Source organism: Rosa rugosa, chromosome 5, assembly GCF_958449725.1.
Source record: "Rosa rugosa chromosome 5, drRosRugo1.1, whole genome shotgun sequence".
Lineage (NCBI taxonomy): Eukaryota > Viridiplantae > Streptophyta > Magnoliopsida > Rosales > Rosaceae > Rosa > Rosa rugosa.
Window position 1 is genome coordinate 8,650,076 of NC_084824.1, and position 64,523 is coordinate 8,714,598.

At 38.7% G+C, this 64,523-nt stretch overlaps 10 protein-coding genes across 15 annotated transcripts; 5 read left to right on the plus strand and 5 right to left on the minus strand.

Annotated features, from left to right (window-relative positions):
- Positions 1–1,452: 1,452 nt before the first annotated feature.
- On the minus strand, positions 1,453–5,726 carry LOC133709287 (uncharacterized). 5 transcript variants are annotated; one of them, XR_009846202.1, is made up of 15 exons: positions 5,433–5,725; positions 5,067–5,176; positions 4,865–4,975; positions 4,727–4,784; positions 4,554–4,643; positions 4,150–4,244; positions 3,970–4,023; positions 3,489–3,626; positions 3,289–3,402; positions 3,108–3,165; positions 2,873–2,987; positions 2,590–2,659; positions 2,297–2,368; positions 1,787–2,067; positions 1,453–1,693 (listed from the first exon to the last, which is right to left on the minus strand). XR_009846202.1 is itself a non-coding variant. In XM_062134969.1 (15 exons), the coding sequence occupies exons 1-14, from the start codon at positions 5,599–5,601 to the stop codon at positions 1,829–1,831; spliced, it is 1,293 nt and encodes a 430-aa protein (XP_061990953.1). In that variant the 5' UTR covers positions 5,602–5,726; the 3' UTR covers positions 1,453–1,693; positions 1,787–1,828. The 5 variants fall into 5 exon arrangements, 4 of the variants coding, with proteins under 4 accessions (XP_061990953.1, XP_061990952.1, XP_061990951.1 ...); XM_062134969.1 differs by having other exon boundaries at positions 1,787–1,867; positions 5,433–5,726; XM_062134968.1 differs by having other exon boundaries at positions 1,453–1,867; positions 5,433–5,726.
- A 689-nt stretch (positions 5,727–6,415) lies between these two features.
- Positions 6,416–9,962, plus strand: LOC133710872 (uncharacterized). Its single transcript, XM_062137004.1, has 10 exons — positions 6,416–6,590; positions 7,034–7,268; positions 7,371–7,575; positions 7,696–7,786; positions 7,894–8,039; positions 8,238–8,481; positions 8,566–8,670; positions 8,773–8,955; positions 9,042–9,246; positions 9,368–9,962. Exons 1-10 carry the CDS (start codon positions 6,486–6,488, stop codon positions 9,853–9,855), a joined length of 2,007 nt encoding a protein of 668 aa, XP_061992988.1. The 5' UTR covers positions 6,416–6,485; the 3' UTR covers positions 9,856–9,962.
- A 12,385-nt stretch (positions 9,963–22,347) lies between these two features.
- LOC133711156 (GDSL esterase/lipase 6) lies at positions 22,348–23,960 on the plus strand. Its single transcript, XM_062137320.1, has 4 exons — positions 22,348–22,594; positions 22,833–22,978; positions 23,075–23,540; positions 23,722–23,960. The coding sequence occupies exons 1-4, from the start codon at positions 22,348–22,350 to the stop codon at positions 23,958–23,960; spliced, it is 1,098 nt and encodes a 365-aa protein (XP_061993304.1).
- A 3,548-nt stretch (positions 23,961–27,508) lies between these two features.
- Positions 27,509–28,364, plus strand: LOC133709367 (uncharacterized). Its single transcript, XM_062135083.1, has one exon. It carries the CDS (start codon positions 27,607–27,609, stop codon positions 28,153–28,155), a length of 549 nt encoding a protein of 182 aa, XP_061991067.1. The 5' UTR covers positions 27,509–27,606; the 3' UTR covers positions 28,156–28,364.
- Positions 28,365–29,849: 1,485 nt separating this feature from the next.
- On the plus strand, positions 29,850–34,369 carry LOC133711157 (uncharacterized). The gene is made up of 4 exons (XM_062137321.1): positions 29,850–30,449; positions 30,715–32,643; positions 32,878–32,975; positions 33,436–34,369. The coding sequence occupies exons 1-4, from the start codon at positions 29,850–29,852 to the stop codon at positions 34,367–34,369; spliced, it is 3,561 nt and encodes a 1,186-aa protein (XP_061993305.1).
- Positions 34,370–36,503: 2,134 nt separating this feature from the next.
- LOC133708462 (uncharacterized) lies at positions 36,504–39,649 on the minus strand. The gene is made up of 11 exons (XM_062133920.1): positions 39,492–39,649; positions 39,225–39,287; positions 39,025–39,095; positions 38,878–38,927; positions 38,425–38,498; positions 38,277–38,339; positions 37,827–37,914; positions 37,330–37,392; positions 37,178–37,257; positions 36,980–37,051; positions 36,504–36,892 (listed from the first exon to the last, which is right to left on the minus strand). Exons 2-11 carry the CDS (start codon positions 39,254–39,256, stop codon positions 36,811–36,813), a joined length of 675 nt encoding a protein of 224 aa, XP_061989904.1. The 5' UTR covers positions 39,257–39,287; positions 39,492–39,649; the 3' UTR covers positions 36,504–36,810.
- A 2,647-nt stretch (positions 39,650–42,296) lies between these two features.
- Positions 42,297–43,833, minus strand: LOC133710272 (putative clathrin assembly protein At1g25240). Its single transcript, XM_062136300.1, has one exon. The coding sequence runs from the start codon at positions 43,673–43,675 to the stop codon at positions 42,410–42,412; it is 1,266 nt and encodes a 421-aa protein (XP_061992284.1). The 5' UTR covers positions 43,676–43,833; the 3' UTR covers positions 42,297–42,409.
- A 1,414-nt stretch (positions 43,834–45,247) lies between these two features.
- Positions 45,248–46,456, plus strand: LOC133708463 (uncharacterized). Of its 2 annotated transcripts, none has more exons than XM_062133921.1 (3): positions 45,248–45,558; positions 45,663–45,860; positions 45,949–46,456. In XM_062133921.1, the coding sequence occupies exons 1-3, from the start codon at positions 45,505–45,507 to the stop codon at positions 46,264–46,266; spliced, it is 570 nt and encodes a 189-aa protein (XP_061989905.1). In that variant the 5' UTR covers positions 45,248–45,504; the 3' UTR covers positions 46,267–46,456. The 2 variants fall into 2 exon arrangements, with proteins under 2 accessions (XP_061989905.1, XP_061989906.1); XM_062133922.1 differs by having other exon boundaries at positions 45,982–46,456.
- A 45-nt stretch (positions 46,457–46,501) lies between these two features.
- Positions 46,502–51,175, minus strand: LOC133708460 (IAA-alanine resistance protein 1). Its single transcript, XM_062133919.1, has 11 exons — positions 50,520–51,175; positions 49,835–49,918; positions 49,660–49,709; positions 48,521–48,572; positions 48,265–48,378; positions 47,914–48,185; positions 47,504–47,653; positions 47,290–47,397; positions 47,078–47,179; positions 46,946–46,990; positions 46,502–46,862 (listed from the first exon to the last, which is right to left on the minus strand). The coding sequence occupies exons 1-11, from the start codon at positions 50,806–50,808 to the stop codon at positions 46,707–46,709; spliced, it is 1,422 nt and encodes a 473-aa protein (XP_061989903.1). The 5' UTR covers positions 50,809–51,175; the 3' UTR covers positions 46,502–46,706.
- A 714-nt stretch (positions 51,176–51,889) lies between these two features.
- LOC133709474 (65-kDa microtubule-associated protein 6-like) lies at positions 51,890–57,394 on the minus strand. Its single transcript, XM_062135235.1, has 12 exons — positions 56,682–57,394; positions 55,530–55,733; positions 54,881–55,147; positions 54,221–54,436; positions 53,989–54,144; positions 53,752–53,911; positions 53,506–53,657; positions 53,173–53,260; positions 53,025–53,098; positions 52,875–52,949; positions 52,305–52,661; positions 51,890–52,190 (listed from the first exon to the last, which is right to left on the minus strand). Exons 1-11 carry the CDS (start codon positions 56,754–56,756, stop codon positions 52,323–52,325), a joined length of 1,806 nt encoding a protein of 601 aa, XP_061991219.1. The 5' UTR covers positions 56,757–57,394; the 3' UTR covers positions 51,890–52,190; positions 52,305–52,322.
- Positions 57,395–64,523: the final 7,129 nt, after the last annotated feature.

Consider the following 64,523-nt stretch of genomic DNA (forward strand, 5'->3'; position numbering starts at 1 on the left):
TTGAAAGTCAATGAACACAATAAGAAAAATTTCTCAGCCAATATGATGATAAATTCGAATATGGCGTATGGTTTTTTTTTTTTGGTGGTAAAATATGGCAGAAGCCCAGAAAGAAAGAAAAAAAAGTTTTATTGGGACTAATAGACGTCTATTGCGGGGCAATAGATGTTTTAAATTGACGTAATCTCTTCGTTTTTTTTCTTTAATCAAAGTTTTATTTGTCTAATTTTAGGAAGATTAGTTTTCATTCCGGCAAACGAAAGATCTATTGGGGGGCAATAGATGTCTATTGGGGGCAATACATGGCTGATAGTTGTCTATTAGGGGGCAATAGACGTCTATTAGGGGGCAATAGACCAAAAGTTCTATTGGGGGGCAATACATGGTTGATAGACGTCTATTGGGGGGCAATAGACCTCTATTGCCCCTTTATTAGTGGGCAATAGATGTCTATTCTATTGGGGTAATAAACATTTCCGGTGAGGCTTTTTGAAAGGTCCGATGGGCGGCGGCCGGTGACCAGAATCCGGCAAAAGTTGGCCGGAATCCGGCGACCGGTGACCGGATTCCGGCGGCCGGTGACGGGCTCCGGCAAAGTCTCCTATGGTTTCTCTCTCTTCCATTTTCTCTCTCTCTCTCTAAGTAACAAAGGGGTGAGGGGTAAAATAGTATTAATTTTTTTTTTTTTTTTTTAAATCTTAATAGGGTATTAGGGAAAACTCCCTTAAAGTGTATTGGGTAAGAGAGAATTAAAAAAACTTAAAGGGATAAGTGGAAAAAAAATCCCTAGAAATGGGGTAAATGGACAAAAACTCTTTTATAATTAAGCAAATCAATATCAACAAGCAAGCACCTCCTTAAATTGATTTATTGCGAGTATGTCTGGTATCATGACCAGTTAATATCAAATTGATATGGGTAATGATTGCTCACAATTGTATCGCTAGCTCTGGTGGAAATTTGCCACTCAAAGGCACTCTATTTGGTGCATCTTCTGGTGTTGTTGTTTGGCTACTGGGGTGACTAACGCATATAACACTTCTCCAATTGGTGCTGTTACTCAAATTGCTATTGACATTAGTATTCACAGATCTTGATCGCATATGCCAAATAATAAGAACCTACTGCAGTCTGGATCGCACAGTTTACTAGTTGCAAGCCACCATTTTGTGGACTGCATTTGATGATTAAAACTGCAGTTAATTAAGAACCTACTCCATAGATCATCATTGTGAACACAAAATCCACAAATACTATACTAGAAACACCATAACCACCATTTGGAGGTATCCATCCAGCAAACCTATTTCGCCTTGCATCATCCTTTGATTAATGATTGATCTTGATTCTTATTACTGAACTTTTCGTTGATCTAATAACATTATAAGTCGCACAGAAGAGAAAAAGTATATGAACAAGAAAATGGCATCTGTAATGTTGATACATCAGAGATTGACGCATGAGTAAGAACCTAATTTTTTTTTTTTTTTTCTGTCGGAAAATCATCCAACTGTTTTGATACAGTTGAAACAAAAAAGTGCATTTCTGCATTGGTTCACTTCCATGTACAGGCAAAATTAGGTTTACAACTGCAAAAGTGCAAAGGCAAACCAAGATATTCTGGCATAGATCTGTCAGCAGAGCAAATAGCTGGAGCTACATTGCACACTTAATGAACGAAGGCATATGGTTTCTGACATTTTTGCAACCAAATCATGAGTCGTGAGGGTAAGATAAGCTGAAGATAGACCATCTTTATATATGCAACCAAAACACGAGCACATACCATCCAAACGTAAGGCCAAACGAAAACTCCATCGGAATTTACTCAGTTACCCATATAACTTCTTTTTCTCCATCCCCTAATCTATTCACAAATAATACACCATTAAAATCAATAGCAGACAAACAAAAGTACCTACTCAAAAGTACTGCACCAAATATCCCTATTCATGGTTTATGCTGTGCATGAATTGAGGTGCGGACTGCTTGGTGAGGAGTCAGAGCCTTTCCATTCACAAGCAATTGTTCTTTGAAATCCACACGAAATGATTTGAACTGGTAAAACTGGTCGATTTACATGGAAAACAGAAAAAATAAATACATAAATAAATAATTTATTACATTCATTAGTTAAACAAGATTCAAGAGTGTGTGAATGATTGTTACAGTTACTCGTAAAAATCAACAGTATGACTTCCATGATTAAGACTATCTGAAGAGTTCCAACTTCAAAGTAATTATTTTGTCGATAAAACCATAAATGAAGAATGTCATAGTTATGTGAAAGAAGTACCTTTTCTTTCCAAGAAAATTCGACCTGCCGGTATAAGGGATCCAATAGTGTTATCAGGTCTCCTTCTTTGATCTGTGAGATGAAGATTAGTCTGACTGTTAAATGAATTTAACAAATGATCTGTTTATTTGTTAAACCCCAAACAAGGCCAGGGACCATTCATACTTGGGATGTAAAGAAAGTTAGATGGTTAATTTGTTATGTTCCAAACTTTCAATATGTTATGCACATGAAAACCATCCAACACCCAAAAACAAAAACATGTAATAGATTAGGAAGCTGCCAACTCTTACCGAATCATATTGAATGCCATAGACTGACAGAACAAAGCATACTTGATCTGGATCGCATGCCAAATAGTACCTAATAAGACAAAGAAAGGATTAAGGTGTCGAGGGAACCAAAAAAAAAAAAAAACTAAAAACAAAAGCACTCAAACACACGCAGCAAGTTCATCTACTCAATCACTTCAATTTAAAAGCAAGACAATAAAATGCTAGTAGAGTATAAGCTTGTGCAGAACTCTACAAAGATAAGCACTCGACTACAAATGCAAGATGCTTCCAGAGGACTTACAGTGGAGCAACATTTTCATGCTTAATGAAGAATAGCACTTTCCCCACTAATGCTACTGCTTTGTTCAGACCCTCTGATAAAAGATTTACAGTAGCTCTTTTATATGACGAATTCACTTACAAACAACGCAAATGACAAAAATTAGTATATTTCCCACAAATAAAAAGACAGCCATGCTCACTCAAGTTCATAAATCACCATAAGCTACACTACATGAAAGAGTAAGGTGGCATACAATTTACCACAGCCAGAGATGATGCTAAAGATGCAAGTCGTTTAGATCTGGCATGTCCCTATAGCACAAAATCTTATAAAATCAGCCACATTTCAAGAATATGTATGGGTAAGACAAACTGGGAAATTTAATGGGATCATATGAGATTATAAAAAACAAATGAATGTAAATTGTCCTTAACCTGGTGCTTCTTTACTTGATTGTGATCAATATTAATAAGAGTTCTTAGTGTCCTTGTTTTAGTCTCCAGTTTCTCAATCTCATCAAATGCAGTCCGCAAAATGGTGGCTTGCAACTAGTAAACCAAGGTACTACTAAAATTGGGGGAAACACATACTCAAGACCTCAAGATACCACATTTACGAATGAAAAATGCATTACCCTTAACAAATTATCTAGCTTGTCAAGGAGGTTTACAATCTTTTGAACCTCTTCAGTAGCATTGAGACCAGGATCCTTTAAAGCAGCAGCTTCAAATCCAGTAAGGGCCATTTCATAGTTTTCTAGATATTTGTTTACCTGAAATAAGAAACTCAATGTTAACTTGTCTGTAGCATGAGATACACCTCAATAGGTTAAACATATCTACAAAAGAGGTGGCAGCCAACTTAAGTAAGGTCATACAACTTCTGTGACTGGTATACATCATCGCCATCATCTTTTTATGCAAACCCCATACAAATTACTTTAAAAAAAAGTGGTGCATCATTAATGTTTCCTTATTTCTGTCCACCTCTATTAGCAGAATGTCAAACAAGAGCCAAATACCAAAAACTAAAGTTTATGGAATCTTCAAATATAATCTAGTTAAAAAGATTGAGAAACCAATGAGTAGTTTATGTCTAAAGGAAAACTAACTTACAGTAGCACAGTTAAAGTACAGGTCTGGATTAGATTTCATCCTTTCATCTTTTTCCTGAAATTATCAAAAATTAGAACTTATTAGTAAGTATATAGTTTCCCTGACATACAAGGAAAGACCAATAACCATAAATTGTTTATCAACAATAAACTGATCTTTAGGAACTGTTTGTGCACTTACAGCATTTTGGTATGCCTTTAGAGACTGCAGAAGTTTGGCGTGGTCCCAGGCTCCGGTCACAAAAAAACTTGTAAGACATGCATTTCCAAGATTGTCTGACAGTAAAGGTTGAATCATTTCAGATGAACAGAATTTATGAATTTCTCAGGTATAGCAAATAAAGTCAAACACGGGCTTATGTGTGCGTAAATCCTTAAGTACAATATACAATATGCAGGCAGAGAGAAATAGCTTATCATCTACCAGTTGAAGTAAGACTAATCCAACCAGAAAAGGCTAGAAGAGATTCAAAATAAATGGTATTGCAAAGCAAGTAAAGTGAAATGCTATTCGACAAACAATATCAAATATAAGTCCCAAGAATAAACTGTTTTTCATGATCAGGGTTATGATCGAGATCTTACACCATGAATTTCCATCCTTGACATCCAAAGTTATAGCTTCCTTGGCATGTTTTATGCTTTCATCAACAAGTTCTGCCTGATTATCGGCACCTAGAAAAGGAGATGAAATTTAGGAAAGCACAATGACGCAGACATTATGAACAGGAAAGATGCGTTGAAGAACAAAACATTGCCTTGGGCCATTTTCCTTTCGAGCATTGAGAGTTGACATAGTATCTGTTTGTTTGGACCCTGCAGAAGACACAAGATAATTAAGTATCGAGCATAAAACCACAGTAAACTGCATCAGAGATACATAAACCAACACTAACTTTGCTTAGTGCAAGAGTAAAGCAGTTGTTGGCCGAAGACAGATCTCCCTTCTTCCAAATGCAGTTACCTAAGCACAGCCACGCATCCGCAAGAGATGGATTCAACTTAACCTGCATCTCAAAGAGCCTATTTCAGGAAACTTCCAACTCAAGCATTACACCATGCCAAACTAGTGTAACTTTACACTACATTTTCGCTTACCGCTTTCGAGAGATGATCCTCAGCCTCTCTTTTATACTCCGGCAATACATCCAATATCTTCCCTCTCAGATATTCGTACCTTGCACGCTGCGTTAGAAGCTTCCTTTGCTCTGGTAAATCACAGTGGATGAATGAGATAAGAAAAATTCAAATTCAACTAACAAAAATTACCATAGCCACAACCGGTTAAGCAGCAAAGAATCAAATTTACAGTATCTCTTCCGAACAATGCAGCCTAATTTTGGTTCTAAATGGACTAAAGTCTAAAACAAAAGCTCAAACACATCGACGCGAACGAAGCAAAGAGAATTCAAAGGTGTATTGAGCTCGGAAACGGAAAGAAGAGCTCAGGGAAGTAAAAATTACCGGGAGGAATGGAATCGAGGAGGTTGAGAGCGAGATCGGATTCTGATTTTAGTCTGGCGATTTTGTCGTCGGGGTTCGCCGGAAAGTAGGTATCACGAGTTAAGTAAAGAGCTTCGGTGGCACTACCGGCTTTCTCCAGTGCGTCGTTTTCCACTGCTGGAGTGCTCATCGCTCAGACAACGCACAGAGGCAGAGAGAGAGAGAGACTGTGCAATGGCTTCGAAACGCGTCGTTTTCTAGCGATAGGCGGTATGATATGTTTGGCTCTTTTGGGCCGATACTGACCTCGAATGGAGAATGGGTTAAACTTTAATCTGAATTGGAGCTTTCAACCAAAGCTACCCGATTACCCCACATAAATTTTATTTTTTATTTGTAATTACCTAATATTTTTGGTTGTTTTCTACTCACCAACAAAAAAACTATAAGCTGACAATCCTGTCATGTCAATTTTTTATTTTTGATGACTCCACTAGACCAAAAAACAAAATGAGGAGAGACGACAGTATTCATTAGTAAAGAGAAATTACATTTTAAATAAAGTAACAAAATTTGATTCGAGTAGTTTCTGACGAACCATTTTAAACTTGAACCAATTGCTAAGTGAGCATGACCACCTTGTGTGGAATAAGCACGGCCCTAAACTTGTTAAATTTTGAAACTCCGAAAAACAACCATAAAATATGAAACACAATTTCGTCCGCCAAAGTGTTAAATGAAGTCTTGAAAATGGGTGCAAGACCCATTTGAAAACTTATGGATTAGAGATGCTCACTTGCAAGGAAAAAAAAAAAGCTTAATGTAATATGTAGGTAGTGCTTACAAAATAGTGCCATTTTTATCAAACTTTCTCAAGACTAAACTTGTCTCAAAAAAGCAAGTTTTTCCGTAGAAGTGATACTATTTTCGACAAACCTCTCAAATAAAAGTTGGTGCCAGTGTTACTATTGAGCTGTCAGGTACTAAGAATTATTGGAGCAGACATCACATCACCATCGAGGCATTATGATGAAAAACCCAGAGAAGATGATGATTCATCATTCTAACTCATGAATGCAGAAGCAGACTATGACTATCTATAAATGTCGCCTCTGTCATACCCCTTCTTCACATCCCAACTTCACATTCTTCACACATTCTCTCTGCTCTAGCAACAGTGTAAGTTCCTAAAAGCCATTTTGTTAGCCTAGAAAAGAGAAAACGTTGGATTCATGAATGAGCATGAAATCCTTCACTTAACTGAATGTAGTGATGATTAATCTACTCGGCTCTCCAATGGGTTTATTCGGTTTTTCGAGAAACATAGATCAAATGAACTGTATTTTCTTTAATTTGTGTTTTGGAAGAAAGCTCAAACTAAACAATTAATGATTGACGAAAGTTATTTCTGAAAATCTCCGTGGCACCTAATAAGCAGGGTCGTTTTGATTCCTTTTTCTGGGGCTAGTTTTAGGATTTAGCTCAAGTTCAATTACTTTTCTTCACCTTCTTATGGTTTCATATTCTAGTTTATTCTTCTCAAGAGATTAATTTTAGTTAAGAACATAAAATAGTGGTTATAATTACATCACATTCTTCTGTAACCACACACTTTGGGACAGGAAATGGCTAGAATTCTCATCTTCTTCATGGAGCTTGTTCTATTATGCTTATGCATAGCAACAATGACGACGAAGGCAGAAGCAGAATGCATGATATATAAGGACCGCAACCAACCCTTAAATACTAGAATCAATGACCTACTGAGCCGGATGACCTTGGAGGAAAAGATTGGCCAAATGACGCAGATAGACCGCAGTGTTGCTTCACCTGAGGTGATGTACAAGTACAAGATTGGTAAGCATGATGATTTGTTTTTACTGTCACATATATATGTATTTGGGCATGCATTAAATTGTATTTAATTTAAGGGTTGGAAGAAATGACTTGTTTTGGCAGGGAGTGTTTTGAGTGGGGGTGGGAGTGTGCCAGCAAAAAAGGCTTCTGCAGAAACTTGGATTAGAATGGTGAATGATTTTCAAAACGGATCTTTATCAACTCGGCTTGCTATTCCACTGATTTATGGTATTGATGCTATTCATGGCCACAACAATGTCTACAAGGCGACAATCTTTCCTCACAATATTGGACTGGGAGCTACCAGGCAAGTTGATATGGGATCCTAGTTTTAATTCTAATATTACTCAGAGTTGGTTTAGACATGTTCTATAGAGGAAGTAAGAATGTACTAAGATCAGGTTCCATCAAACTCTCAATCCACCAGGGACCCTGAACTTGTTAAGAGGATTGGAGCTGCAACCGCGCTTGAAGTTAGAGCTACAGGAATCCATTATACCTTTGCACCTTGTGTAGCGGTAATCAATATGATCGACATCATGAACATCTTATTAACAGTATCAACATATCTATGCATATATGATTCATTTAAAGCTTTTCTGTATTTTATGATTTTTGTTTGTAGGTTTGTAGAGATCCAAGATGGGGTCGTTGTTACGAAAGCTACAGTGAAGATCCTAAGCTTGTTCAAGCAATGACTGAGATCATACCTGGATTACAAGGAGAGATATCAGCTAACTCTAGAAAGGGTGTTCCCTATGTAGCAGGAAAGTAAGGAATTTAATTTTTGAAATTTTTACTTAAATGTGAGTTTCTAGTATTTCACTAGTTTGCTTCAAGAAAAAAAAATGTAACATCAGCAGGTTAATTACTAGCTTTCACCTTTGAACATATAAAGTAATTCCTAAAAAACTAGGTTGTGCAGAACTTTTTAATTTGTTCTTAATGTTGTGCCATTTCTGTTGATAGCGATAAGGTTGCAGCTTGTGCAAAGCATTATGTGGGAGATGGTGGAACAATCATGGGCATCAATGAGAATAACACTGTGATAGATAGACATGGTTTACTGAGCATTCACATGCCACCCTACCCCAGTGCAATTATCAAGGGTGTTGCAACCATTATGGTATCTTACTCGAGCTGGAATGGAGTAAAGATGCATGCTAATCGTGAACTTATCACCGACTTCCTTAAGGGTACCCTCGATTTCAAGGTAAAATCATCCTTCCTGATTGCTATTAGTATAAACTAAGAGCAATATTGTACATGTGTAAAACCTTGTGACATTGTTTTTCAGGGTATTGTCATCTCAGATTGGCAGGGTATTGACATGATCACCTCTCCCCCTAATGCCAATTACTCATACTCAATTATGAAAGGAATCAGTGCTGGCATTGATATGGTTGTTATTATCTCTTTTGGTCTAATTTCTTTCTGAACTTTTCGTAATCTTGATGTTATTTGTCTTATAACACCTAGTCACCTAGTTAATTCTGTGTTACAGATCATGGTTCCATACAACTATACAGAATTCATCAAGGATCTAACTTTCCATGTGAAAAATAAAATCATCCCCATGAGCAGAATTGACGATGCTGTGAAGAGAATTTTGCGGGTTAAGTTTACAATGGGGCTATTTGAGAAACCGTTGGCTGATCTCAGACTGGTCAACCAGCTTGGCAGTCAGGTAGCTAGTTGTTCAAAATCTAAGTAACACCATTCCACAAGCAATTAGGAATGTTCTGAAACATACTAGCTCTTTTGCTACAACAGGAACATAGAGAATTGGCTAGGGAAGCAGTGAGGCGATCACTAGTGCTTCTAAAGAATGGTGAATCTGCTGAGAAGCCATTGCTACCCCTTCCCAAGAAGACATCAAAAATTCTTGTAGCTGGAAGTCATGCAGATAATCTTGGTTATCAGTGTGGTGGTTGGACCATTGAGTGGCAGGGACTAAGTGGCAACAACCTCACACAAGGTAAAAAAAAATAGATGAGAGCTAGCTACCTCTCTCTTTCAGGGAACCTATTCGAACGTAAAAATTGAATTTAAATATTTTGAAGTGATGCTCATAACCTATTTTGCTCAACATGCTGCAGGTACCACAATTCTTACTGCCATAAGGAACACAGTTGCACCTGAAACCAAAGTAGTGTACAAGGAGAATCCTGATGCCAAGTTTGTGAAGTCAAATAACTTCTCCCATGCCATCGTTATGGTAGGAGAGCCACCCTATGCCGAGGGAGCTGGTGACAACCTAAACTTAACAATCCCTAAATCTGGCCGAAGAGTCATCAGAAATGTTTGCGGTGCAGCAAAATGTGTTGTTTGCCTCATCACCGGCCGTCCTGTAGTGATCAAACCATATCTTTCCATCATAGATACTCTTGTTGCAGCTTGGCTTCCAGGGACTGAAGGCCAAGGAGTTGCTGATGTTTTGTTTGGTGACTATGGCTTCAATGGCAAGCTTCCTCGCACCTGGTTCAGAACCGCTCATCAGCTGCCTATGAATGTTGGAGATCCACATTATGATCCTCTCTTCCCTTATGGATATGGCCTCACTACACAACCCACCAAAGCCAACTAGGAAATGAGTTTTAGCTACTCTTGGTGGAGACAGATGATGGAGTGTTACTAGTTATAAGCCTTTTATTCAAGCTCACAAGAAAATAATGTCATCAAAATAAAAGTGCATAAATAAAAGACGTCATTTTCTTCACTGATTAGTGAATACTCAATGTGATTCTAAAATTTTGGTTGATATCTTAAACAAGTTAATGAAACAACAATGTCTTAGCGGATAGCATCTAGATTCTTACATGAGAAACGATCATCGATCGAACAATTTTGTGGCGCTATATTTATATAATATGTTCATAAAGCCATAAAATGTGGTCATAAATCTCTCAATGCTCCTTGATCATCTTTATCGAGTCGAAAGACAAAAAGAAGCAGTTGGATTTAATTTAGGGTTTTTGTCCATTTACCCCATTTTTAGGGATTTTTTTCCCACTAACCCCATTAAGTGTTTTTAATTCTCTCTTACCCAATACACTCTAAGGAAGTCTTCCCTAATACCCTATTGAGATTTTTTTTTTTGTTTTTAATTTTTTTTTAATACCATTCTACCCCTCACCCCTTTGTTACTTAGAGAAAGAGAGAAGATGGAAGAGAGAAAAACCATAGGAGACTTCACCGGAATCCGGTGACCGGATTCCGGTTACCGGCCGCCGCCCACCGGATTTTTATGAAAATCTCTATTGCCTCCCAATAGAGGGGCAATAAACGTGTATTGCCCCCCAATAGACGTGTATTGCCCCCCAATACACGTCTATTGCACCCCAATAGAACTTTCAGTCGCCAGAATATAAACAAATCTTCTTAAAATTAAACAAATAAAACTTTAATTAAAGAAATAAAATGAGAAAATTACATCAATTCAAAACGTCTATTGCCCCTCAATAGATGTCTATTACCCCCAATAGACGCTTTAACAGATGTCTATTGCCCCAATAGAACTTTTTTTTCTTCATTTTTTCTTTCTATCCGGGCATTTTGCACCATTTTACCCAAAAAAAAAAAACAGAGAAATTGATTGAGTCACCCAATGAAAAGCTCTGGGCACCCATGTCCTCTTCTCCATTCCTGTTGCAGTCGGAGTCGACTTCTTCTTCTTTCTATTTGCTGCTCAAGACACCTCCACGTCGTCGCTACTGTGGGCGGTGGCGTCGCTCGACTCGCATCCGGAGATTCTGGCCAAGGTCCGGGAACTGATCATGGCGGACCAGCTAATGCGGATGAGGTACACGCACTCGGTGGTTCTTGAGGTCGTGAGGTACTGCGCTCCGCCCACCATGGTCCCTAACGTTGATGTTGTTGACTTTCCGTTTTCCGAGAAGCGATTTCGACTAGTACGCCGACGCAGATCCAGTGAGAGGGATAACAGCAAATGCCGGAATGATAACAGCAACGACGACGAGGCTGCGGAGGCTCGGGATCGGCGAACAATCGAACGACGACGAGAACGTTCGAGTGGCTGGAGCTCCGATCGGAGCTTCTTCGTCGTCTTCAGGCTTGGACTGCATCTCCGGCGCGGCGATCGCAGAGAGAGAGAAATCGGAAGTGGAGATCAGGGGGAGAGAGAGAAAGGAGAGAAAGGGGTTTGCTGGCAGCGTGGAGAGAGAGGAGAGAAGACAGAGTGGCATAATGTAATTTTTTAATTAGGTGAAAGGCAAAGTTGTCATTTCTTTTAAATTGGGTAGTGGGAATAAAAATCTGTTGCTGGGGTAAGTGTGATAACTTTGGTTCATTTTGGGGCTTTTGGTCAAGGACCTTTTAATTTATCATATCATTCGATCTAACCAGACTTATTATCCATGTCAGATAGGATACAAAATTTCTGGCCCAAAGAGCCTCCAAACTTGACAAGTGGTATGATTGGATATATTTTTTACTATCCACTCCTTATATCAAGCAAAACAAATGTGGCCTATGTGTCCTCCTGGAACTGGAGGAAAATGCTTAAAATTAGGGAGCTATGTCTATCTTTCTTTGTTAATATCATTGGTTGTGAGCGTACTACTTCATTGTGGGTTGATAACTGGCACCCTCTAGGTCCTCTTACTCTTAGATGGTCTTCTGATATCATCGTTAATTCTAGTCTCTCTACCTCTGTCATGCGAGTGATGTAATCTATAATAATAATTGGAGATGACCTTCCTTCTTTGACAATTTACTGCAGATTTTCGAGTATCATTTACCTAAATAATTCCTAATTCTGAGGTTAGTGATTCTGTTCGGTGGACTCTTTCTTCTAATGGGATTTGTTCAACTTCTTCTGCTTGGAATGCTCTCTGATTATCTAGGCCTATTGTTCATTGATATCGATTATTCTGATTCGGTAGTTGTGTTCTTAGATGGAGCTTCATCTTATGGCTTGCTATTAGAGGAAGTTTATCAACTATATATACAGGATTAAATTCAGTTTACCCCCCTGAGGTTTGGGGGTAACTTCATGTTAGTCTCTGTGGTCTCAATTTGAAACACCCCTGAGCTTTTCAATTTCAGTCAGCCGTGTCCAATTTCGCAAACTCCGTCCAAATTGGACGTTAAGTCAGACGATGGGGCCCACTTCAAAGGCTAAAACGATCATTTCAAGACAAAAACACCTCATGACAAAAAAAAAAAAAAAACTTATTCTCATGCCACATACAAGTCCCAGGCACATCAATCTCGACAGGTTTAATGCATGAAAACTCTCATAAGCATGAACAAATATGCTACAAATTAGACAGCCCAGTATCTCACACTCACAATTCATAAGGTGGGTTGGTAGATTTAACACAATCAATTATAGAAAAAATATACCACAACAGAAAAAGAAACTAACTTGGATGACAAAACCCTCCTGCTAGCTACAGCCTAGACCATAGCCTCAAAGTGGAGTGAGCTTGGATTAGTACACTGTTTTCTTCCAACTAGTCTTTCATTGCTTTCATTGCCTTCGCTTCAAAACCCCCTTCATGATTTTATACAAGACTGTAAGGCATGTAAGTTCAAAATTTTTATCCCATATCGGGAAGAATGTTTGAGAACAGTTATACTTCAAGCCTTGAAGTTGATGATGAATGTCACAATAAGCAGTATTGTTCTGGAAGAAAAAGTGGAAGATGTTACTAGGCAACTGTGATGACCTGGATTTTCATTATTTAATTATTGCATTTAATAATGGACTAGTTATGTGAATTATGAGTATTTTGCTTGATTCATATGTTGTTTGTGAAGTGGAATTATTTTCGGACGAATAGTAATTCGAAAAGTGTGGATTTAGGGGGGGTACGAAGTTTGACTTTTTATACGTTGAGATTCTCTAAAAACTTTCTTCACGAAAGTCGTAGAGCGTGTCGATACGAGTTCGTAGACATATGGAACGCATCAATCGAAGTTCGTATGTGAAAGTTATGGTCTATGGAAATTTTGGATATTTTTGAAAACCACTATAAATAGAAATTTCCATTTCTGGAAATTTACTATTTTCATTTTGGGCTTCCTTTTCCAGAAACTTGCAAACGCTCTGTTCTCTCTCTTCAGCGGCGTGACCCGACCAGGCTTTTTCTCCGAGCTCCAGCGACGGCGGACCACCGGACAAAGCTCAGACCTCTTCGCCTCCACTGTGCGCTCCTCCCTGTGGCATCCTCTAGCGACGATTTGCACCGTGTGCGGCGTTGGAAGGCGGCGACCTTGAGTGCAGTCGGACCAGGTCGGAAATCTCAGTTCCGGCGACGACAGCAACTCAAACTTGGCTTCTTGAGTTCGTAGGAGCCTCCCCTGTCGATCCTTGGTGGTCGTTTGGAGCGTTTTACGTGGGAAATGGTTCAACACGAGGTGAACAGTGATCCTCGGCTTGTGAGCGTGATTTTGGCCGATCTAGGCTGAGTTGGTTCAAACCCCAGGTATTAAAGTTGTTCTATTTGGTGTTCTTGACATTTTGGACGGTTGGATTAAGATGGTTTTAAGTTTTGGTCGGCGGTGATCGTGGTGGTTGTACCACCGACTGTGGAGGAGCTTTGGCAGCGTTCCGGCAATATAAGGGACAGTTTCTAGTTTTATATATCATCTACTCGTCGATACGAGCGTTTTGATATATAATACGTAATTTTTGGAGATCGTATGAATATGTTATGATTTTTACGGTTTTGAACCGTTCGATTATTTGATCCGTGAGGATTCGAGAGTTATTGACTTGTGGTTTTGACATATCGATCGTAGAAATATTCCGGAGACTTTGAGTGGTCTTGGATGTGGTTTCGCCTCGATTGGCGACACTTTTGGGGATTTTAGTTCAAAACGGGGGTTTCGGACTTAAATTGCTTGTGATTCATATACTAAGTTGAGACCGTATGTGATTAGGTACTTGACGAAGTACTCTTGGACGGATATTTGGTGGTTGTGCTGCTTTGTTCTGTATAGAAGACGCAGCAGGATTCAGAAGTGAGTAATCTCACAATGTTCATTTACGAACGGAGTTACCATTATTGTTTTGGGCGTTATTTATTTAACTGTAAACTATAGTTGGTATTAGTAGACATTTCTGAGCGAATGACTACGTATATATATATTTACGTGAAATATATATATTCTTGTGAGTGATGTGTGATGAATAATATGCATGATTGTGTTCATATTATTGTTGAAGGCGACTTTTCGGGAAACAATATTGTGGAAAAAGATGTTTTCTATTGTTTGAAAAGTGTTGAATTTGATGTTACATTTTTGAGTCAAGCGTGACTTATTTTAAATGTATTGGTCCTTGTATCAAGAGTCACAGATGGTGAGCAAGGATGGGGAAATCTTCTATTAGATTTATGTAATGTTTTTAGGTCGGGTGCGACTTACTTAACGTTTGATTCTAAGACCAAACGGGGTCTGAAAATCATATGTCACAGATGGTGACCAAGGCAAGAAATCGGGAATCACGCCTTTGGCCAAGCGAGTGGTTACGATCAGTTAGAGCTCTAGTCTGTCTGTCATTATAGCTTATGGGGGTAACAGTCGAGGTTGCTGGAGACTCAGAAATATGTAGTTTAAAATAGAGTCTCGAAAGTGTTCTTTCTTTTATTGTCTAGATGAGACTTGATTTGCTTATTGATTGTTGATTTAGCAAATAGTACTTTGTCACGGCGGTGACTTATGTTGTCCCTTCGGTGGAAATGACATGGAATGTTGGGAGGAATCACATTTGCGTTGTTTCCTTAAGTTGATTGGTGTGGGTTGTTGATTGATGTTCATGAGTTACTCATACAAGCTTTCATAAGCTTACCGGGTTTGTTGTGTGGCAACCTGGTACACTATTCAATGGTATAGGGGTTAATCCTGCAGGTCTGGGTAATCGTGGCTAAAGCTGAGGTAGCTTGTTGGCAGCAGAACAGGTAGGAAGCAAATTTTGTTGGCTTTGCCATTGTTATGACTTCCGCTATGTAGTAAGCTCTGAGGAGCATTTACGTTTATCTTGTTGTGGCAATTTAATTCGTAAACTCGTGTACGTAATATATGACTCTGCGGAGCGAGTATATATTGACGTTGTGGGTTTACGGCATCAGAATGTACTTGGGTTAAAAGGAAAAAGTTTTCTAGGTATTTTGTATTGATGATTGAACCATCACGCATGTATAATTATGGGATTATATATTGATTTTTATTTGTGTTTGAAAATCGGGGCGTGACAACAACACCCCACTCACTCACAGAAGCTCTCAATTACAACAATGGCCTCCACCTCTCTCTTCCATAAACAAAAGTATACATAAGCTCCAAAACACAAAAAGCTTTGATCTTTCTAACAAAGAAGTAAGAACCTAGAACTTGAAAAGGGTGAAACGACAACATACCGAGTTCAGGGTCTTCAATCCGAAGTAGGAAATGCCTAAATCCCAATCCCTATTGAGATTCTCAAAGTGGAAGTGATGCGAACGAGTCGAGCTCCATGGAAATATCCGAGTCGTTGTTGGTCGACGATTCAGACAAAATCAAGGCCATTGAGGACGACCAAGTGCCGGAATGGAAGGAGCAGCACCGTCATAGGGCTGGTGGTCAGCGTCGTGCTGGGGTCCCTGTTCTGCAATATCACCCACAAGCTGAATCTGATGGTGGGGATCATCACGTCCTTGAATGTCGCCGCTAATTTGCTCAACTTGAAGGGGTAATGATTTTAGATCTAAAGTTGGAGACTGGGGTTAGTGTTTAAGTGTTGATTTAGGATTAATGGGGTTATCTGAGGAAGAAGAAGAAGAAGAAGAAGAAGAAGAAGAAGAAGAAGGGAGAGAGAGAGAGGAATCTAGTCTTGGTTTTTTTTCTTTTTCTTGAAATGACCATTTTAGCCTTTGAAGTGGGCCCCGTCGTTTGACTTAACGTCAAATTTGGACGGAGTTTGCGAAATCGGACACAGCTGACTGAAATTGAAAAGCTCAGGGGTGTTTCTGATTAAATTGAGACCATATGGACTAACATGAAGTTACCCCTAAACCTCAGGGAGGTAAACTAAATTTAATATATATATATACACACACACACACATCGTGTAAGAATTTTTTTGCCTCTATCTCTGACTGTGCCTTTTGTCTAAGACTCACAATCATCTTTTCTTTGAATGTGTATATATATACTTCTGGCATTTGGACTCACACTTTGTCTAAATGTGATGTGAGTTGACCTCTCCTCTTTTGGTATCATTTCATTCCTTGGACTGCTGCAAACTAAAAAAGTATTCTTTATCTGTTGCAATCCAAAAGTTGGCTTTGCAAGCTAAGGTTTATGCTATTTGGCACAAGAGATATAAGCACAAGTTTCGTCATGAAGGCCTTCCTCGTGCTGTTTTGTTCAAACCAATTATGGAGTCCATGCGATTATACTTATTATCTTGGAAGATCCCTCATTCTCTGTCTAACAGTTACTTATTTTTAACTCAGCCAACGCCATAAAAGAATGGTTAAAATTTTGAACTACCCATAATACTTGAGATTAATTAAAAATCTTAAAAGTTTACACATATGTATAGAGGATATGTTCGTAATTTATTTATTAAATATTAGAAACAAAAATAAAAACCAACGTGAGTGTTGCAGTTGGTTGCAAAATATTGCAACTGCAATTTGCAAAAGAAAGGATTGAACTATTATAATTAATTATCATCAGGGAGGTTTATTAGCACAATTCAAATCTCTCTCTCTCTGAGAAACCCTAGGGCGGCCTCTCCGTTTGCTATCTGTTCTCGTCCGGCGGCGCCCGGACGTCCGGCCTCGCCGCCGCCTTGGGTTTTGCTGCCGGATGGGAGATCTACTGCCCATGGGCTTCATCTAAGGGATTCTCTCCGGTTTGTCAGATGGTTTGGCTGGGAAGGGGGCGAAGGAGGTGGTCACGCGGCATAGGTCGGTTTTTTCCGATCCTCGCTGAAGGCTTCTTGGATCGACGGCTCCATGGGTCTTGCTCGATGGCGATGGGGATTGTGAGTCCTAGCTCGGGGATGGAGTTCGGTGGTGCTGCAGGTTGCGGCTGCGTGGCTCGACAATTTGGATCGCGGAGGTGTGGCGGTGCAGATCATGTTACGCGGCGACGTGGTGAAGCGTGGCCGGACGGTGGTGCACGACGGGTCTGGGAGGAGCTGGTGGATTGGTCCAAACCAAGAGGATGGGCCTGAGTGATCTCTTTGGTGATCTTACTGGGCTTAAGTTTTGGGCTAGGGTTCTGCCCTAGTCCATTATTATTTTGGACTAGTTTTATTTTCTAGTTTCTGTAGGCCTTTTTATGGGGCAGTCTAGTGGATATTTTCCTATCTAGTTTTAGTATTGGGTATTGGTCTTGTCGACTTAATTCTCAGTGTATCTAGTTGTACACCAATTGAGGTCTCTAGGCGACTAGATTTACTGTTTTCCGAGTTAGGTTGGGAGGGTCGAGTCCTTCTATTTTATTTAGTTCTTCTAGTGCCTCCGGCGTAGTACCAAAGGGGGATCCCGCTATGTTTATGATGTATTCAATGTCAAATGAGTGACCTAGTTCTATGTACCACTGTGGGTACTAACACATCTTCTTGTCTGTCTTAGATGACAGCGGAATGGTATGTAAAGGTCATTCTAGTTTTTGATCAATATTTTGGCTTTGAGTGGTTCTAGTTGGACCTCCAAATTTGATATTTGGACCTCCAATTTTTTTTCAATTATTAATAGATTTTGTCAAGTCATATGAAAAGACAAATAAGGACAAAGTTAGAAAAATGAAAAAAAAAAAAAAAAAAAAAAAAAAAACTCTTCTTACCTTCCCCAAATATAACATTCAATTAATTTTTTTTTTTTTCCGAAATTTCCTTATATTGTCATATAGTTTTATAATTTACCTAAAATAATTAAGTAAAAATAATAATTTCTATACATGGCCCACATTTAATACAAAAGTAAATTCAAGAAACGCCGTAATAGGAGGGTCTCTCTCTCTGAGAAAACCCTAAGGAGGCTTCAAGACCTTGAGAATATTCTTGTCTGGCGGCGGCCTTGGCCTGGCCTAGGCTAGCCTTTGGCTTCGCCGAAGCAGCATGGCTTTGCTGCCGGACGGGATTTAAATGATCCAGAGCTTTGAGGGGGAGTTGGCTCAAGGTTAATTTTGACTGATGATGTTGACGGCGAGTACCAGATGACGGCTTGGACGCGGTGAGCGTCTGTACATGGCAGGTCATCGACGATGGCGGGGCTGGACGGTGGATCTGCACCAGATCGGGGTCGTGGCTTCGGCACTGCGTTTTGGACCGTGGAGGCGCGACTTGCAGCAGGGTGGTGGCGAGGGACGTGGAGTCGCGGTTTGTTGATGGGTTTGCCGCTGTGGGATGAGGCGTTATGGGGTGAGGCGGTGGGATGCAGCGGTGGAATCCGGCGTCGAGGTTTGAGGTGGTGGGATCCGACGAAGCTGCTTCGGTGCTGTGTGCAGCCTGGGAGGCTGAGGTGAACTTTGGGCTTGGGTCACGTCCTCTTGTTGGGCCTTGTGGATCAATCCTCTTTGGGCTGCCTTTGGACTTCTATGGTGGGCTAGGGTTTTGCTCTCAGCCCATCCCTATGTTTTTAGTTTGTCTATTTACAATAAAGTTCCTTGTATTAGGAACACTCTATGTACTTTTAGCGTCTCTGGAGTAGTACCGAAAGAGGATATCCGCTACCTCTACGTATTTAAATGTCTAATGAGTAGGACTATATGTACGTACCACTTGTGGGTACTATCACTAGCTTCTTGTCTGTCTATGACAGCGGAAGGGTATGTAATGGCCTATTCTGGCTTGTGATGAATATATTATCTCGCCTTCGTGGCTTTACTAAAAAAAAAAAAAAATACAAAAGTAAATTCAAAACAATCTGATTTGAAATTTCCTTAAACTATATTCATTGAATATTATGATATAGTTATTTACTCGATCTTTCAACCCAAAACCCATGAAATCCTTCTTTTAGCAAATTCAAAGGAATTCCAGGAACATATCAAGATCGACAACCAACTCTCTGATTAATTTTGGTGGAACAGAGATCTACTCATAAGAGAACAATATCATGTGATTTTGATTCATTCTTTTTCTCATGGTTGAATATAGAGATAAAAAGTAGAGTAACAGATTATTGTATCTCATGTTCAAGGGTGTTTTGGTAAAAATAAGGAGGTCTACTTAGCTTTTCAAGTATTCTAAAAAATAAATTAGAGGTGTATTAAGTATAGGAGGTCCAAATAGCAAATTTGGAGGTCCAACTAGAACCACCCTTTGGCTTTGCCTTTTTCAAAAAAAAAAAAAAATTGAACCAATAATTGTACAAACAACAATGGATAAATTAAAAAAAAATACAAATTTATTTACATAAATTAGTAAATAGTCAATTGACACATGTGAGCGTATGTTAAAGGATTAGTTATTTAAAAACGGAGTAGAAAGGTCTCAAGTCAAAAGGATTGAAAACCTCGCTCTCCCAGTCTCCCACTCTCATTTTAATGGTGTTGTCTAGGATGTCTAGTTGTTGGTTTGTTTTGTACTTTTGTTCTAGTTTTTCTTTTCCTTTTTTTTTTTTTTTTGAAAGGATTTGATTTAATTAGATATCAAAGCCATGAAAACAGGCCAGAGTCTAACATAACTTACATAAGTAACTGGTCTGACAGAGCCAGAAAACCTATCTAAGCTAATACTAAACTCATTAAATTCTGAGGGACGCTCGCTGGTAAGCAAGCCTAACCAAGCAAGAACAAAACTCGCTTCCTAAGGCAAAATCATTCATCTAGTCTAACTTGCCAGCACTCAATTGTGGTACAAATAACAACTAGAAACATCTTAGAAAAGCGCATAGAGATTATTCCTACTTTAAAAGGCTTGTGACCAGATGTCTTATAGCATAGAGACTTAAGAAAGTGTTAGTTCCTTCCCCGGAGGGTTGGAACCAGCATCCTTCTCAACCTCTTCAGTAGCCAACAACCTCGGCATCAGGTCGCTCTTTCGGCTCTTGTTTGTAGTCTTCTCGTCGGAATCAGTATCACTTCCTCTAGGTTGGCTCATTGTAGCAACATTCCTTATGATAGAGCTCACAATAGCCCTACCATAAATTGCACCCTTGATTCTCCTGCAAGTATTGGGCTGCCCAATTGCTCTATGCACCCAATCGCGTTTCAACCTAGAGTCAGCGTTGATGCCCAGCCCAGCATCGTCATCCATCTTAGCCATTAGCCTCAGCCAGGGTTCTCCTATACCGCCATCACTCTTCTGCGCCACTTTCTTCCTAAGCCAGGCTGCCACCCCAACTGGGTCTTTATGTCCACGACTCGGAACAGACAGAGTGAATCCACCAACACCTATTTTCCACCGTCGAGCCAAACCGCCTGGAGGCCACATCCATACAGCATGCGCTGTCCCACCATCCTTAGCCCAAGAGACCAAGCACTCCCCAGTATAGATCTTCTCTGAAAATACAAAGACAGAATATGATTTTCTGGAAAACGAGGATTGCAATGCACTGATCAATCCTTACTGGGCAGCAGAAACCAAAATAACAAACTAAACACCAGATTTTGGTTACGCAGTGAAAACCTCAAGTATGAGATTAAAAACACTGCGGGGCTCTTACTCTTGAGAACCCAAAATAAAGATCATCATATTGAAAAGGATATGTTCTTTTACAAACTTTGAATAGCACTAGCTCGGCTAAAAGATTCACACAAAATCTAATACAAAGTTTGTCTTCCTTCAAGAACTCCTTCACTTGAACGATCTTCAAATCTTGTTCTTCTTTCTTCACAGTCGCTCTACTGATCTCGAGAGAGTATTATGCATATGAAACTATGATCACAAACACTTATACATGGACCAAGTGTTTTGACTCTTTGTGAAGGCACAAACTCAAACAAACATGCAAGACTCAAACAAAAAATTCTTGCGTATGTGAAGTACTGTTTTGCCGAGTATATTCCTGCAATATATATTCAACCAGCGGCAACCCCTGAACCAAACCAGAAACAACCCTAATTAGACTTATATTAGGAAAGAGCTTTTATTCCAAGATATCCACAAAATCCTAAAAACCCTAGGGAATCAATTGCACCATTTCATAAACAGAAAATATCTTTAAATAAAGAAAGTTAAACCTCAAAGATATTTTCCCATTTTGTATGGAATGCCAACACACCAAGTTAATCAAAACTTGTACCTACACCTTAGGGTCAGATCTACAGTAAGGGATCGGAGAGGGCCGATCGAAATCTGAGCTAAGCTTTGACAACCCAACCACACAAAAAACAGAAGGAGAAAAACGACGCCGAAGCTAGTTCGACGCGCCAAACGCCGGCGACAAAATTCGCCATCTTCATGCTCAGCGCCTCCTGACGGCGCCGCTAGGGTTGAGAGAGAGAAAGGCAGACGTCTTTTCAACATTTTTCGTGAAGGTAATAAGGTAGCTGATGCTTTGGCGAATTATGGTACGACTGCTCCTAATATGGTGTGGTGGGATGCTACACCATCTTTTCTTTTATCGCATTGTCAGAGTGACCAATTGGGTTTTCCCCAATTTCGGTTACGATAGCTTATTTCTTTTCGTTGCTTTTGTAGGGAGGTTTGGTTTGGTCCCCCTCCTATGTTCCTTCTTTTCTTCTTACTCTTTTATTAAATTCAAGTAAGGGGCATGCCTCTTATTTGCTTCAGCTAAAAAAAAAAAAAAAAAACATTTTTTTTGAAATATTCAATTTATAGTTTTTCTTTTCCTTGTTCCCTCGTTGAGTTTGTTGCTTTGTTAGCTTCTGTTTCCATTTTTCTCTATTTCTTCTTCTCTTTTTTTTTTTTTTTTTTTGAACAAGTTGTTTTTTGTTATCTTGCCTGGCTTTGTTTGAAGCCTAATTTCTTCTATATATTCATTCTTTTTCCCCAAAAATCTTGAAACGTTCATGACTGATACACCATTCTCGTGTATTCTGTTGCATTGATTTGTCTGGACTTTCTAGTTTCTACATATTCTCGTCATATATGAGCACCTTCCTTTCTTTCTCTCCAGGCTAGCTAGGAGAGACGGATGTAATCTTGATAATGAAAACCACACTACTACTACTTCTCCTTCTTGTATGTTCTTCATCTGTTTCATCATCAGATTCATCTCTAATATCCACTGCTGTTTGTGGGATCTTCACTTTCGGAGACTCCATCTTCGACGCTGGAAACAATCACTTCAACAAGAACTGCACTGTTCAAGCAGATTTCCCACCGTATGGCTCAAGCTTCTTCCACTACCCGACTGGCAGGTTCACTAATGGCAGAACTGTTGCTGATTTCATCTGTAAGCTACCTACACCATAGTTCATATGATTAGTGTATTTTTTAACAGTTAGTTTATATATCTTTACGGACAATTGCCTTTACGGTCCTGTGTTTCCAATTCACAATTTTAAAGTCGTCTAAAAGAATTACAAAACTCAAAAATACATAGACAAAAATTACAATCGGATGAAAACACGGAGATTAAAAGAACAATTGTCACTAAAATGTTAATATAGCACCTTTTGGCATATGTGCAGCACAATTCATCGGCATTCCTCTCCAAAAACCATATTATGAGGTACAAATTGAAGCTATGACTGGAAGCCGGAAAGGTTATCCTTCCGATGGCATTAACTTTGCTAGTGCCGGCAGCGGTGTTTTGCAAGGAACAAATAAAAATTTGGTAACAAATTAATGAGAATCATACCATATATTATTCAATTCTTAATTTCCAAAATCTCAGCCTAGCTCCTTGATTTTGATCATGTTACATGTACAGGGAGTCACCTCACTCCAAGAACAATTACAACAATTCCAGACACTAGTGGAGCAAAACCACATTGGCAAAACTCTAGTTCAGAAATCCTTCTTCTTCTTCGAGTCTGGTTCCAACGACATCTTCAACTACTTTCTTCCATTTGCTCCCCCAACACTAGACCCGGATGCCTATGTCCAAGCCATGCTAACCCAAGTCACAAAATTCATAGACCAAATCTACATGCTTGGCACTCGCCGAATTGCTTTGTTTTCACTAGGGCCTGTTGGGTGTGCTCCAGCCAGGGCACTCCTGCCAGGTGCACCCATTAATCGATGTTTCGGAAAGATGAACTTGATGGTTAAGAAGTACAACGAGGGACTGGAATGTTTGGTCAATGATATGCCTATCAAGTACCCCGGGGTGGTGGGTGTTTATGGAGAAACCTATGACATTGTTCAGCGATTTCGAGCCATTCCTACACGTTACCGTAATCTTCTTTTACTTCTCTTACATATATAGTTCCAAATAGTCTTCTTCAGATAGCGATAATGACACTCTAATTGTAGTTTTCTGCACATCGCAAAATTTAGCTTAGAATGAAACCTTAGCCTTTTGTTCTAGACAGCTACACATATTGTAAATGCTAATTACTCCAAGTGATTGTATAGATTTTTCGGACGTATCGAGTGCATGTTGCGGCGGAGGTACTCTAGGAGGATTGCTGCAATGTGGGAAGAAGGGATACAAGACATGTGCAAACCCTAATGAGTTCTTATTCTGGGATTACTTCCATCCATCAGAGCATGCTTACAGGATCATATCCAAGGCCTTGTGGGGTGGAAAGAAATATCGAATTAGACCACTTAATTTGAAGGCTCTAGCCAACATCACCCTCACTCGTGTTTGAGCAAGGCCCAAGTATGAATGATAAATTTCATGGTATACAGTGTCGATAAGCGAGTTAGCATATTTTGATTCAATTTTACAAACTATATCAGTATATCAGATGGATTTTTTTTTTTTTTTTGGGGTGTTTAAATTACCAAGTCTGAATTATTTAATGTAAATCTTCACACATTCTTCAATAAAGATTGGAGGATAATCAAAATAACTAACTAATACACAATCATTTCCATCAAAACAATGTGTGTTATAACACATGTATTTTTCACCGCTAAAATCACACATAAAGAAAAGTGAAAATTTCGCAAACAGTACACCAAGTAAAGGCCACTAATAATTCTTATACATAAAGTTCCAAACCAAACATTTCGGTACCCGAAATCTGAAACTCGACCCACTATCAGTACACGACATCAATTTTTGACACCAAAATGTCCATTATGCCCTCAGTTTTTTTTTTTTAATAAATTTTTTTTTTCTGTTATTTTTTTCTATTATTTTTTTTCCTCTTGTTTTTCTGTTATTTTTTTTTCCTTGGTTTTTTCTATTATTTTTTTTCCTTCTTTTTTTCTGTTATTTTTTTTCCTTCGTTTTTTCTGTTATTTTTTTTCTATTATTTTTTTTCCTTCTTTTTTTCTGTTATTTTTTTTCCTTCGTTTTTATCTCTTTCTTCTTCCTTCTTCCGGGCTCACTCCCTCGCTTCCAATGCCGCCTTCCTCACCTCCACGCTCACTCCCTCGCTTCCAACGCCGCCCTTGCCCTCCAATTGGTGAGATTTATGGTCCTACAGCTTATATTTGTAACTCAGCCAATATTTAGTTATGTGAAAATGCCACTAATAATTCTTATACATAAAGTTCCAAACCAAACATTTCGGTACACGAAATCTGAAACTCGACCCACTATCAGTACACGACGTCAATTTTTGACACCAAAATGTCCATTATGCCCTAAGTTTTTTTTTTTAATAAATTTTTTTTTTCTGTTATTTTTTTCTATTATTTTTTTTTTCCTCTTTTTTTTCTGTTATTTTTTTTCCTTGGTTTTTTCTATTATTTTTTTTCCTTCTTTTTTTCTGTTAATTTTTTTCTGTTATTTTTTTTCCTTCGTTTTTTCTGTTATTTTTTTTCTATTATTTTTTTTCCTTCTTTTTTTCTGTTATTTTTTTTCCTTCGTTTTTATCTCTTTCTTCTTCCTTCTTCTGGGCTCACTCCCTCGCTTCCAATGCCGCCTTCCTCACCTCCACGCTCACTCCCTCGCTTCCAACGCCGCCCTTGCCCTCCAATTGGTGAGATTTATGGTCCTACAGCTTATATTTGTAACTCAGCCAATATTTAGTTATGTGAAAAGAAAGAAAGAGATAAAAACGAAGGAAAAAAAAACGATGGAAGAAAAAAAAATAACATAAAAAATGAAGGAAAAAAAATAATAGAAAAAATGAAGAAAAAAAAATAATAGAAAAAAATAACAGAAAAAACGAAGGAAAAAAAATAACAGAAAAAAAAGAAGGAAAAAAAAATAACAGAAAAAAAAATTTATTAAAAAAAAAAGAACTGAGGGCATAATGGACATTTTTGTGTCAAAAATTGACGTCGTGTACTGATAGTGGGTCGAGTTTCAGATTTCATGTACCGAAATGTTTGGTTTGAAACTTTATGTATAAGAATTATTAGTGGCCTTTACTTGGTGTACTGTTTGCGAAATTTTCCCTAAAGAAAAAAAGGAATCGGAGACTCACGTGGTTCCCACATCTCATTGAGCATCCCAAGAGCAGCTTCATAAGGGAAACTCGCTTGCAATGCTTCAAAGGATTCTGGCGAAGACAATGTGGTTTCGGATGGTGGAGTGATGGAGGTGGTGGTGATAACCAATCTTACCATACATGTAAACTTGATAAAGACATGTTACCAATCTAAGTACTAACTTTTGTACACCATATTTGGTTTGTCACTTGTCATTAACTCATTAACTTGAGTTGAAATTCACAAAGAGAATTGCTAAATAGAGGAGTAAACTGAACGGGCTCTCTTAATCATTATTGGTGATAGGATGTGATACAGGTGAGACTAAGAAATGAAAACAAGTGCTGGTTTCCTAGTCAAATATTGTGCGGCCTGCACTGCATTGCGGTACGTTGTCCTAGTCCTATCCGTACACCTGTGATTCCATCATCTATCACAAAACACCTTCTTAAATTTGGGAGGCATTGCCTCATGGTGTGTGTCAAATCCCCCAACAACAATGTCTTTCAAGTAGTACCAGATAGCAAACATTCCAGTTGTCTACGATCTAACCAAGTGGTTTCAATGAAAATCTACACCGATTAAGGTATTATCAATGGTGCTAATTTCGATATATTTGAGCAATAACACAAAACTTTAAGAGGAATAAAGCTTGATTTGCTTGAAAACTTAATAATTTCTAGATTCTCAAATTTGCCATCAAAAATCAAATCTTATAAGTTATTAATTAAAACAAATAAAACACTTGTAACACGTCATATTTTCTTTTATTTTGAACTTCAAATATTTAACCAACACTTTGTTGGAAAGAAATGTCTTATCCGCTGAATTAAATGAGACTTCGTTATATTGATTTCTTAAATTTAAAATTCCTTCATGATGAATTTGTTTTTGAGTTTTAAATTTTCGATGGACAGTTCATTATCTAGAACCCAAAATTAAACGTGAACATTGGAAGAAGTTAAAAGGGCAAAAATATCTTTAGAAGAAAAATCTCGTTGGACAAAGAATTGGATTTGACCTAAAAAGAAGAGACAAATGGTCTGTTTTGCCCCCAAATTACCAGGAACCATGACGATAAGTTTGGGCCAACGTCGAGACCCCACGTTGAGTTGGGCCTCCAAAACAGAGTAAAAGACAATAAATTAACGACAAACTCAAACCTTCTAGTAAATGAATGAGTCACACTGGCTAGCTGGAAAAGACCGGAAGGTTTATTCGAGGGGGGTCCCACACGCATTCCCAGCGCAAGTTCGCATGACAGAGTGGGAAGACACATCCCCAGTTTGAAAACACATGCGCCAACTTCACCTTCGCCTCCTTTTCCCAACCCTTTCAACCCAACTTATTAAACGCGCATTTCATTTCTTTATACTGATATTATTTTAATATATATTAAGTATCACATACATCTCACCTTATGTGTCGGATTTTGTGTTATCACGTAAGGTGAAATGCTGATATATTAATATGTGCAATATCAATTTCGATATAAATACATTAGTATGCCAAATTTAACTTTAGAGACATTTTAAATATTGTCGAGAAATTTATAAGATTAAATTACAAAAAAAGTTTTGATTTATTAAAAACTTTTATTTTTTGTTTTTGAGAATTGATTTATTAAAAACTTGAATAAATGATAAAATACCAAACAAGAGCAACTAACTAACAGAGGTACGGTCCACACACAACTTCCATAGTACTGCACACATGACTTTTCATTTCCTATTTTTTATTTTTTTTCAATAATATCACACACATTCCCTCTTTCATTGACTCCCTATATATCCACAAACCCACCCACCCAACACTTCTTAAAACAACCAAACTGCTTCATCTCTATTCTCTGGGTCTCTACAATCCGCTCCATTTCTCACACTTCTTCTTCTTCTTGATACTACTCTAATGGGGAACTACATCTCATGCACTCTAGCCACGCCTCTCATCAAGAGCACCAAGGCGGCGCGTGTGGTCTTTCCTACCGGCGAAGTAAGGCAGTTCCGTGAACCGATCAAGGCCGCCGAGCTCATGCTGGAGTCGCCGAACACGTTCCTAGCCAACTCCAAGTCTCTGCACATCGGCCGCCGATTCTCCGCCCTCGCCGCCGACGAGGAGCTCGAGTTCGGCAACGTCTACATCATGTTCCCGATGCGGCGGCTCAGCTCCATCGTCACCGCCGCCGACATGACCATCTTTTTCATCGCGGCCAACTCCGCCGCCAAGCGGATTTCAGGCGGGAAGGTCCGGATCTTGCCTGAGGCTCAAGCAGTCCAAAACGACGAGGAGGAGGAGAAAAGTCAAAGCGGTGACGGAGAAGGTCAAGGTCCGGCGAGGCTGATCCTGGACGGAGTTGAGGGTTTGCAAGTGGCGGAGTTCCAGTATAGATTAGCTGCGTGTAGGTCAAGGAAGCCAATGTTGGAGACGATCAAAGAGGAGCCGATTTTTTCAAGATAAAATCTGTGTTAATAATTTAAGACCTTAAATTAATTATAGACCATGCCATTTGATGGTCTTATTAGTTTGTGTGATAGAGTTACTCTAATTGATGATACTATCAACTTTTAATTTTCTTCAAAATGGAGAGGTAGATTTGGTTTGTTTTCTGGTTACCAATTTGTTACCACTCGTAAAAAATATTTATGAAAAATTGAGAAGGTTGAGCACATTACGCGCTTAATTATTATATGTTATGTTTGACCAGGTGAAAAAGTTATTGCATCCAGATCGACATTAAGTAACTAGCAAATTAACAACGCTAATCCCGCAGCTCATCACCCTTTACTGTCAAAAGAAAAGCTTTTTTTTGTTTTTCAATAGTTAGTTATGCATCTAATCGATGGATTAGAGCATACTCGTGATTGAAATCGTTTTGTGAAAAAAGAGTGGTGCGAGTAATTAATTTAAAGCCTCGTTTAATTCACGGAAATGAAAATAATTTCTTTGTCTTTCTCATGAGAAAATAAATGAAATTTCTCAAGAACTTTCAAATTCGATGTTTGGTAACATTAGGAAAGTTATCAGAAAAATTGTTAAAAAATTTGTAATTAATGCAATAAAATAATATGTTGTGAGTAATAAATGCAAAGAAAGAAGAGAAGAAAGTGATTCCTTTAGTGTTTGGAATGAACCATTTTCCCCTTATTTTTCCTTTCTTCAAGAAAGTATTTCATTTTGAGTACTTCTATTCAAACCTCTAAAATTGACATTTGGACCTCCTCTCATTTTTAAACATATCAAAATCCTATTTTGCCCTTCTAAGTTAAAAAAAAAAATCTCATTCTTTTCCCATTTCTTCATTCAAGATTGCGTGTGCCTCTTTTCTACCTTCTTTCTCTCTAACCTCTCATTTCTTTCAACCCCAGAAATATGAGGTGTTTCTTATTTGTAGTTTATATAAAATTATTTCTCTATAACCTAAAAATTAATTGAATTATTTTTTCGGCATGCTTGAATTCATATGGTATAGGATGATTGCTGGAACTCTCTCTTCCTAAGTCCTAACACCTTATTCCTCTGCTCATTTTATTTAAATTATCAAACTCCAGTACAATCTCTCCAATCAAACCAACCCCCTTTTAAACCTATTAAATCATACCTGGAGCAAAAGCAATCTGCATCTAAGCTATCTGATCAGAAAAGTCGATGTGTTTATCAAACAAAATGGAGGAGCCAATTCATTGTTTATTTTGATTGCAATTATATCTTCACCTAGTTAAAGAAATTAATCATTAAATCCCATTGTGTATTCCGATTCCCTTATTTTTCTTCAAGCTTGAAATTTTAAGAGAGAAGAGAGAGAGGAATAAGAGGAGCTGTAGAGAGAAAATAACAAAGGACTAAATTGAAAGTTTTATGGTAAAAAATATTGAAGGAGGTCCAAATACTAATAGAGGAGGTATGAATAGAACTACTCTTTCCTTCTTCTTCTTTTTTTGTATCCTAAACGCAAGAAATGAACAAGGTGCTTACTCTATGCGAACCAAACGGGGCCTAAGAGTTGGCAGAATAAAACTCTAATTACATTTTTTCGTTGTGACTAGTAAAAACGGCATGTTTACTAGAATTTATACATATTCAACTTAAGTATACTAGAATCAGGCTCTTCTCACTCGTTGAGCACGACACGGTTAGAATCCTCAGCCCTAGGTATGGAGGTTTTGGCGTGGAATTGTCGTGGTTTGAATAACCCGGCGGCAGTACAGGCGTTGAAAATTTTGATTCAACAGAGGAAGCCTTCTTTTATCTTCCTGTCAGAGACCAAGATTGATGGTTGGGACTACATGAATTCTTTACGTCTGCAAATTGAGTACTTGAATTGTGAGGCTGTTTTCAGTGAGGGTCAGTCCGGTGGAGTTGCTCTTTTCTGGGCTGATGGTTTAGATGTTTGCTTTCGGTCAAAATCAAAAAGCCATGTTGATGTGGAGGTCAGAGAGACTGATGGGTCTGGTGCGGTATGGAGGCTGACAGGTTTGTATGGTAATCCAGCGACGACGGACCGCCATTTGACTTGGGCGCAGCTACGATCTCTGTGGGCCGAGTCGGCGCTGCCTTGGGTGGTTGTCGGAGATTTGAACGAGCTGTTGCATGCTTATGAGAAGGAAGGCGGCGTGGTGCGCCGGGAAAGGCAGATGCAGCCTTTTAGGGATGCATTGTCTCAGTGTGACCTCTTTGATCTGGGCTTTCATGGCTCGCCATTCACATGGCGCAGGCTAGGCCAGGCTGGACCGGGCGGTTGCATCTGTCACCTGGTCAGACATTTTTCCGGCGGCACGAGTTTTACATCTGCCTCCAGTCCATGGTGATCATGTCCCCATCTTGGTGGGTGCGTTTGCTGGAATTCCGCCGACTATGGGGAGGCGGAGACACCGCTTTCACTTTGAGAGTTTTTGGACCCTTCATGAGGGTTGCCGAAACGTGGTCAAGGCAGCTTGGGAGCCTGAGGTGTATGGTCTGCCTATGCAGCAGGTCACAAGGAAAATCATGCATACCCGGTTTTCTTTGAATCGATGGTAGCGTGAATCCTTTGGTATGAGACGTAGAGAGATTGGGCTTTTGCGTGATCGGCTTCAGGCTTTGTTTTCTTTGCCTTTGTCCGCTGCCAATCAGGAGGAATGTTCTGCTCTTAATGCAAAGTTGGAAGGTTTATTGGCAGAAGAGGATGCGTACTGGAAGCAGCGCTCCAAAGTGACTTGGTTAACTGATGGAGACAAGAACACTAAGTTTTTTCACAGGAAAGCTTCAAACCGCAGAGCTAAAAACAGATTGACTGGTTTATTTGATTATAATGGTGTCTGGCAGGATACATCTCAAGGGATGGAGGATGTGGTGTTGCACTATTTCTCCAGTATGTTTAAATCTAATGATATTAATTCAACTCATATGCAAAATGTTGTTGACCTTCTGCAGCCTAAGGTGACTGATGATATGAATTTTGACTTGTGTGCTCCTTATTCTACTTTGGAAATTAGGGCTGCTTTGTTTCAAATGTATCCGACGAAAGCCCCAGGACCTGATGGTATGCCACCTATGTTTTTTCAGAAGTATTGGGAGGTAGTAGGTGGGGATGTTGTGTCAGCAGTTCAAAATTTTCTCCATACTAGGAAAATCCTTGGTGAGATCAATTTTACACATATTTGTTTGATTCCCAAAGTTAAAGATCCAGTGTCGGTTACTGATTTACGGCCTATTGCATTGTGTAATGTGATCTATAAGATTTGTTCAAAAGTGATTGCTAACAGGCTGAAGAAGATTTTATCGAAGATTATTTCTCCATTTCAGAGTGCTTTTATCCCTGGGAGATTAATTACTGATAATACTCTTGTGGCAAATGAGGTATCACATTTTATTCATAATTGTTACTCTAGCACTGATGGGGTCTTCTCTTTGAAGCTTGATATGAGTAAGGTTTATGATCGTATGGAATGGAGTTTTCTGGAAGCTGTTCTTCTAAGATTGGGCTTTGCAGAGTCGTGGGTGGGTGTGATTATGAAGTGTGTGACTACTGTGAAGTATGCCTTTCTGATAAACGGTCAGCCTAGGGGCCATTTGACTCCTACTAGGGGGCTTCGACAAGGTGATCCTTTATCACCTTACTTGTTTCTTCTGTGTACGAAAGTTTTTTCAGCTTTGCTTGAGCGTAAAGTCGGGAATGGTGAGCTGCAGGGCCTTAAAGTCAGTGAGGGTGCTCCTACTATTCATCATTTATTATTTGCATATGATAGTTTGTTGTTTGGAAAAGCTACTTTGCATGAGTGTCTTCATATCCAGAATGTTCTGCATGATTACGAGTTAGCTTCTGGTCAGCAGATTAATTTTTCTAAGAGCAGTATTGTTTTTAGTAAGAGAGTTCCAGAGGTGGACAAGTGTGCTATTGCAGGTTTCTTGGGTGTCTCTATTGAACCCAAGCATGAGAAGTATTTGGGATTGCCTACTTATTTAGGGAGGAATAGGACTAAGCCTTTTGCTTATATCAAGGAGCGCTTGAGTAAAAAGTTAGCTGGTTGGCAAGGAAAACTACTGAGTAGTGCTGGTAAGGACCTACTTATAAGGGTGGTGGCACAGGCTTTGCCATCCTATGCTATGAGCTGTTTTTTACTTCTGAAGGAGTTTTGTGATGATTTACATCAGATGTGTGCTCGATTCTGGTGGGGGAGTAAGTCCAATGAACGTAAAATTCATTGGATGTCTTGGGAACGTCTTTGTCGTTCCAAAGAGGAGGGTGGTATGGGGTTCCGTGATCTGCATGGCCATAACCTAGCTTTACTTGCTAAACAGGGATGGAGGTTGCTTCGAAATCCAGGCACCTTAGTCAGTCGTTTGTTTAAGGCTAGATACTTTCCTGGCTCCTCTTTTTTGGAGGCTCCGGCCCCAAATCATGCTTCTGCGTGTTGGAGAGGTATTTTTGCTGCTAGTTCGGTGTTGAGAGGTGGGATCCGTTGGCAGGTAGGTGATGGAACCTCTATCAAAATCTGGGAATACCCACTTTTTTCAGGCCTGTGAGGTATGCTCTGTTGGAAAATTTGGTCGATGGATGCTATTTTCGTCACTGGATTTCATCTCCTACAAAATCACATAAATACAATATATTAATAACAAATAACAATTATCATTTCATTGTGATAATAGACTAAAATAACAAGAATCATAACACTTATCTATTGGATTTGTAGGCTTCAGGAGGACAGATCATTCAAAAAGAGTTTGTGGTTGAGGCGTGTAAACACTGCCCTTAAGAGTAGATTTCGCCCCTCGGAGACAATGTCTCGGTGTAGCAGGTTTGTGGCGCCCTACCCTCCAGGGTACAACAACCGTTAATCCTTGTAAGCGTACACTCGCAAACTTGGATCCTAGAAATGCTTGATTTTTTTCCTTTGGCATTATGGAAGAGCAAGAACAAGGAACACTCTAGAATATGTATGAACTCACTAGAGAAATGGCTACGGAGAGAACTATATAAGATAATGAATTTTATTGTGTGTGTAAGACCAAGAAGTGACAGGTATATATAGTGGATGAAGAGGCTTAGAGATATGATGCAAATTTAATAAGATAATTATTGGAATATCGTAACTCCCGTAACCTTAATATGCTCTACTATTATGAACATAATGAATTAGTAACGGTTTAGAATAAATGTATAGTAAATAGTTTTCAATGAATTGGGAGTTACTCAAAGTATTTTGAAATACACAATCAAAATTTCCAACATGCTCCCTCTTCTCTTTGTATGGTTAGTGAGCTTATTCAGAATGGGGGCTGGAATAGAGAGTTGATTGCTGCTAATTTTGATGATGATGATGCTACTTTAATCTATTCTATCCCCCTTAGTATTAATAGGGTTCCTGACAGATATGTTTGGCATTTTGACAAGAAAGGTCTTTTTTCTACTAAAAGCGCTTATAAGGTGGCTTTTGCTTCTTTACACCCCGCTATTTCGGATCATTCCTCCTCTTTGGTGATCCCAAGTAGTTGGAAGCATTTATGGGCTGTGCCTGTGCCAGGTAAGGTTAAGGTGCATGTTTGGAAGGTTTGTGCATCTATTTTGCCTACTGCTTGTCAACTTAGGGAACGCAGAGTGCCTGTTGGTGAAGGGTGTCTATTATGTAATAGGGAGGAGGAAACCATTTCCCATGTCAGTAGGGAGTGCAGTTTTGTGCGGGATGTTGTTGGCCTAGCACCAGACCTTGGATCTGTGTTCGGACTACCGCCATGTTCCTTGTTGGAGTGGTTGGTTTTGTGCTATACTGTAGTATCTCTGAGTTCTTTCTCTCTACTATTGATGTTATTATGGGGGGTGTGGAAGGAGCGTAACCAACGTTTGTGGTCTGGTAAGTTCCGCTCTGCACATCAAGTTTACTTCCAAGTGGTGACTTTATTTCACTCTTTCAAGGCTGCAAGGATTCATGAAAAAGTCAAACTGGGGTGCCAAGTTAAGCCTTGGTGTCCTTCTTCAGCTGGTTGGCTTAAGGCCAATATAGATGGGGCATTTGACATGACCACCCGGTCTGGGGGTTTGGGTGTGGTAATTAGGGATTCTGATGGCACAGTGGTGGCTGGTGCCTGTGGGACTTGTACTGATGTTGCTTCTCCTATGGTAGTTGAGGCCTTGGCTTGTCGGTTGGCATGCAAGGTAGTAGTGGATAACAATTTGGGGCCTGTTAATGTCTAAAAGTTCGGCGGTAGCCGAACCTTTGTTAACGCTGATCCGGTGGGCGGATCGATACTTGTGATGCTCTCAAAGCTTCCGCTACCTGTCAAGTAAAATACAAAGGGCGTCAGAGGGAGACCGCGTTGGGCGGTCTTCAACTCCCCGATGCCTAAGTTAGTCAATGTATTTATGTTGACAAAGTAACAGTAGGTAAGTATTGAATGCGTAATTAATGAGGAGAGAGGAGAGAACCTTTTATAGGTGAGGAAGAGGAGGTTCTTCTCTTTGTTTTCGATGTGGGACTGAAGTGTTTCAGTTCCCAGCTCTGGGAGCTACTGATGTCATTTTGGCACGGCGCGTGGTGGCGCGTCGACGGTGATCTGGGGGTGATCCGACGCTGAGGTTGTAGCCCGCCTGGCGGTGTACCTGTATGTCATTCCTATGGTTGGAATTAGTACCTTTAGCGGTACAATGAGCGTGGCCCATTATAGCTAATTATGCTTGCAAATGTATATGTATGTACAGGGCCAGTCATGTTTGAGGCTGATTGTCTACAAGTTGTGCAAGCTATTTGTGCTGAAGGTGAGGATACTTCAGATTTTGGCAGAATTATTGATGATATCTATTCTTTATTATCTTCTCTAGCAGGATCATTCTTTTCTCATGTTTATAGGGAATCGAATAAACTAGCACATAAGAGCATCTCCAATGGTATAGTCAATTGAAGTGTGTCAAAATTGAATTTGAAGGATTATGTGGCAATGTTATTTTTGTTCAACTTCTTCTCCAATAGTTATGTCAAATAATATCAATATTTTATTTCTTTTTAAACTTATTTTATCTACAAATATTTTATCTGGAAGAAAGAGAGGGAGAGAGGGAGAAGGAGAGTGAAACAATAAAAAAATAAAATGACAATTTCTTTGCCTATGTCAAATTTGACAGCCCAAGTCCATAGGTCATTTACACGTAGGATAAGACATATGGGTTGGAGTAATTTGGTATGTCTTTTGTTACCAGTAGAGACCTCCACATGGATTTGATATATCCATTGGAGATGGTCTAAGGTGGCTAAGTATGCTTTGTTGTTTGGTGCACAAGTTTCATGGAGTGGGCATGTCCCTCCAGAACTTGATGGACTTTTTTCTACTTCATGTACAAGTTAATTCATCAATAAAGTTTGTCGTCCTTTGTTTCAAAAAAAAAAACTTAAGTATATTATTGTTTTGAGGGGAATGAATAAATTTCGCAGATTAAACATCGTTACATTCAAATCGTAGAGCTTCATCCACAGACAGAAGAGCTTTCAATTAATATAGAGATTGACTACTTAAATCGCTAGCTAACTGCGCTAACATATGTGCCACCATATTCGCCGATCTTCTAACATGATGTACAGAGGCCAAGGATGCCTGTGTTAAACTATGTTTGAGATCCTCAATTAAGAATCCCAAATCTGAATGATCCAACGAACGAGCAGATGTAGCTTGCACCAATTCCAAGCAGTCTGTTTCTACTTGCACCGAAACCAATCCTTTAGCTCTAGCTAATTGGACCCCATGATAACAAGCAAGTAATCCAGCAATAAAAGTAGATAAGACTTCGAATCAAAGGCTGCATCAACATTGAGTTTTAATACCCCAACAGGTGGTTTCTTCCAACCAACGTGTAGGTGTTTGGAATGATTAACAGGCAGGTGTCTAGAATGATTCGCCATCTATTCCTCCAACCAACCTGTAGATAAAGTCACCAACTGCATTGGTGATTTAGAAGAATTCTCCCACACCATCTCATTCCTGATCTTCCATATAGACCACAAAGTATTTTATTCTTGTCTTCGTAGTGGATGCTTATTTAACTCGTGAAAGAATGAATCCACATTTAGGCGCATACACTTTCTAATTTTAATGTATAGTTGTGAATTTGAAGGCCGTTGACATCGAAACCAAGCAGTTGACGTTGAATTAAGCACAAATCACGCTACCACTGGAAGCAACTGCAGGACCTTCAACAAGAATTAATGAGGACGTAAAGAACCATACATTGAACACTGCTACCAGATCTATGCTTAAGCAGCTTTCTTGTGTTGCAATCCTTGAAGTACTGATTAAGTTGCAGTAAATATATAGAAATAAATGAAAGTAACAACCGCATAAACCTGTAAACTTAAGGAACCTGCTACTTTTAGCAAACAGCTGCTAAAAGCTTTTGACTTGAATATTTAACAGAATATTTTCATAACAAGTGATAGGGAGAAGGAAATATCCTCTTCTGCGGGAGGTGTCCCATATCTACATGGCTTTATTGTTACATACAAAAGAAGCATCAACAGAGATGTTTCTGATAAATTGCTAAACCTACTACTCAGAGTGTATCAGACCTCCCGCAAATGGATCATTAAGCTACGCAAGTACAGATGGTTGTCAAGTACTTTTGACATATACACCATTGCATATTTACGCTCACATATCCATGGCATCAAAAATTTCTCCATCTTCCTCATAACGGAGATCATCAATTATAAACCCATCAGTCACCAAGTTACTGCCACAACATTGAGTACACAGAAATATGAATAATGGTGATTTTTGAAAACATTTGTTTAATTTTGAGATTTTATTTGTAACCCACCTTAAACAGCAGATACGGAAACTCACAACCCTTTTCAGTTTTCTATTGTAGAAAAAGAAATTGAATGACCATCTGGAAGCACAAAAGAGAAAACATCATTGAAAGAAAGATATATCACTATAAGCATATGTGATGGATGATGGTGCATCATATTTCTTGCATGTGTAAATTTATTGAGCAGCCAAAAAGATAACTCACACAGCTCCTCTTTCCGGAAACGGATCAGCATCAGGATCAGGATTGTAACCATAAACTTCGCAATCTGCTAATCCAACAACCTGCATATCCAGATGTTACATAAAATTGCCTCCTCCAGCGACATGTAATCGCTTCTTTAAAAATATGCTCACCTCATCCAAAGCCTTGTACAAGGTATCCAGCAGGGAACTACCCTCATTTGTCTCTGTCCATTCCTGAATTAAATAATGCAAAAAACAAAAGAAAAGGCTCAAAAAGGTATTCAGCATATTAAACCTGTTGAACTAAATGCTACGACTTACAATAACGTAGCAAGACTCAGCACCATGTCACCAATAGAACCAAAAGGGAGAAAGAAATGGTACTCAACTCTCCGGTCTATGAATAAAGAACCACATACCATGCATTCATGAATAACCGTGTCACCAAAGAAAAGCAACAACTAACAAATGATTAATTGAGCATCAACCAATAGGCTTTTGCTTAATAAATATCTGACTCACAATTCAAATAAAGTTACACTTGCACTACAATGAAAATGTAAAAGCACTGACAGAAGCATCTATTTTGAACAAATGATAGTAATTCATTAGCTGGACAAACGCACTACTCAAACAAAGAAGCAAGCATGATTTTCACTAAGCAATACCTTTGATGCTTCCACCATATAGGTATCAAAAATCTGCTTAAAACTGTCCCAGGTTTCCTCTGTGAAGAACTGGTGAGCGTTGATGGCACTGGAAAACCACAAAAAAGTAGGCAATAACATAATATAGAGAAACCCAGTTTAAGACAATCCACGTAAATGCATCAGACAACAAACACACTGCACAGTGATAGGGTGCAGAGTCGCAACAAATCAACCACATAGATCATCAAAATTTGACTTGGGAAATGGAGAGATTTGAACTCTCAGCTCCTTTAGAGCGACAATTAACTGTCTGTCAAACCTCTTGACAACACTCCCAATGCAAACAGAAGAGGATTATAAAGTGGGTTGCCATGTCGCCCAAACAAGCTGACAATGGCATTACCCATAATCCTCTTTTAAGGCCTCCATGAAAGTATATGTTTATTACAGCATAGGATACAGGGGTACCTGAAGTCATAGTCTGGATACAAGTGATAGAGGGTCAAGACCAGGTAAATCAATGTCTTCCGGCTGGAATGAACATAGAATTACGCATTAAAACACATACAAGAAACAACCTGCAACTTTCAACATCTATATAGTTAACATTACAAACCTGGATCTGCTCAGAAGGAACTCAGCAGGTGAGGAAGAGTCAGTGTCAGAAGATTTTCCGATATAGTCAAGAATCTGAAAGTTCAACATAAAAAATAAAAACATAAGACAAATCTGCCACTTAAAGCAGAGAATATGGTTGCTAAAATATAAAGTATAAAATTCCTAATGAGCCTCGATAACTTTGGAAACAAAAATTGCACAAAATCATGATATAAATTATGGAACATGAAACAAAGATTTCGACGCCAAAATACACAGAGAAAACTGAAAGCAGAGTCAAAAAAGAGAGAAAGAGCCAATTTTCCATATTATTTACTATCTATCTAAATCAAAATTAAACTGCAATATATAAGAATCGCTTGATACAACATACAATTTATAACAGAAATGTATCCCAGTGTGTATGTGGAGCAAATATTGAACAAAAACAATCATATATGCCGAATTTCACCTCATTCTCCAAACTCAGAGACAGTTTCTTATCCGATCCCGTGTGTTTACCTAGTAAATCAAAACATAAAAGCAAACTTACACCTCTGCGAAACAATCACAAAAACATTCTCTAAAGAAGAAAATAATCATATAATTTTGTACTTACAAGAGTAAGCTTCAAGACATCCCTTAATGGTTCTCTCTCCAAGATTTAAATGACTAAAGAAATCATTTAATCTGCAAATATAAATCCAAATCACAATCATAAAACCCAAAAAAAAAAAAAATTAATAAATTAAATTAAAATAAATAAATAGTAACCAAAATTGAGCAGGCTCATGTATAAATATCTATAGTAAATTTTACCGCTCCAAGGGTGTGTATTCTAAGTACTTCATTGTAAGTCAATGCTGAACAGTAAAGGGGATCCTGATAGATAGATACGCAATTATTTCAATCAGATTAACATAATTAACACAGATCTGTTCATATGCGAATCATAAACACAGAACAAAATGCATGATTAAGCACCAGAAGAAGGGATAATAAGCATTTATTGAGAATTGGAATTACAATTTTGCAAAAACAAAAAAAAACGGAATTAACAAGAGGAAGATGAGGAAACTGGAGTACCTTGGTAGCGGATTTGCAGAATTTGAAAACAAGGGAGAAACCAATTTCGCAGATTTAGGGTTTCGTCGGAATTGGATCCAGAGGGTTCCGGAGTTCGAATATTCCAGTTGGGATTTGAATTTCGGTTGGTAGAGGATAAGGTCGGTAAGACTTTTATTATCTTTGGCGGAATTATTGTATTGGGCTACGGGCCTTTATTGTATCTGGACCTGAGCATTCTGGCCTTTCGGTATTGCCCATACATTGGTATCGGTCGGCTTGACCCAAAAGAATTTCAGTCAGTGATTGATTACATGATTTTTTATTTTTTTCATCTATGGTTTTGGATTACTGTGGTGGTCTGAACCAATAGAATAATGTTACTGCAGCGGAGAATAATGTAGGGGATGAATTTAATATAGGGTTTTTGTCCATTTACCCCATTTCTAGAGATTTTTTTCCCACTAACCCCATTGAGTTTTTTTAATTCCCTCTTACCCAATACACTCTAAGGGAGTCTTCCCTAATACCCCACTAAGATTTTTTTTTTTTTTGTAATTTTTTTTTAATACCATTTTACCCATCACCCCTTATTTACTTAGAGAGAGAGAGAAAATAGAAGAGAGAGAAACCATAGGAGACTTCGCCGGAGCCCGTCACCGGTCGCCGGAATCCGGTCACCGGTCGCCGGAATCCGGTCACCGGCCGCCGGATTCCGGCCAACTTTCGCCGGATTCCGGTCACCGGAATTTGTTGAAAATCTCACCGGAAAAGTTTTTTTTGCCCCCAATAGACATCTATTGCCCCCCAATAGACCTCTATTGCCTCCTATTGCCCCCCAATAGACGACTATCAGCCATGTATTGCCCCCCAATAGACGTCTATTGCCCCCCAATAGAACTTTCGGTAGCCGAAATAGGAACTAATCTTCCTAAAATTTGACAGATAAAACTTTGATTAAAGAAAAAAATGAAGAAATTATATCAATTTTAAAACGTCTATTGCCTCCCAATAGACGTCTATTGCCCCCCAATAGACGTTTCGATTACCGAAATGAGAACTAATTTTTCTAAAATTACACAAATATAACTTTGATTAAAGAAAAAAAAGAAGAGATTACATTAATTCAAAACGTCTATTGCCCCCCAATAGACCTTTAACACACTCCTAAGAGCACAGAAAATAACCTGTGAAAAGAGTTCATTCCAAAGTGAACGCCATATGGAAACTTCAACAGTTTTCTCTCAAAAAAAAAAAAAGGAAACTTCAACAGTCCTCACTGTTGGGGGCAATAGACAAAAAAAAAAAAAAACACTAACCATGTATATCCAAAAAAAAAAGAAAAACACTAACCATGGGCACAAAATCTCCATCAATACAGAAAAACTAATGAACAGAAAGCTCTAGTTAAGGACCACATGGAAAACAACGCTTGGGAGCAGTTGAGCACACTCAATATTCTCAATTTCTCATCACTCCTCTGCCGTCCTCAGTCCTCACTCGTAGTCGCTCCAAAGATCAAAACCCAAAAGCGTCATGGATCAAATCCAAACCAGCCTAAATATGACGCCGCCACAGTTAAATTCCAGTAGCCCAAAAAAAAAAAATCTCAAACCGAGACAATCGAGAAACTCAGATGACGTGCCGGCGTACAATTCTCCGGCAAATCGATCCAGGTGAAATCCGGAATAACTCCTCCACGGTGAAATCGAGGCGCCGCTGGAGCGAATCAAGAGCCAGGTGCAGCTGTGGTGTAGAGGACTAACTCCTCCTCCGTCTCCGATTCGTTTGCAGCGTCGCCGTTCAGAATCTGGTTGAACTGAGAGGCATTCAGATCGACCGGCTCGGAATCGAAGAAAGCTCCGAACTCCGGCTCTCGTCCTCCGGGTCCGGAGCCTCCATGGCACGGCAGTTGGAGAACTCGCGTGCCGGCGTCTTGCTGGGGAGGGACGGAGAGAGAGAGAGAGAGATCTGCTGGAGTGATGAGAGAGATCGATATGCCGGAGGAAATGAGAGAGATAGAGTGGCATGATTTAATTTCATAATTAGATTAAGGGCAAATTGGTCATTTGATTATTAAATGGGTAGATGGGAATAAAAAACTGTTGCTGGGGTAAGTGGGATAATTTTAGTTCATTTTGGTGCTTTTGGTCAAGGACCCTTTAATATATATGACTAATCAATAGATAGTTCACATTAGTTAAGGTCACAATACACATAATTTCTCGACCAATTTGGAGCTTTACATAATCGAGTTACAGTCGGCAGTGAGATTTATAAAAAAAACACAAAAAAAATATGAAGAAGGAGAAAAAAAATTCAATAGTGACTAGAACTTCTTTCAAGGGTGTAAATTTTCATTATATGAACTCTTTCCTAGCCCAAGCGTTACTCGATCCTGTTGTGCTCCAAACAAAGATGCGGAAATGAAATTCAGTTTGTGGGCTAGGAACCTTGGCTCATGTTTGTCAATTTACGGGTTTTTTTTTTTCTGCAAACTATTAAATGAATTACAGTCCGATTGTTGATTTTTCTTTCGAGCACGTAAGTTAGATATGTGAACCACATTGTGCAGTGTCAGAAATTCAATGAAATATATTTTTTTGTGAAGTATGCCGAATCAATAGAAATATGTATTATAACACACCTTTTAAGTAAATCACAATGAATTATGAATAAGCTAGCTCGCCATAGTAAAAAGTTAGCCAACATAAAGTGATAAGACGGTATTTTCTCAAAAGAAAAAGAAGAGAGAATAGATATGACCATTCCATACGTGCATGCATGCCATATTGATCCGTCTATTATCAAATTGGCCGGGGAAAAGGGAGGAAATATAAGTTAGATTCACATATTGGGAAATGTAAGTGGCATAAATATCCTGGAAACTATGATCGAAACAATATCCAATATTCATTAAATTCATACCACAATCAAATTTATAAACTAATCAAATCCGGAAGAGCTTGGTTATGTGTAGGTGCAACATAAGGCATCAGATTCGAAGAGGATGCAAAAGGGTTTTTATAATCTGCAGTTGCAGCACTGGCATCATTGTAACCAGTACTCACCCAGCTGATCATATCGTCATCAGGAAACACCTCCCACTTGTCTGTGATTATAGTCTTGAACACCTTCTGCTTATTCTTCGTCGTCGTCTGCTGACCATGATCATCACCAACCATTAATAAATCATCACCACCGCTTTCTATCGCCACAATCTCCATGCAGTTGTTTTGGTTCTCCTTCCTTTTTTCCTTTCCCGCATCATCACTAACTTCGTGTAGTATTCTTTCTAGGTCTCTAATATCTTCCTCCGGGATGTGCTCCACTTTAGGGCACTCCGAAGAGCCAAGAGCACCCAAATCCCTGCAGAACTCAAGGTACATTTCGAGCTCCTCTCCTTGAATCGCCGCCTTCTGAACCACCTCGAGAGCCATTTGCGCCTCTTCTTTGCCCGGCGCCGCGTAAATCCTCATCAGAGTTCTAGAAATACCCTTGCAAATTCTGCTGTACACGTCGAAGATCTCTGTCAAAATGCAGATCATGGCTTCGAAAACCAGATACACCTTTGCCGTGCCGGGGTTGGGCCTGATCTGTAGCAACATGTCCATCAATGCCTGCCATTTCCGAAGCTTCCCGAGCTCCTCCTTCAACGGAGGCTCCTCCTCCGGAGACTGAATTTCAAGACCGCCGGCTTGTAATCTCCCCAGCTGTTGCTGTTTCCTAAACGCCACAGCCGACGACGCCGTCTCATGCAGGAAAGCGGATCTGTGGTCCAAGTAGGTAAAATACGCCCGCACGAAGGCGTTGTAGGCCCATGTCTTGCTCGGCTTGGAGTGGCCGTCCGTAAAGTTGGATAGATCAAACGGCAGCCGTCCGATCCTCTGCACGGCGGGGATCTTGCAGCAGAAGACGCCGTGCATGAGCATCAAACCCTTGAGCGCCACCACCCAGGACCTGGTCTTGTCCATTCTGGAAGAGATAGCCCACAACAATGGCTTTACGTACGTAGGAGAGGTGCGTACCCATTGGTAGACGCGGTGGAAATTCTTATAGTCGACGTGAGCCTCGTCGTGGCTGGTGGACTTGATGACGATGGATTCTAGATCGGGGTTGCGGAAAGAGGTCCGGCGGGAAATGCTGGCGGCCCAGATGCTGTTACGGTCCTTGACAAGCCCGGCAGCTTTTTTCCAGAGTTTCATTTCCTCCGGTGCCCCCCCTAGAGGCGTAGGTATTCTAAGGTGACCAGCAAATTTCTCAATGGATTCCCCTTTCCCTATTTTACTAGGCCTCCTTCTCTCTCCGTTTCTGCTGCTCTTTCCCTCCTTACATTTTTATTTTTTATTTTAGTTTTTCCATTTTCTCATTTGGACAACCAAGAGTGGTACTGTTTTGTTATTTCTGGACGTGCATTATTTAGTAAGCGAGTGAGTTGCAAATTTTGACCGTAATAATTGGTTTCTCTAAAAACAGAAAAGGAGTCATTACAGACCGGACTGAGAAACGTCTAGAGAATCTGATACTGATGTTATGTTACGTTTAGGACGTTTTCAAGGCTTTATTTGCGGACGCGGACGCGACACACGGGACAGGGACGACGTTGACTCTATTATGCATGACTTCCAGCCCAAAAGCTAGCTCAATCAAATTGGGCTTTCTTAGGAAATAGATTGGACTTGTTTGTGACCCAAAAGCTGAACCAAAGGTCGACAAAAGAAACAACACCCCAAAGCAAAGCAAAGATTTGTTTTTTTTTGAAAAAAAAAGTAAGAAAATTAGCTCTGTCAATTGAAAAGAAAAACGGATTGATGATAAAATGAGTTGAGGATCATCTGTTATCAGGCTAGTTAGCTGCTACACTTTTAATTAATTATTCCCAATGCAGTAGACAACTGTTATAGTTAGATTTTATGTAACAATTAAGACCGAATGTAGTCTATTAATGGGTTCTAAACGAAAAAAAAAAAAAAAAACAACAACAACAACAGTGTTTCTAAAAATGTCTTGAAGTCTTTTCCTATCGAGTTACTATGAAATGTCATTTTTCTTTTTTAACTGAATATATAGTTTACCACTCAAAAGGAAGATCGAATAACTAGAGCTAGACAACAAAATCTTTCAATTGTCAGCTACAGGATCATATTGCTTTATCGTTATTGTGAAATTTTTTTACAGAACACAAAGTGCTGATGACATGACTTGTGTAGAGGTACTTCTGCAGTATCTGCAAGACTGCAACAGCATGCATGCATTTCCTTTGGTCCTTCGAGTTTAATTAGAACCAAATTCTATTGCATTTGCATCGATATATGAACAAATTAATCAAAATAAAGTGTCTAAAGGGAGCTCTTCTATCTCGTGCTTTCCGCTCGCCTCTGCTTCTGTTCTTTACTCCTTTCTCAGTGTGAATGTGTTGGTGCGAGTCTTTATAAGCTTTTGCAACAGTCGCACCAGCAGCTCAGCTGCTCATGTACATGACACATTTTCTACCTGCAAAACCCTAAAAAGCAGAAAGCGGGGGATTGTTACATTTTTAACCTAGCTAGCTATCTCTCTCATATCTATAACTGTTCCTTAATCAAAGCAACAAAGTGAAAACAAAAGCTTGTCTCTTTCTCTTTTTGTGAATTGAATCTGTGTGTGAGAGAGAGAGAGTGAAAAAAGCTAAAGAGAAAGAGAGAGCAATGAGGGGCCCCAAATAAAGTAAAGAAAAGGGTTCGTAGAAATGAATAAAGTAGTAGCAGGAGGGAGGAAATCCAAAGAAAAAAAGACGAAAATGGTGGGAATCTTTCTTCATGATCTTCTTCCACTGACCACTGTGCAAACCATCCCATACCGCCACCTCTCTTTCTCTCTCTCGGCCTCGCCCTACTACTAGTACTATCCCTACTAGCTTAGGCTTAGGCTGCTACTCCTTTTTATGGTCTCACCTCAGCAGCTTTGTCTTTTCATCAATCTTTTCCTACCTACAGATCTCTCACTCCAGAAGAGAACAAATTTGCTCAGCGTCAGCTAGCATGTGTTCAACAACATGAACAATAATAATAATATATCTATGGGATTTTCATGTGGAAGTCATTATTATGTAAGTTCGCTTTCCCTCTCCCTCACTCTTGCTCTCATTCCAAAGATCTCCATATACTAGTTGCACAACTTTTATCATTATATAGAGTACTTCATTTTCCTTAGGATGGAGAAGAACCTGAAGTTCCTCTGATAAATGAAACAAAGAGGTGTGCTGCTATGGATGTTCAAGTTCATAATGAGCTTCATGAAGGTGAAGTAGAACTATTTGACTTTGAATTCTGGCCCATTGAACATCCTTCAGAGCCGCCCGATGAGGATCACCCTCTGAAATGCCCAATGCCGGACTCTTCTGTCATCAATGTAAGCATCTGTGTGTTTAGTTCTCTCAGTTTCTTTTTGTTGTGCGTTTAACATTTGGTGGTAGTGATGTTTGTTTTTACATCTGCAGATTGATATAGTCTCATGTAAAATAAATTTACAGGATGGAGGAACAGGAAGGGTTTCTGAGAGCAACTATAACAGCTCAATGCCGCGTAAGAGATCAGAAGTTTCTTCTGCTGCATTTATGGATGAGATGGTAGATCAGCCTCCTGTTCCGGTTCCTGTTCCGGTTCGAGCAGTGCGGAAGAGGCATCACACTCTCACCCGCGGCGGGGGTGACCATATCATATCCCCTCTGAGGAGAATGCCGCCCCATCCGCCTCGCCCTCTACCGGCTCAGAGCATCACCGTCTTTCAAATGCTTCAGCAGCTGGACAAGTCTTGATCGAAAATGGTTCACGTCACTTGTCTTGCTCTTTTCAAGTGTGTTATTGATTATCGAGTGAGATGAGGAAAATGGTCAATTACATATATTGTAGCTGGTATAGAAAGATGCAGGACGAACTCTTTTGTAATTTCATTGCCTATTTCAGCTTCTGTTTCTGAATATTGAGCTGTGTGTTTTTTACGAACGATACCATCAATCAAATTGAGGGGGAAAAAGAAGAAGATGAAGCATGTTTAACTAAAGCATGTTTATCTATCAAATCAGCGGAAAAACAAGAACCATGTTCCACAGAATGTGTATGGAATCCTTCTTTTCTCTATCTTATCTCGTCTCATTTTCAGATTCCCCACACATTTCACGTGGAGAAGAATTGTAATTTGATTTCATCCCCTATTAGTACAATTTCGATAGTTGAGTCCCAATTTCTAAATGCACTTTCATTCATAAAGTGAAATACATAGAGCAACTGACATGCCGAGTATCAACGAAGTTAATTGCATCGCTGTGCTTTTCAATGATGAGTTGCCATTGCTATTCATTTCTGCAAGCACTCCAGCAACCGCAATGTATATAAATCCACCAGCTGTAAAACCCTGCAATTTGGTAGAAAAAATTTCATTGAGATTTTGACAGGCAAGTATGAACTAATTCAACCAACACGTCAGGCTATTTTCACCTCCATCAAAGATGACTGTCCCGGATCTTGTCCGACAAGCAGAGCCTGCACCAAAAGCGACAGATTACCTTCTCATTTCAATCACTGAAGATACAAATTGAAAAGGAAAACCTAGTATAGACTATAACCTACCGTTGCAGTTCCAACGAGGGCCACAAGTGCTGAGAGGAAATTGAAAAAGAGAGCTTTAGATACACTGAAACCAGACCTCACCAGAATACCAAAATCACCAACCTGAAACAGAGTAAGGTGATAAATTATGAACACTGCATGTATTGATAAGAGATTCATACTTGAATATATAGTATTATCCACATTAAATGAACAAAAGGGAAAACTCAAACCTCTTGAGGAATCTCATGCGCAAGCAAGAATAGAGTTCTAGACCACCCACCAACAGTACCATGAAGCAGGAAAGCACTTCCTAAAGCCATCCCATCTGTGAAATTGTGCTGCAGTGGAAAGATAACGCTTTTTATTACAATAATAACCCTGTATCATGAACCACAGTTTTTGTTTGAATAAGTACAAGATTGACTGTAAATAAGAACCACATACAACACCGTCAGAGAAGAGATTGAGATAACCAAACACAAGTTTGTTGGGTGATCGTGTAGGTTCTACATCTAACGATTTAGCATCATGACTCGAGTCATCTGCAGCATGAACATCTTGTTTATTATCCCTATCACCTGTGGCAGTGTTTCTCTGCAAGATTGGCCAGATGGCACTGTCAATACTTCAAACACAATAAAACTTCATTACCAAGGGTAATTTTTCTTCAACTAAATGGGAAACATGAAAATTGTCATTAGCAGACAGCTATCCTTAACCTTTTAACATTGATATAGACATGAAAGTAATTTATAAACTAACCAATAGCAGTTCTATATCTGACATAAAATCAAGGTGCAACACAACCTTGCTGAAGTTTGAATATAAATCAAGATGCTGACTAAGCTGCTTACCTTACGCAATTGAGAATCATGATGAGAATTTTCCTTCAAAGAATCATTTAAAACTTCACTTTCCACTTTTCCTTCAGATGACACATTTGGCTTCCTTCCATCTTTTCCAGCGGAAGATTCTGATGTCAAGTCATCATGAGAATCGTTGTCATCCTTCAATTTCTTGCTGTGATGATGGTGATGATGACCATGACCCAATGCATTAGTTCCTCCAGAGTGTTCCTCGACATACCTCACCATCTTTTCTACCAAAAGAAATAATACAATTCCCGCTGCAACAACCATTATATAGTTATACGAATGCAACTAAAATCCAACAAGACAACATGAAAAATGTATATTAATACTAACCCAGGACAGCAATTCCTACAGAAAGATCTTCCAAAGAATGCGCATGTGAATGCTCATGTTCACTATGATCGTGATGATCATGGCCTACAGGGTCGTCATGTGAGTGCCCTCCACCTGCAATAAATTGGATTCTGACTCACTTATAAGAAATGCAAACATGAACAGCTACACCCTATATGTATAATGCATGTAGAGATGAACTAAAAGCTGCAAATCAATGCAAGCATTATAATTGAATGTCTAACTAATGTCCTACCAAAAGCATGTGGTAATTGATGAAGGAAAGCATCCCCTAACATAGCTCCAGCCTGCAAATGAAATTCAAATAGTGGTTCAAGAAACAATACACTAGAAATGTTTTTCAAATCCTCTGACTAATGAGAACCATTAACTGCATGCTCTTTGAGATATGATAATTACCAGGCAAATAATATTCCGATCAAAGACACTATTTGTTCAAAAGTAAACAAAAGAAATTTTTTATATTATGATACATCCAACACAATTGAACAAGTATACGTTGCTTAGTTCAGAAAGGCATTCAAAATTTAAGAACAATATAGGACAAAAGATCCTGTTGTTTGGTAACTGACAGAAATGGTGAAATGTCGGAGCTCAAATCTAACACACACTCATGCAAAACTTTTCAAATATGGATTTGACTGTCAGGACAGATTAATGATAGTAAATCTAACAGTTCAGTAATCAATCTATCTTAAGTCAAAACATGTATATTACTGATTTACTGAGGCTTGAACCCTGGCATTAGGACTCTGGGAGCCATATTAAGGTCAACACCACTAAGCCACTGCAACTTAGATGCCAAAATAGCATTTTTTCCTAAGATGTTCTGGATCCCTGAGATCCACTCAGGATAGCAAGGCTATGGAAGTTGAACAGAGCCTACCCAACCCCACAATTTCCAAGTTTCGGGGGTAAAAACAGTACAAATTCCCAGCCTGTTCCACATACTACAGCAGTCTACATCAGCTACCTTAGAAACCCACCAAGCCAGGGGCTGAGTTAATATTCAACCCCAAGTAAAATACTGTAAGAACTTCCAAAAGCCATCCAAATTCGTATTTTAGTTGCTTTAACACGAGGAAATGTAGTAGGCAATGTTTAGCAAATTGGAGACATATTTCACAAAGCCAAATTTCAGCTTCAATAGTCGACAGGAAAGTCTTACAGCATAAAAGGATAGTGTTGACATAGAAAGTACTGCTCTGACGTAGTTTAGATTCACCATATTAGCAATGGCAAAGAAAACAAGGGGAGAGAGCTGGAGATTAATTGATAACACATGGTAGTGAAGCGATGTGAACCACATAAAATTTACAATTACAAAGAAGCATTAGAAGTTAAATGTAAATGAGCAATAATAAGGAATCTGACCCCAAATAAAGCCAACGAATCAACAACTGCCTTGGATGGTTTCCCCTGTACTGCAATAATGCAATACAGTCAGTCCCTGAATATTACTGACTAGAGCAAGTTTCTCACTTAATTGAGAAAAAAGTCATTGCCAAAGTCAAGTAAGGATCTGTACATTTGCAATGAAGTGACTTACCGAATATTACTGGCAAGATAATCAGGCAAATGAGGGAAGCCATGCTCACCAAAAACGAGCATCCCAATGAATGAATCCAAAGACCTATAAATAATTAAATATAACCAATAAAAGAGGAACAAGGTTACATGGAGTCAGGGACACATTTCAGATGAGTATTATAACTTGACACAAAAAGGTAATACGAATAGATAGGAACTAAGAACTTAGAACCGTGACCAGGGTGAAGCAGAGTTGAAAAAGAGTGCAGTCTGTATTTAACAAATATAGAGATCAAACTCCAATCGAGGGACATCTCATTGCTTTACGCTTGTGATACTGTGTTCCATGTTACATATCCAAACTTTCAAATGAGGCGCTTCAGTTCACATGTTGATTTATTTACCCAATCCTATCAATTTCTTTACCTAACTGACAAAGCTTCTTACTGATATCTCAGATTGTCTATTGTGAAGCACATTCCCAATTCTATCAATTCGTATACCAGAATGACAACGTCATCAAAATCTAATAATTGCGAAAAAAATCCCAGAACTTGTTTGGCAACCACACAAAAAAATGCACAAACAATTCATTGCTTCATACAGTACGCATATCTCAGCAAACCCAAAATCGAAAAAAGTCAACAGTAGATACAAACCCATCCTAACATACATAATCATCAGAAGATTACAAAAACACATACCAGTCACCGAGAGCTGCAAAGCACCAAAATGCTCATGGTCATGTTGAAACCCAAATCCATACAACTTCATATCCTCCTCCTCCGCCAATTCCTCCGGAAGAAGCTTCGACCCCACCAAGCTCTGGCCTTGGTGACCATGGCCATGATGGTCATGGTCATCATGGCCGTGATTACAGTGGTGGGTGTGAACATGAGCCTCCCCAGATGCACAAACCAAGCTCAGATCCAAACACAGCCCAAGAACCAAAGCAGCAACAACAGACAACATACGTCTCTTACACAACTCCATGTCCAGACACAAGCCCAACCGCGAGCTGTTTGGGTGTGAGAGAGAGAGAGAGAGAGAGTAGACTTTAACTACTAAGAACGGTTCTTGCAGACGCCTTCGATGGTGATAACGCAAACGATTAAAAAGAAAAGCACTATTATTCCGATTATGATACCGAAGGTCACCACATCCATCCCCTCTTTTTTTTTTCTTTCTTTTTTTAGCCGAACAATCTAATGACAGACCAGATCCCGTTCTTTCTCTCCCAAAGTCCCAACTGAAACTGATACACTGATTACACTCCACTCAGTCCCCTAGTTATTGATTCCACATCTTTGTTTGTTGCAATGAGTGCCTCTGTCTATTACAAAGTTGTAGACTTCGTGTAGGGCTGTCACTTGATCGCTATACATGTATATGTATTGAAAATCATAGTATATAAAGTCAATATTTAGATAATCGGTAGATTGGGTATTTACTAAAACTAAACTAACTTTTTCAGTAATTTTTTATTTTGATTTTATCAGTCTCGAATTATCAAAAAGTCGGTATACCAAACTTAATACATCGGTCGGTTTGGTAATTACCAAACCAATTGGCAGCCCTAACTTTGTGCAATTAGCCCTGTAGCAAATTATTACCGTTATTACTGAACTGTGCTTCAGTCTGTGGATAATTTGCTGGAAAGGTCTTATCTTTGTATTCTTGGTACTACGTCAGGATAGTCCAAGATCTGATCTTTACGTTTCAGACTGATCAGAGCATATAGAAAAGACCATGAAATTGCACATGGATAAAGTTGCAGCTTCTTTATTTCAGTGTGAGGAAGAAGGTTGAGAATGGGAACATGCACGACCGGTTTGTGGAGCTGACATTTGCTGAAAAGCAAGCAAAATATTGCGACATTGGGTCTTTTGAGGCTCTTGCAAGCTTAGATTAATGAACAAGTAGAAAAATTATGCATACAGAATATGAACCATAAGCTGCAGGGAATGAATAAGCTTTGGGCTTGTGGCAGCAGTGCCCACATGGCCACATGAAATGGGAGGTGTGGAACTCATATATACACATCAAAACATGAAATAGTGAAAACACGAGCAAATCCAACAAAGGACAAGGTCAGCACTCGGCACTACCATATAACCCTTTTTAATATAGTAAAGCTACTCAATATTGACGTGCAAGACTCCCAAGTTAACAAGTGAAAAGCCAAAACTTTACCTAGCAGAGTCACCTCTCAAAGCACAACTTTGTTCTCAAAAGTTAAACTACTACCATTTTCCACGTAATCCTAACAAATTACAATCATAGACTAGTGTGTACAATCCCCTTCCATATTCACAAGGTTTCCGCTGCTTTAATCCGGTGTGTACTTTCATCTAACTTGTAAGCAGCTGTATGACCTGCAAAAACACCACCAAGTCATCAACAAAGTGGAGAACAAGAATCTTGCAGAATGCTCTGCATAAATTTTTACGGAATAAACATAGGGAAACATTTACGGTAGTGAAGCATACCATTTCCAATGTTTAGCATTAATCACGAGGGGGGGAGCCTAACACTGAACCACAAACAGATGTAGCATATGACATTGTATCTTCTTTTGATATGGCCACAAAGTTCAGTGGTGCAGTAGACAATCGTCTCATTTCCTTGAAATATCCATTTTGGCGCCCTGAGTAAGATCGGGGTGTTAAGAGCTCCGGAGTGCCGCTGCCAACTGAGTTCCGCCGAGGGGTAGGAGTCATGGATCCATTTCCATTTGCACGATATCCATTTGGTTTTCTGAAGCTATTACTTTTTCTAGGACTAGGTCTAGACCCATACATGGCCTCTTTCTCTGTGAGGAGAAGATCTTGGATCTTCTTTTGGTCCTATAAAGGAAAGAATGTTAAAGACATCATCCACAGAGGAAGAGGAAAGAGCCATAAGATAAGATTTTAAGCAACTGTGCCAGTTTACAAACTCATTCGACACAACTGTTTTACTTTTATCTTTGAGTGACAACTTTCCCTTAGAATAGTACACAGTAAGTAGCTGCTGAAAGTATATGAAAGACCCACATAAGATAGTGTAGTTAAACTTACCCTAGATCGCTTCTTCTCCTCTTCCTTCTGCCGCCTGCTCACCTTGTAATCCTCTAGTATTGACACCAAGCGTACCTGCAAATATTTGGAACCCAAGTTTAGAAGAGAACAGACCAGAGAGAAAACAAATCCTAGAATACAACTACTTACCCCATCATAAAGAAATAATGTCTTTCTCTCGTTTTCCCAGGCCAGTGTTTTGTTTATCAAATTGTCAACAATTGCTGCAAAGAGAAATTGTTAGCTCTAACAGTGCTACAGCCACAGATATAGTAGTGAATGGTAAAGAAGACAGTACCTGGAATTTTGTTTACAGTCACTCGAGCACGTTCTGCACGTTTAAGGTTAATGTGAACCCCTCTCCCAGCACTGTACCGACTATCATCCTGGAATTCAATAAGAAGATTTTAAAAAGAATAAAACTAGAAGTATTACAAAGAAGAGGCATTAATAATTAACAGTGGCACAAAAGATGGATTGTAGCTAATAAATGTCAAACAAATCTAACTTCAGAAATATCTGAAATAAATAAGCTGATGTAGGATAAAAAGACCAGCTAGAATAACCAGCTATTGTTTTCATATCAGAACTGGTGAAAACTGAAAAGCTACCACAACATCTCAAAGCTTACTTGATTGTAGTCTTCGAGCCAATTTTCCTCTTCACAAGCAAATAGCCACCGGTCTATCCTATCCGTAATTTCTTTTCGACTTAGAGCTTCTTCTTTAACTTTGAGTATCTGTGCTTCTATGTTTGCCAGAAGTTCGGACGGATCTACTAGACCTGAACAAAAGCAACATGATCAATAGACCTTTTTTAGGCAATTATATATTAGCAAATACATCTAACTGGCTTTAACCAAAGTGAAGTTTGATACCAGAATCTATCAATGCACTTGATTTCTCAGCAGCTGTGTTGGTATCAGGTTCAATGTGAGTCATTCTGCATATTTCCTCTAATTCAGACCTCCTTTTCATAACGAGCTCTTTCATTCTACTTGCTTTCAATTCAGTGAGTCTCTCCACTTCTGCCGATGCCTGTCAAAGTGATGAGAGTAATTTGAGGATAAATATTTGGAGAACTATAACTAAGAGATATGAGATTGATATTCAACCTGTTCAATAACATCTGTTGAAAGTAAGCCAAGATGTGTAATTTCTGGTTCTGCATTTCCAAGAATGTAAGTAATCCTTGAAAATTTATTCATTTCTTCTTTTGAAGAGTCCATCAAATTCCAAAGTTCATAGAGGGATGCTACGACATCTTTTAGCTGCATTTTGGAAAAAGGTTACACATATATTTCATAGCCAGAATCAAAAGGCATGTACAGTAGGAACAGGATTTACCTTCTGGATTCGAGCTTTTCTTTCGGTTTTCAACTTGAAAATGGTCTGCTCTAGACCCTCCAATGTGCTATTGCTGATGTTCGTGGACTGTTCTGTGTTTGTCCTCTGCAAGCTAGGATCTACTTCACTTACAGTTTTACCAAAATCCAAGCCAAGCACACCGCAAAGAGAATGAACCTCATTGATATATTCCAAAACCTTCTGAAGGCGGTCAGACTGCCAAAACAGAGAAGCATACTCAAATTATCAGAATATAGATACAAATACAGTATAAGTGAGCTAAACCCTGTCCAAAGCATCCATAATGCAAATAATCTCCTGTCTAAAATAGGACAGCTTTTCTTGTTTATCCAACAATTTTCAGTGATAAAATCAACCCAATAGGTATTGTCAGAAAGTAAACTATCAAAGACAAATGTAACCCTTGGTTACAGCAATAGAGCTGTAACCTCCCGCTAATTGTCTACAAATTGTGAGATCAGACATAAGCTATCTAAAGACTTTATCTAAATTCTCCCACTTTAGCAAGATGATTATATTTCATTTACACAGATGTAGAACAGCAGTTGCAACCATTTATCCAGGACCTCACAACTCAAATTATAATCAAAGAATCACCAAGTTAACTTGCAGTGTGAGCTCGTATCATAATATACTCACCTTCTCCTTTTGAAGGGTGTGCAGATGTGCTTGATATTCAGTTAGCTTCCTCGATGACAAGTCATGTTCATCAAGGGTTAATGAACTGATCAAAGAACTGTTGAGATGATCATAACCAGATATTTCCTCGCTGATCTTCTCAATTTGTGTCCTTATATCTGAAAATTGCTTCATTCGTGCCTCTTTCTTTATTTTTAGATTGTCTAGCAGTGGTGCAACAGATGCGAGTTTCTCTTTCAAAGAACTTGATCTCTTTTCCCTCCGTATCTGTAAAATTATGTTGTGAATTAGTAAACATATGCAACTGAAACAGCAGCTGGTAGCCACAATCAGTACACAGGGTTCATAAAAGGATTACCAAGCAGAACAGTATTACCAACATTTAATAACAGGAAAAGACACTTATTAAACAAAATTCTTCTACAAGCTAGAATCTTCAAGAACTATAAAAAGCCAAAGGGCATTCTTCCCTACATCTGATAATCGTGGTAAGAATATTCTGGTTGAGAAGTATTACAATCCAAATGTACCCATATAGATCTGAATGATAAACAATAACAAACCTAGCCATTCAATCACAGTATATTAATCACAAATATGACAAATAAATGACCCAAATTGGAAAATAGGAGAGCAAAACTGCTAGTACCGGTGAATCAATATTGAGTTCCCCCAGAGTAGCCATGAGAGTGGCGAGCTCAGCTTCTTTTGCTGCAACGGACTGATGAAGGCGTGCCTTGGTATTGGCAGCTTCATCAACCTTCCTCCTGTAAACTTCTAAGCATTCCCTTTCCAACTCCAACAACATGCGGTCTTGGTCTGCCGCACTCTCACCAATGTCATTCCATATTTGCTGCAAAGCAGAAGCACAAAAACGGTTATTGCTGTATCACCATTCACATTTTCTTTACTTCACAACAGAGTGTGAAAAATTTGCCAGAAGTACATGGGGTAACAAACATTTTATTAACGAAAAGTAACCAAAGGAAACACACAAGCACCGTTCTCGTGATCTATGACACATCAAAAACTTGCATAGCAGAAAAATAACAGAGAAAATCTTCAAAATTAAGATAAATGAAGTAGTAATGTTGAATTATGGAAATTGGGAAACAAAAGTCAAGAACCCAAAGTTTTAGCAACTTCATTCCGGCCAAGTAGCATCCCCGGTTTATTACCACAGATGAATGAGCATTTTGGAAGAACGAACAGAAAGTCAAATCCCATAAGAAAAACAAGTGAACAGAACCCTAGTCTCAAAAAATCCATTGAAATAGAAAAGTAAAATTGAGGAACTTCAGAATTCAGGAAGACACTTACACAAAAAGCCAGGAAATGAATACAACATAGATAATTAAGATTGGCGAAACCCATTAGAAGAAAAGAAAAATAGAAATAAAACAGAAAAAAAATCCCCAATATAAACAAACACATATTTTTCATAAAAACCATGCTCGAGTATACACAGTGATACAGAGAAACTGAATTTGAAAACTATGGTGAACAGATCACATTCTACGGAGCCTATTAACTTAAAAAGGTGGAAAGACACATCTACTTTCTCTAATAATTCAAAGAAAACATAAAAAGACCCCTAATTTAAAGCTCCATTATGACACATTTTAGCGAAATAATCAATGCTCTCCTTTTGACAGAGCAAAAAAACTTAAAGTAGGCTGGAAACCCATAATGAAAAAGCAAGCTTCCAAGAAGAAGAAGAAGAAGACCCAATTAGAAAAAGTCACAAACTTTACTGTTTAGAAACAACAAGAAACACAGAAAGTGAAGAAGAGAGAAAGACCTGAAGCTCTTTGAGCAAATGATTGCAGCCACTGCTTGCTCTGAAGCTGATAGTGGGACTCCCAAGAGCTAGCATTTTGCTCAGATCTCTATGACTTACTCAAATTGAAGTTAAAGCAAGTTTCTTGTGAGCTTTGAAGTACACCCAATAAACCAAGAGAACCCAAATTGAAGAAGTAGAGGTTGACAGTGGAAAAAGTTTACACACCAGAAAAGAAAGAAGGAGGAGGAGGAGGCATTAATTTGTTATCAAGTCAAAGAGAGACCGAGAGACCAAGAAACACTTGGGCCTGTCTCCATTGCCATAAACAACCTTAGCTCTTCCTCTAGATCTGAACCCTCTCTTCACTCTTCCCTGCCAAAAGCTTTGGTCACTTTATCTTTAAATTTTTCAAGAAAATGTGAAAGAATTAGAACAAGCAAAGGATCTCCGAGATGGGTTTTGAACGGAACGGGGAATGGAAAAAGAAAGAATAGCAACAACTAAGGGAAGAGGGAGAGAGAGAGAGAGAGAGAGAGAGGGAGGAGGAAGAAGAAGATGGTAAAGGTTCAGACTTTAGAGAGAGAAAAAGAAAATCATTGGCATAGTAATAACCAAACCAAACCAATTATTAAACAAATAACAAGAAAACTGACTATCTTTTATGAGCCAAAAATGCCAAGGTAGCAGGTGAGTGTGTGATACTATGTATCAGATTGCGCGCGTGGGTTTTCTTTCCAATAAGGAAATGGAATTGGAAATTCATGAGGTGAGTGAGTGCAACAACAAAGGGCTACAGTGAAACAAAGTCTTAAGAGTAGCTTAGCTGTGAATTTGATGTCAACTGTGATCCATGAAAAATGAGAATCTAAGAAGGTGATATTTAATTCCCTCTATTAATTACTATACATGCTATATTGCTAGGCCACATGACTTTTTTTGACTGAGACTTAAAGTTTTGATCACTTATTACTAGCACATACTTTAAGCTTTTCCTATAGGAGTAATAGGACCTAAATATGTACATGAAAGTGAAACGATATTAAATATGTGCCACTCCATTGTTTCTCCAGCTGCTCATCACCAAACTATATCTCTTAAAACAAAATATGACTCAAGGAGATGGAAACTTGTTGTTGGAGCCTTCTCCATTCATTTTACTTTAAAAAGAGTTCAGTTTTGTTCAAAGAACAAATCAAAAAAAGTTTAGCTTATCATTAGAAATGATGTTTACTTACTATTGACGGATGATTAATTTATGATTGAAACATAAAAAATAATCTAATGATATAATGATAATGCTACAATAACAGTTATAAAAAATATTACTTTAAGCTTAATTTCAATTCATTTAAGTATTTCATATTTCCGAATTGTATGTATTAATCACTAAACAAAACAAATATGCAAATTTGAATGAACTATTACGTGATGATTGTTAAATGATTAACATGAAATTAATTATACATAACTCACATCTACTACAGCTAGCATTGATGGACAATCTGTTCGGATTGCTTCGGTGAAAGGCAAAGAACAACCTAGGTATGATTTTGCAACAAGCTAGCTAACCTTTCTTGAAACATTAAAGTCTAAAGGGAAGGGGGATTAAGGCTTGATTAGTCGAAAGAGGTAGTACATGGTTCACTCTTAACTCCTAAATCAAAGTACCAATTAACCAATGCAATATACCTCAACCTCTAGCTTGTAGATATATATCATATATCATATGAATGATATTGATATATCATATGAATGATATTGGTTATTTAGAAGAAGTAATAGCTAGCTAGATCGACCATATCGAATTGTTGGTATGTCAGAAACACTAGGAAAAGACTTGTGTGCATGTTGAGTGACATGAGATGTTACATTATTGTTATGAGATGGACAGTTGGACACTCGATCGAACTACTATAAATTTTGTAATCATATTCACATGAATGCAACACTTGACATACTGACTTCCTCAACGGTACAATCAAGCATTTCTCTGCACGCAGAACGGCAGAAGCCTCTGAACTATTAAATAATAATGTTCATGTGCAGTAGCATTATAGTTACTTGGAGTCTAAACGAATATATATATAGAGGCTAGCCTCCCATGCATTCATTTCGATTATAAACCAAGACAAGACACGTACCTTCCAATTTGCATGTGCATGACCCTGATAAAGCCAGGTCTTGCGTATTGAACTTAGTTTTGTTTTTGAATCAAGCTTTCTATGTTACATCATTAATCTATATATGAAAGGAGGTATTATTGTCTATTGATAAGTTGAAACAATTTACGAAGATATGTAAGAAGTCTCTTAATTATTTTCATAAATAAAAGAAAATAGTTTGTTACGGAAAAGAATTACCGAAAATTTTGATGTATCATACACAAATAAAAATATCACGTATTGTTTTAAAGTTAAGAGAAAGTAAATATGAAAAGCGAAGAGAGAGTTATCATCTCTCTCTCGAAGAAACCCTAAGCTAGGGTCAGTGACGACGGCTTCAACTAAGAGCTTGCTCTCGTCCGGCGGCGGCTATAGCATTCGGGCGGACCTTTTGGCCTCACTAATGACGTGTGATCTGCTGCCGGACGGGACTTGATGCTAGTGTTCCAGAGGCTCGGGTGTGGATATTGCTCGAAAGTTTTTGCATGTGGTTTTTGGCTCCCGGTCGACGAAAATCTCTGGGATGGGTGCAGTTATGATGGGTCTCGCTGCAGATCAACGGCATTGTAGATATTGAGGGAATTGGGAGTGGCGGTTTCAACTTCGGCGGCGGTGTAAGATCATGGTGCGCTGGGTCATGGTAGGGTTCCGTGGCGGTGTTTGCATCGTGACGGCGGGAATCCTGCCGGAGCGCGCGTGGGCACAGTGGCGGCTGAGAACAGGTTTGGAGATGGAAGTTTGGTCTGAGCCAATCTCGGCCTGTTGGGCTTTGGGTGGGCCTGCTTTTGGAGCTCCTTGGGACAAAAATTTGATGGCCTAGGGTTTTGCTCTCAACCCATCCCTATGTTTTTAGTTTGTCTAATTACAATAAAGTTTCTTGTATTAGGAACACTCTATGTACTTCTAGTGCCTCTGGAGTAGTACCGAAAGAGGGTATCCGCTACCTCTACATATTTAAATGTATAATGAGTAGGACTATATGTACATACCACTTGTGGGTACTACCACTAGCTTCTTGTCTGTCTATAAATGACAGCGAAATGATATGTAACGGCCTATTCTAGCTTGTGATTGTGATGAATACATTATTTTGCCCTCGTGGCATTACTAAAAAAAAAGAAGTAAATATGTGGCTTATAAGTTACTCATTTTCTAGGAGAATAGACTTTCCTACAACCACTAATTCCCAGGATATCGGTACTACGTCATGAAATGGCCCTGAATTTAAGGAAATAAGGAGGAGCGCGGAAGTAAGGCTCTAATTATAAACTAACAAATTACATATAAGTTATTGACAAAAGATGACTTAACAAATACATCCATTAAAGATTGAATTAAACATATAAGGACTAAATCTTACAAATAAGGACAATGTGCTCTCCACTTGCCACATGTTATGAGCTAATTTACTTTTTTACCCTTAACTACTTCTTTTGACTTCTAATCTCTTTACAAGGATTATCTCTTTACAAGGATTAAATCTTACAAATAAGGACAATATGCTCTCCATTTGCCACATGTCATGATTTAATTTATTTTTTTTATTTTTAACTACTTCTTTTGACTTTTAATCCCTTTATGTAACTTTTTTTTTTAGAATAATCAATTTATGTTACTTTTTTTTCTGAGAATAATTCATTTATGTTACTTTTTATTTTTTTTTCTTCTAAGAACAATCCATTTATGTTTTTTTTTTGTAAGAACAATCCGTTTATGTTACTTTTTTTTTTTTTTTCTCTGAGAACAATCCGTTTATGTTACTCTTTTTTTTTCTTGAGAATAATCTCTTTACGTTACTTCACAAAACTTCACTCTCCTACTACTCTTATCTCATCGCCTAATCCTGCTACTGCACTCATACTCGTCCAATTCTGCTACTGCACTTGTACTCGTGTTCTACTACTGCACTTGTGATCGCCTAATCCTGCTACTGCACTCATACTCGTCCAGTTCTGCTACTGTACTCGTCATCGCCTAATCATGCTACTGCACTTGTCCAATCCTGCTACTGTACTCATACTCGTCCAATTCTGCTACTGCACTCGTCTAATCGTGCTACTGCACTCGCTGCATTCATACTCGTCCAGTTCTTGAGAATAATCTCTTTACGTTACTTCACAAAACTTCACTCTCCTACTACTCTTATCTCATCGCCTAATCCTGCTACTGCACTCGTCCAATCCTGCTACTGCACTCGCTGCACTCATACTCGTCCAGTTCTGCTACTGCACTCGTCTAATCCTGCTACAGCACTCGCTGCACTCATACTTGTCCAGTTCTACTACTGCACTCGTCATCGCCTAATCCTGCTACTGCACTCGTCCAGTTCTGCTACTGCACTCGTCCAGTTCTGCTACTGCACTCATCATCACCTAATCCTGCTACTGCACTCGTCCAATCCTGCTACTGTACTCATACTCGTCCAGTTCTGCTACTGCACTCGTCATCACCTAATCCTGCTACTGCACTCGTCCAATCCTGCTACTGTACTCATACTCGTCCAGTTCTGCTACTGCACTCGTCATCACCTAATCCTGCTACTGCACTCGTCCAATCCTGCTACTGTACTCATACTCGTCCAGTTCTGATACTGCACTTTTTCCTACGTGCCGGAGCTTTTTTTCTCACTGGTTTTGTTCGATTATTTCTTGTATTATCACCGTTTTGCACCTCCACACAATAGCCAATTTGAACCATAAACAATGAAAATCATATCATTAACATAAACAATAAACTATAAAGTAGCGGATCAATTCAATTTGAACATTAGCAGATCATATCATTGACAGTAGCCGATCATATCAAAGTAAACCACAGAACCTTAGTGATACTAAATTCATGAATCTGCTCCTCATGTATATCAAAGTAAACTACAGAACCTTTGTTACGCCCGGAATCAAATTTTTCATGTTTAGTTGTTATTAAACGAGGAATGACGATTTTCTATACAATTTATTTAAGTTTCGATATTTTAGGGAGCCCTGAAAGTTTACTTTTTGACCGGGTCAAAATTTGAAAATTTTTTCTTCATGAAAGTCGTAGAGGACGTTAAACCGAGCGCGTGCATATTTGGTTCGTAAAAATCGGACTTTATATGCAAAAGTTATAAGCGAAATACGAAAGTTACTGTTTATGGTAATTTGGAAAGTTACTGTGGATAGGTCAGAAACCTACCCAGCCACTTTTCTCTCTCTTCTTCCCCGATCTCACTCTTCCTCTCTCTCCCCCGCGTCGGCCCTCTCCCGTTTTTCCTTGATTTCTCCGGCATCCGGCAACCAAACGGCGCGCCACCACCCATAAAAGAACCGTCTCTTTCTCCTCTACACGTTGGTACCCGTGGGTCACGGCGATTTGGCCAGAATACCATCAATTTTGACCAAAACCGTCACTGTAGCAGTTGTGTTCTCCAGCAAAATTCTCCATTTTGCGGCCACTTCCAGAAGTGAAATTGATCCTATTAGGAGCGCCTCGAGTCACTGATCATCTTCCCTCAAAGCTTCTAGCTGAAATTCTCACTGTGGAAGGAGAATTTGAAGGATTTCCAAATCGGTGAGTTTGGAAATTGATGAAACTCGATTTAGGACAGTGGCGGTGTCGTTAATTATGATGAAACTCGAGTATTTTAGTAATTTTTCATTAAAATTGGGAATTAGGCTTGATTCATTTGGCTTTTGGGCTTGGGCTCATGTCCTTATTTGTATAAATCTTTTTGCAAGTAGGTTTTTTGTGTTTACATCTTTGGTCATGTGCTACTATGTAATTTTCTACTAATTAAACCCGTAGGCATCTAATATTGTCACATACATATGATCTTATCTAATCTCTTATGAGTTCTGACTAAACTTTAATTGACGTTCGACCTACCTGCATAAATACCAATTATACATGAATAAACAAAATTATCACACGCATATTGCATTGCTAAGAATTATTGATTAGTTTGGTGGACAGGTTAGGTCACAATAATACATTTAGTCAATTTAATTCATAATTCAAAACATATATATATATATATTATTTTTTTAATAGAAAATTAGGCGATACTAGTTTTTCTGTAAACGATTTATTTGAAGTAATATGCTGACAACTAAACCCGCAGAAAAGAGGGTAGCCATGACTGGAAATATTGGATGTATATATATGGATTTATATACATATTATATACAAACACAGATAAGTAGCTTTCTTTTATCTTTTGACAGTGAGAGTCGGGAGAAAGAGAGTTGCTGGTAACGAAAGAAGCTGACAATAGTGATTAGGTCGAGCATGTTGATGGTGCAAAGACAAAGACAAAGGAACTATAACTAGTTGGCCCTGGAGGTTTATATATATATATATATATATGAATTGCGAAAGATGATGAGAACGGACCCAGCAGTATATGTGTTTTCCAATATCAATAATAACAAGTCCTCAATATCGCAGAAAGAAGATGCCAATTCGATCCATCTAATTCTTTTACCAAAAGCTGGAAATTTCTCATTCTCAACCTATATAATTGGTCCCGCCCTACTTTCTTGTTTAGTAATCGATTAAGTATATATGTTTCTCTAACACTAACTGATTACTACTATTCTTTCCACCATTCAATCATGAATAAAACCACCTACCCAAATCCACCTTAACCATACTGTTGTCTTCATTTTGATTTAACAAAAGGAAACATTTTTTTAGGATAAAGAGTGTGTACAAGAGATGTAGCTAATGCATCATATTCATATCTACCTGTATACTCCACTACTACATTATAGTTTTTGGTTCAATACCTAATTTAATTTCAAAAAAATTTCACTACGTACCAATTTGATATGTAATGCATGTCGATCACTAATATGCATTTGGCAAGAAAAGTCAAGAAATTAATCCGAGTAAGTGTGCCAATAAGATAGTGTGTTTGAGGCTTTGAGTACATATTTGTCTTTATACTATATACACTACGACCGTAAATTTAAGAGATTGTTGTATATTTTATTTGCTTCGTGTGACCTTATTTAGTAATATTATAGTTGATGATTTGTTGCTTAACATGTTACTGATGTTAAAATATAAATTGTTAGAGTGTGAATTCAAAATTTGATTCATGAATTCTAAATCATTTAAATATATATAGAAATAATTTATTTATTAATATTTATATTATATGAGGACATATATGGTACTTCAAAAATTTAACCATTCACTCAAGAATTTGCTTAATTATATAAGATATATATATATATATATATATATATATATATATATATATATATATATGAATATACAGAAAACAATTACTTGGCAAACCTATTGAGATTGATACCGATAACAATTCCCTTGTACACTCGAGTACTTGCCACCATAAGAAAGTTTGTCTTTTCATAATTATCTTTAAGAAAGTAAGAGTGTAATCTTTACCTAAAAAGGCATTATGTTTCTACTTCCAAGTTCCAACCGACCTCTGCTGTTATAGGTCGAAATGAAAGATTTGTTCGCTGCCAGTAAGAAACAGAGAAAAGGAAGTACATTGAGGAAATTACTGTAGTGTCGTAGTCCTAAATGTTCAAATAGGGTTTTGAAATCCCTAAATCTTATGGCCTATATTACTTTCCCTTCTTCTATTCGAAGGTTTAGGCTCTGTACTAATGGAGTTGCACACGTGGTTATATATCATGGCTTTGAAGCTGCCCTGAGAAGAAGGAAGGATGCAAAATCAGCTTCA

What these genes read in the sequence shown, in the direction of transcription:
- LOC133709287 (XM_062134967.1), bottom strand. Translation starts at nt 5,601, where the DNA reads ATGAGCACTCCAGCAGTGGAAAACGACGCACTGGAGAAAGCCGGTAGT. An exon ending in CCTCGATTCCATTCCTCCCG is followed by an intron (nt 5,177 to 5,432) that starts GTAATTTTTACT and finishes GTGATTTACCAG; the next exon opens with AGCAAAGGAAGCTTCTAACG. An exon ending in TAAAGGCATACCAAAATGCT is followed by an intron (nt 4,024 to 4,149) that starts GTAAGTGCACAA and finishes TGATAATTTCAG; the next exon opens with GAAAAAGATGAAAGGATGAA.
- LOC133710872 (XM_062137004.1), top strand. Translation starts at nt 6,486, where the DNA reads ATGCAGAAGCAGACTATGACTATCTATAAATGTCGCCTCTGTCATACC. An exon ending in CTCTCTGCTCTAGCAACAGT is followed by an intron (nt 6,591 to 7,033) that starts GTAAGTTCCTAA and finishes ACTTTGGGACAG; the next exon opens with GAAATGGCTAGAATTCTCAT. An exon ending in GATGTACAAGTACAAGATTG is followed by an intron (nt 7,269 to 7,370) that starts GTAAGCATGATG and finishes TTGTTTTGGCAG; the next exon opens with GGAGTGTTTTGAGTGGGGGT.
- LOC133711156 (XM_062137320.1), top strand. Translation starts at nt 22,348, where the DNA reads ATGAAAACCACACTACTACTACTTCTCCTTCTTGTATGTTCTTCATCT. An exon ending in AACTGTTGCTGATTTCATCT is followed by an intron (nt 22,595 to 22,832) that starts GTAAGCTACCTA and finishes GCATATGTGCAG; the next exon opens with CACAATTCATCGGCATTCCT. An exon ending in AAGGAACAAATAAAAATTTG is followed by an intron (nt 22,979 to 23,074) that starts GTAACAAATTAA and finishes TTACATGTACAG; the next exon opens with GGAGTCACCTCACTCCAAGA.
- LOC133709367 (XM_062135083.1), top strand. Translation starts at nt 27,607, where the DNA reads ATGGGGAACTACATCTCATGCACTCTAGCCACGCCTCTCATCAAGAGC.
- LOC133711157 (XM_062137321.1), top strand. Translation starts at nt 29,850, where the DNA reads ATGGAGGTTTTGGCGTGGAATTGTCGTGGTTTGAATAACCCGGCGGCA. An exon ending in GAGGTGGGATCCGTTGGCAG is followed by an intron (nt 32,644 to 32,877) that starts GTAGGTGATGGA and finishes TGTAGGCTTCAG; the next exon opens with GAGGACAGATCATTCAAAAA. An exon ending in ACAATGTCTCGGTGTAGCAG is followed by an intron (nt 32,976 to 33,435) that starts GTTTGTGGCGCC and finishes TTGTATGGTTAG; the next exon opens with TGAGCTTATTCAGAATGGGG.
- LOC133708462 (XM_062133920.1), bottom strand. Translation starts at nt 39,256, where the DNA reads ATGAAGTACTTAGAATACACACCCTTGGAGCG. An exon ending in TTTCCGGAAAGAGGAGCTGT is followed by an intron (nt 37,052 to 37,177) that starts GTGAGTTATCTT and finishes TTGTGCTTCCAG; the next exon opens with ATGGTCATTCAATTTCTTTT. An exon ending in TTCCGTATCTGCTGTTTAAG is followed by an intron (nt 36,893 to 36,979) that starts GTGGGTTACAAA and finishes ATGTTGTGGCAG; the next exon opens with TAACTTGGTGACTGATGGGT.
- LOC133710272 (XM_062136300.1), bottom strand. Translation starts at nt 43,675, where the DNA reads ATGAAACTCTGGAAAAAAGCTGCCGGGCTTGTCAAGGACCGTAACAGC.
- LOC133708463 (XM_062133921.1), top strand. Translation starts at nt 45,505, where the DNA reads ATGAACAATAATAATAATATATCTATGGGATTTTCATGTGGAAGTCAT. An exon ending in CATGTGGAAGTCATTATTAT is followed by an intron (nt 45,559 to 45,662) that starts GTAAGTTCGCTT and finishes CATTTTCCTTAG; the next exon opens with GATGGAGAAGAACCTGAAGT. An exon ending in CGGACTCTTCTGTCATCAAT is followed by an intron (nt 45,861 to 45,948) that starts GTAAGCATCTGT and finishes TTACATCTGCAG; the next exon opens with ATTGATATAGTCTCATGTAA.
- LOC133708460 (XM_062133919.1), bottom strand. Translation starts at nt 50,808, where the DNA reads ATGGAGTTGTGTAAGAGACGTATGTTGTCTGTTGTTGCTGCTTTGGTT. An exon ending in ATTCGTTGGCTTTATTTGGG is followed by an intron (nt 48,573 to 49,659) that starts GTCAGATTCCTT and finishes TTTCATTTGCAG; the next exon opens with GCTGGAGCTATGTTAGGGGA. An exon ending in ATGATTCTCAATTGCGTAAG is followed by an intron (nt 47,654 to 47,913) that starts GTAAGCAGCTTA and finishes CCAATCTTGCAG; the next exon opens with AGAAACACTGCCACAGGTGA.
- LOC133709474 (XM_062135235.1), bottom strand. Translation starts at nt 56,756, where the DNA reads ATGCTAGCTCTTGGGAGTCCCACTATCAGCTTCAGAGCAAGCAGTGGC. An exon ending in ACACCCTTCAAAAGGAGAAG is followed by an intron (nt 54,437 to 54,880) that starts GTGAGTATATTA and finishes CTGTTTTGGCAG; the next exon opens with TCTGACCGCCTTCAGAAGGT. An exon ending in AGGAGAAGAAGCGATCTAGG is followed by an intron (nt 52,662 to 52,874) that starts GTAAGTTTAACT and finishes TTTCCTTTATAG; the next exon opens with GACCAAAAGAAGATCCAAGA.